This window comes from Rhinichthys klamathensis, unplaced genomic scaffold (genome assembly GCF_029890125.1).
Source record: "Rhinichthys klamathensis goyatoka isolate OS25496 unplaced genomic scaffold, OSU_Roscu_1.1 h1tg000221l_1, whole genome shotgun sequence".
Lineage (NCBI taxonomy): Eukaryota > Metazoa > Chordata > Actinopteri > Cypriniformes > Leuciscidae > Rhinichthys > Rhinichthys klamathensis.
Window position 1 is genome coordinate 2,945,419 of NW_026606745.1, and position 72,089 is coordinate 3,017,507.

Genomic DNA, 72,089 nt, shown 5'->3' on the forward strand with positions numbered 1-72,089 from the left:
TTCAGCACCTCTGTGTCACGGATATAACAAAAGATCCCAAGTGTTCAAACAAAGCAATGAAACTTAAAATGGCATCTTAAATCCAGCTTACACTTCAGCAAAATTATAAAAAGAGTAATTATTATAGAAATAATATGCTTTAAATAATACACAGGTTTCCTGTTTACAAACGACACAGGGGAACTAAGCCTTGTTGCACATACCAGAGGCAGAAAGCCAGATTGGTGACCTGGTCCGCTACTGCAACAACCTATATTGAAGCTTTCCTTATGTTTGTATTATAACTGCTGACTCAATAAAATGTGATTTTAGTTGGATCTGTTTGTCTGTCTTTAATTTTGCAGTGTTACTGTGATACATGTATGAATTATCATGTTAGGCTAGTAATGTAATGACCAATGTTAGCAGTGCAGCATCTACTGGACAGCCCGAATTTGCTTTTATTTAAATCACATTACGCTTGTTTACGCTACAGACACCACCACTATGCTACTAGCCCACTACACGAAACCACCAAAACTCTTTTTTCTGCCTCCCGGTTGCGTGCGCAAGCAGTGATGACGTTGCCGAGAAATCCATGTATTTAAAGCTGCAGTCTGTAGTTTTTCCTCTTTGTCGCCATCTCTGTTCGAAATCTGCAATTGCAGTTATTTGGGGAATTATCAACTTTACGTGGGTTGTGCCTCGGCACGGCACTGCGTGGATGAATCCAATGTTTTGAGGAGAATGTGCGGCTGTCAGTCACCGCGCCGGTGTGGATACATGTCATTCAGAATCACAGATTCTACTTTTCGGAAGTATGACCAACATAATAATTTTCACCGGAAAATATCATCTGAACAAGTAAGTAACATCCACTTTTGTTCTGACCAACTAAGGGAAAAAAAGCATTGCAGTAAATGACACTGATTAAATCTAACGATCGCTTATCATATCACGTCAAAACGTGCCAATTATACTTTGTTCTCAAATTGTTAATATTAACAACATCAGCATTGCGTGACTACATTTAATGCCCTTCCGATATGTATCCTTGTTTTCGCATGAGCCGGTTGCAGTCTCTTTTTTTCTGTAGCCACTCCGAAGTCCAAAGTCTTTTGCATTTTACAGCTGGTGAATCTCCAGTTGTCACTGGTGATTGTCGTTTGAACCTTTCTGGATCCGCCATATCAAGTGCTGTGAGAAAAGGCTATAAATCTCCACCTCCAACATCCTCACTCGCAATACAGCCTACTAGCCGAGACTCCTTCTTTATGTGTACAGATGTGACGTAATGACGCAAAGACATGCTCGAATCTCCCGCGGAAATCCACCAGTACCACTGGAGTTAAAAACATTATTACAAGCTTACCGCTTTGAATCGAGCTAAGGCAAGCAGATAGTGTTGAACACTGGCTGGTTATGTATTTTCTCAAATATGTATTTTTAACCCAAAAAAGTTACGGACTGGAGCTTTAACTGCTAAATGAATGTAATGCTTTTGGACACTTAATTGCATTTAAATGAATTAGCTGTCTGCTTTTTTCTCATTTAAGTAGAACTTAAGTAGCCTACATCTCAGCCTGATCTCACGGCAATTCGTACAAATTTTTTACGAGGTGGCTAATTCGTACAAATTCATATGACCTCACTCGTACAAATTCGTACGATTTTTGCTAATTCGTACATATTTTACGAGTTACCAAAATGACCTTTCGTGCCTTTACGAATGACCTACCCCTGACCCCGCCCCTAAACCTGTCCATCACGTGGGTTTAGACAAATCGTACAAATTCATACGAGTGAGGTCGTACGAATTCATACGAATTAGCCACCTTTTAATCACTCGTACGAATTCGTACGAATTGGTCATGAGATAGCGTTGCACATCTTTATATGTAATGTCATAATTACTTCTATTGTCTTTAAAAATATGGTTAACGTGTACTGCCAAATGTACTGACAAGCATTTATAAACTAAAATATACTTTAATGGCATTTATTGAAACTTGTATGTCATGTATTTAAACACATTCATATTATTACACATTTGTAATGATGAAGTTGCAATGTAGTACATTTAAAATATAGTAACTTTAAATGCAATATCAAATAACATACTAGATAAATTATGATCAAGGCCCTTACATGTGCTATGTATGTTAGTCAACACATCAAAATGAGTGTAAGATTATTAAAACAATGATTTAAAACGTTTATTTTTTATACGTTTTTTATAACGTTAATTTGAACGTTAATTTGACACCATTACAAAGTAAGCTTTTTAAAAGTGTACCCTTTCATGCATGAATTATGATAACCTTAGTCAGGATTTTTTTCCTATGTGTTTTTATTGCTCTTAGGGCATGAAAAACAAGATTTAATTTTTTTTTTTTTTTTTTTTTTTTTTACAAATTTTCCAAAGAGATTTTCAGGTGTCCACTTGAGTGGACAGCATGCATTTATGGTTTAAACTGAAGAGATACTATATTAAACATAATACAATAATCAAACAGATAAAGTATGTGTATTTAACAAACTAATCAATACAATTATATAAAATCATGTGAAAACTATAAAATATATACAAAAAATATAAATCCGAAATATTGCAAAGGCAATTGAACTTCATACAAGTTGCACTTCGTGTCTCTTTGATATCAGAACACGAGGACGTGATTCCATCAGAAATTTCTACTGCCTGTCAAGGTACAACAGTGGAAACCACTCAGATGCTCCCTCCAGTGTGCCAGAGTATGTCAATTTACCTTTATTAGCGGATAATTCTGATTATGTTCAAGATAGACACATTTCTAGCATAGGCCTCTTCTGAGAAAACCTAGCGATACGTATTTTTCAATCTCATCTGAAATTAGCAGTGTTGGGGCATGCATAACGCATTCAGATTACTTTTTTGATGTTACAAGTAAAGTAATGTGTTACAAGTAACATTACATAATCAGATTTGTTTTAATGTTACGAATAAAGTAATGTATTACAAGTAACATGTATTACCTAATCAGATTACTTCTTGATCTAACAAGTAAAGTAATTAATTACAAGTAATGTGCAATACGTAATCAGATTACTTTTTGTTGTTACGAGTAAAGAAAAGCATTACAATATAGTACATTACGAAATCAGATTACTTTTTGATCTAACAAGTAAAGTAATGCATTACAAGTAACATGCATTACGTAATCAGATTACTTTTTGATGTTACGAGTAAATAAATGCATTACAAGCAACATTCATTGCGTAAACAGATAACTTTTTGATCTAACAAGTAATGCATTACGTAATTAGATTACTTTTTTGATGAAATTAGTAAAGTAATACATAAATCACATAAATTATGTAATCCCATAACTTTTTTCAATGAAATTAACATTCTAATAATACAAATACATTTATTTACAGTAAAAAAAAAATCACTGCAGATGAAGTATTTTCAAAAACAATATTCACAGTATGAGTATCAATTGTTGCTGAAATATAGTCATTGATGCATGAGGTCCACTATAGTGGACAGGTGATTAATCAGATTTTTCTCCCAATCTAAAATCAAAACTTGGAAAATTGTACTGTCATATGACTCATTAGATATTGCTTGATACTGCAATATTTTTTTTTACCTACAAGAGTCTCCTAGGATAGAAGGAATGGGTGGATATTCCGGAGCAACTTGGCATGTCTGACTGACCATTGGCCATCTTGGTTTGGAGGGGGAAAACCTCGAAACACAACGGCTTGCAACTTGGTTGCAATGATGCACCAGGGTCCACTGAAGAGATTGATGTGCAACTTTGCCATCAAAACCCTTGCAAATTCAAGAAAATGCTTTTTTAATAGCTGTCCACTGTAGTGACCACTATGCATGAAAGGGTTAAATGCGCAACAAAGTATATGAAAGAGTACTCTAAACTAAAGTACACTTAAGTGGCTTTTTATCTCATTAATATTATGTGCAAGTACAGTTTATTTTTTAATAATATAGTTTTTAAGATTTGAAGTACATTACAAGCGCACATTAAACAAGCACACTCCTAAAACCAGCCAAACAGACCAGCAAACCAGCTTTGGCTAGTTTAAGATGTATTTTTCAGCAGGGTTCCTGACATGAAATGTGTTTGCGGTGCATTTGTGCGTTCATGCATGCACAGGAAGTGAAGGATGACAACGCTAGCTGATTTGTTGAGAATGCCACACAATGAGCCACAGCAGGGGACGCAGAGACAATAAGCAGTAGCGTCTCTATTGGGACAATAAGCTTTCTCCTCAGGGTTTAAATGTGAAGTAGGACAGAAGACTGAAAGAAGAAGATTTTTTTTAAAGGAAGAGAAAGAAGACTAATACATATGAGATAAAATCCTTTCTTTCTGTGCTTTGAAAAGGCCGTTCTAATGATTTGGCACACTGGCATAAAGTGACACACTTTCTTTCCTGCAAAAAAAAGCCCACAAACAAAGCAAGAAATAATGCTCTACAGCGGCCCCTAGTGAAGACAGAGTATAAAGCACTCTTCGTATAAAGACTTCAGTCAGAAGTGCTCACAGCAACCTCCAGAGAGCAGCAGTACACTTTAACACTGACACGGAAACCTGCAGACGAACACACACACACACACACACACACACACACACACACACACACACACACACACACGCGCATGCACAATCCTACACAAACACACTGACAGGCACAGATACACATAGAGCTCACAGTGTACACATTCCTCAAACGATCCAGGGACCTTTCGAGATAAGGGCTAAAACATTTCGGAGTCAAGACCGATCTCTGAATAATAAACAAATGGTATACAATACATTATAGAATAGGCCTGTGTGTCTGTGTGCGTTTGCCTTTCTCTGTGTGTATTCTTCAGAGTTAGTGGGTGAAAAAGCTATAAGATCTACGTCCAGAGAAATGTTTTTGTGTGTGTTAAATGTAGACACAAAGCAGCTCCACTGTGATGCATACACTTTTAATAACCTTCAAAATAATAAAAATCTATCTTGGTAAAAAATAAATAAATAAACAGCTCAGTCTGAACCCACAAGCAGGATGGCAGTGAATATGGCCAGAGCTTCAAGAATGTTCTCCATTCATAAATTAGGGATGCGCCCATATACACTGCCCGGCCAACAAAAAAACAAACAAAACAGTCACTGTTTGGATTTAAATAGGCAAATGTTTAAGAGTCTATGATTGGATCATTATTGCAGTGATCATTATGTTTCTAGCATGTTGTTTGGCAACAGTTCTTAACTGACACATCATGACACATCGTGGCCATATTTCAGGATGACAAAGTCAAGTTTCATCAAGCTCAAGTTGTCCTGATGGAAATAAATGATGTTTTTTTTTTCCCATGAAGAGGTGCATCAATATTTGGTCAAGATCTTGTATTGACAATGCAAGAGTCCAGCACTCTGTAAAGCCTCCTCCAGCACATCCCAAAGACTTTCAGTGAATTTAAGGTCTGGACTCAGAGGTGCCAATTTATGTGTGGAAATGATTCTTCGTGCTCCCTCCCAACCATACACAATTTGAGCCTAATGAATCTTGACATTGTCATCCTGGAATATGGCCATGATGTGTCTTCCTACGTGGTTGTTTAATATATTAAAATCTAAACACTCAGAAGAACTACAGAAGAACTGTACATGTACACATACAGCATCCAGTACATGATTTATATATGAGTGAGTCTATAATTGGAGATAGGGAAAAAACTGTTCACCAACAGAATTATTTTCCAGTATCTTATTGAAAACATTCAATTTTAATAAATCAGTGCTTGCAAAACACAAGTTACATCCTTTTTTTTTTTTTACTTTTACTGTAATGAAAAAACAGTTCCCTTTCGTTGTCACTCCGAGTTCCGTGGGATGACGACGAATGGGGTTTCGCTTCTAACGCCTATCGACTTCGAGTATACAAAAACGAGCCAATGACAAAAGAAATGCCATGGGTCTGCGGAATTTGCATAGCGTAACTCCGCCTCACCTTGTGGGTATTTAAGGAGAACGCTGGCAGCAAATAGGCATGTTTTCGCTTCGGAGCCAAGAGTATCTCTTCACTCCACAGCCATTTCTGACTTCACTCTACGAGACGAGCCACTCTCTCCGGTGTTGGTGTGACGGCGATCTGCAGCGAGTTCACATTGCCTGCTGATCTGTGCGGTGATCTGCCAATGAGTGTGTTTCTCCCTGCTCGCTTCAACATCGCGGAGTTTTTTTCTCCTCTCACAAAAGAGCTCGCACGCGGCACGTCTTTTTAAAGACGGCTCGCCCGTGCATTTCTGGTTGCGGTCGACTCATTTCCGATTTTGATGGGCACATTCTCTGCTCTGCGTGCTTGGGCTTGATCACGCTAGAGCAGCGTTTGTGGATGACTCACGCTCTCCCCGCGGGAACGTAACCATCGCGTCATTACGGTCGAGACTCAATGATCTCGTTAGAGAGAGAGTCCCCTCATCCACACCCCGATCTAACACTCTCCACGTGAGGTGCTACTTCGGCTGGTGGTCAGGGTGACCTGAGGGTGTGAGTGTGGAACAAATCCGCCGACTGTTTGTCCGTGGACCACGCCCCCCTCTTCAGTGACGCAACCCGCGAGTGTTCAGGGGATTCCCCCGGGTCTATTTTCGGATGCCCCGCGGGTTTCCCTTGGCGCTCCAGAATCGGATCTGTTGTCCATCGCAGCATCACAGGGCAGGCTAGAATCTTCAGGAAGTGAAGATTCGACAGTGCTGCCACTTTCGGGTGTGCATATGGCATTTGTCGAGTCAGATCCTGAGATGACGGCCATGCTTTCCCGGGTCGCTGCGAGCATCGGACTAGAGTGGAACCTTTCACCCTGCGCTGACTCCTGTCAGCGTCCACTCCAATACCTTTCTTCCCGGATGTGCATCAGGAGATCTCGAAATCCTCGAAGACCCCCATGTCTTCCAGCGATCCCTCGTTGATCTCCTCGTCCTTCCTTCCCTCGACGGGGCCACTGCCCATGGGTACACTGGGGTCCCCCCGGTTGAACGCTCTGTTGCGATGCTACTGTGTCCTCAGAGTGCTTCCTCTCGGTGCGATCCTAAGCACCCGTCCAAAGCCTGTAGTTTTTCGTGTACACTTGTGGCGAATTCCTATAGTGCTACAGGATGGGCAGCCGCCTCACTGCATGCCATGGCCATTCTGCTGGTCTACCAGACCCAGATGCTCACGGACATGCACGAGGGCGGGACTGACCCAGGGCTCTTCAATGAGCTGCGCTGCCACTGACCTTGCTCTCCGAGCGACGAAAGTGGCCGTACGCTCCCTGGGTCAGGTGATGTCCACCATTCTGTGGCTGAACCTGTCCGATGTGCAGGATGTCGGGCGGACCCGTCTGCTTGACACCCCCATATCCCAGGTCGGCCTCTTCGGCGGTGCGGTTGAGGGCTTTGCCCAACAGTTCTCAACCGCCCACGACCATTCTGCCCCGCCGTTCGAGCAGATCCCTCAGTCTGCCCACCGCCAAAGGCGCCCTCCTGTAGCTCCCACCCCGCCCGTTCACCAGGGCTGGCTCTGGAAGCCGCAGGGGGACGCCACAGCCCTCTCCAGCCCCGCCCCCTGCTATACGCCGGGTTAAGCGGCACTCTTGAGATGGGCTCCTCAGAGATGGGACTCAGTTCTTTCCAGGAGCTGGTAGCAGGGCCACTCCTTTCCCTGGTGGAGGGCCGGGGAAGAATCCTTATTTTCAGAAAGAACTGACTCTCCCATCTCTGAGCACACAGAGTTCTCGGACGACACGGTGCGCCGCCCCCGGGCCGCGCACCCCTCGTCCTCCTCTGTCCCAGAGCCGGATGTCAGTGCGCGCCGTCCCCGGACCGTGCCGCTCTCATCCTCCTCTGTCGCCAGACCCCTGGCAGAGCAGACCCCCGTGGAACGTTCGTCCTTCCCTGGTCTCCTGTGTCAGGACGCGGTCTATGACTGTACCCCCACACCGGGCCGCTATGCGGTCCACGTCTGGGTCAGCCATACCACCTCGCTGCTCCACCGACGGGAAGTCTGTGGTTCGCATGACCCCGCTGGTACAGTCCTTGGGAGCCTGGCTAGAGCTTCCCAACCTGTCCCGCTGGGTCGCACAAACGATCAGGCTCGGCTACGCGATTCAGTTCGCGCGGGCTCCTTCCCGCTTCAGGGGAGTCCGCTCCACTATGGTCGGTGGCAATGCCCCTATCATGAGAGCGGAGGTTGCTACCCTGCTGGCGAAGGGTGCGATCAAGACTGTCCCTCCAGCCGAAATGAGGTCCAGCTTCTACAGCCCGTACTTCATTGTCCCGAAGAAAACCGGTGGGTTACGGCCAACCCTGGATCTGCGCGTTCTGAACCGCTCCCTTCACAGGCTGCCGTTCAAGATGCTCAATGCCAAACGCATTTTCGAATGTGTGAGGCCCCAGGATTGGTTTGCAGCGATCGACCTGAAGGACGCCTACTTTCATGTCTCCTTTCTCCCTCGACACATACCGTTCCTACGGTTTGCTTCGAGGGGCAGGCATATCAGTACGCGGCTCTCCCATTCGGGCTAGCCCTGTCTCCTCGCGTCTTCACGAAGGTCGTCGAGGCAGCCCTTGTTCCTCTCCGGGAACACGGGGTTCGCATTCTGAATTATCTCGACGACTGGCTAATCCTAGCTCACTCTCGAGATCAGCTTTGCGAACACAGGGACTTGGTGCTCCGCAATGTAGCCCGTCTGGGCCTTCGGGTCAACTGGGAGAAGAGCAAACTTTGCCCCGTGCAGAGGATCTCTTTTCTCGGTATGGAGATCGACTCGGTCGCAATGTCCGCGCAGCTCACGAGCGAGCGCGCGCAGTCACTGCTGACTTGCCTGAGACAGTTCGAGAGCAAGAGTGCAGTTCCACTGAAACTTTTTCAGAGGCTCCTGGGGCATATGGCATCTGCAGCCGCTCGGATCGCCGCTCGGATCGCTTCATATGAGACCGCTTCAGCTTTGGCTTCGCGACCAAGTCCCGAGGTGGGCATGGCATCACGGCACCCTCCGAGTACCAGTTACTCCGACCTGCCGTCAGACCTCGCCCCATGGTCGAACCTCAGTTTTCTACGGGCCGGGGTGCCCCTGGAACGAGCTTCCCGGCATGTTGTTGTAACGACAGATGCCTCTACCACGGGCTGGGGTGCCATGTGCAATGGACGTGCTGCCGCGGGCTCCTGGACAGGACCCCACCGCTTATGGCACGTCATTTGCCTCGAGTTGCTGGCTGTACGTCTTGCTCTGCGCCGCTTCCGGGCCGTGCTCAAGAATCAACACGTACTAGTCCGATCAGACAATACCGCCACTGTAGTGTACATCAACCATCAAGGTGGTCTGCGCTCCCGCCGTATGTCGCAACTCGCCCGCCACCTCCTCATATGGGGTCAGAAGCATCTGAGGTCGCTTCGTGCCATCTATATCCCTGGAGCCCTGAACTGTACAGCCGACGAGCTCTCACGGCTTCAGCCCCTCCCGGGAGATTGGCGACTCCATCCCCAGTCGGTTCAGCTGATTTGGGACCAGTTCGGGGACGCACAGATAGATCTGTTTGCCTCTCACGACTTGACCCATTGCGCCCTGTATTATTCTCTGACCGAGGGCACGCTCGGCACGGATGCACTGGCACACAGCTGGCCGCAGGGCCGCAAATATGCGTTTCCCCCAGTGAGCCTTCTTGCGCAGACCCTGCGCAAGGTCAGGGAGGACGAGGAGCAGGTCATTCTGGTCGCGCCGTACTGGCCCACCCGGACCTGGTTCTCCGAACTTGTACTCCTCGCGACAGCACCTCCTTGGCCGATTCCTCTGAGGAAGGACCTCCTTTCTCAGGGACGGGGCACCCTATGGCACCCTATGGCACCCTCGTCCCGATCTTTGGAACCTCCACGTGTGGCTCCTGGATGGGACGAGGCAGGTTTGAGTACCCTACCACCAGCGGTGGTGGCTACCATCACTTCCGCTAAAGCGTCGTGGTCGGTGGAAGGCTAGCAACCTTGTTTGCAGCACTCGCAAGAGGGCACCACTCTCGCTACGAATGAACAAAAAGAGCAATACCCCCAGAGTCTCCCGAGAGGGGGGGAGGATGAGAGACTCAACGGGATATATTTTGATGACGGCCAGGACAGGAACAAAGACAACGAGAAAGCTAAAGCAAACAACGCTGACCGGAGAGGAATATGTGACAAACTGCTATTGCGGGAAAGTTTGCAAGGGCACCAGAGGGCTCAAGATACATCAGAGCAGGTCTGCTTGTGGAAGGTCAGTGACCCAAGTGCAGCGCGCGGACGCAGTGTCCAATGAGACGAAGGAGAACTCCAGCCAGGTAGCACCCCACAGTGCTGAAGATCTCTACGCACTTGAGCCGCCCCAGAGCCAGAGGACAGACCGAGCGAGTTCCCCTTCGGTTATCCCCATCTATTCGTCAAGGAGAGAGAGGATCAAGTGGCCCACATCGTCTGACAGCCCGGCATGGAAGCAGTTTGACGACAACCTCAATGGTATCCTGGAAGCCACTCTGGCCGGTCCTGTACACAGGAAGATCGAATCACTCACAGCCATAACGTACAATCTAGCAAAGGAGAGATTTGGCCTAATAGAGTGGAGGAGTCAGCCCCAGCCTCCACGGCAACCAAACAGGAGGGAAAGAGAGATTCGTCGCTTGAGAAGCGAAATAAAGATCCTTAACAAGCAGTTCAAAATCAGGCCACCAGCTGAAAGAGAAGGAATTAAGGACATAACAAGCAAGTTGCGGGATCAGATGTGCAAACTCCGGAGGGCAGAATATCTACGGCAACAGAGGAAAAAGAAAGAGAAGAGGCGAAAACAGTTTGTCAAAGACCCGTACAGCTTTACCAGATCTCTTCTTGGTCAACAAAAATCTGGCACACTATCCAGCTCAAAAGCAGAGGTAGAGGAGTTTCTGCGAGATGCACACAGTGACCCCTGCAGGGGCGGGGGTCTCAGGCAAAATCACAGCTTCTGAAAACCTAAAGAACCATAAGTGGAGTTGAATACGAAGGAGCCAACCTGGCAGGAAGTGCAGGACATTATCCAGAGAGCCAAGGCTTCAGCAGCCCCAGGTCCAAGTGGCATACCATACAAGGTATACAAGCAATGTCCACAACTTCTCAGAAGGTTGTGGAGGATCCTGGGGAAAATCTGGGCAAAAGGCTCAGTTCCACCAAGCTGGAAGGTAGCAGAGGGCTGTTTTGTTCCTAAGGAAGAGGGTTCCTCCTCAATTGCCCAATTTAGGACAATCTCTCTACTGAGTGTGGAATGCAAGGTATTCTTTTCTGTGCTCGCAAAAAGACTGACCTCCTATAAGATTCAGAATCAATACATTAACACTTCCATACAGAAAGGAGGTGTTCCAGGTTTTTCAGGGTGCCTGGAGCACACTTCAATGATCAGCCAATTGATCCAAGAGGCAAAGCAGAAGAAAAGTGACCTAACTAACCAGGTCATCTGGTTAGACCTTGCAAATGCCTACGGATCAGTCCCACATGATCTCATTCAAGAAGGACTGGACCACTATTATATCCCGAGGCCTATCCGTGACATGATCTCCAGCTACCTGGGAGGAATTAAGCTTAGATTTACAGCAGGGCAGTTTACAACCAACTGGCAAGACCTTCAAAAATGGGATTCCTACTGGGTGCACCATCTCGCCCATCTTGTTTGTCATGGGCATGAACCTTCTGATCGCAGCAGCAGAGGGAGTAACCAGCGGCCCCACGCTAGAGTCAGGCATCACCCAGCCAGTTCTCCGTGCATTAATGGACGATATCACAATAACAACTGGTACACATGTCCAAGCAAGATGGGTCTTGGAAACCCTTGGCACCGTAGCTACGTGGGCAAGGATGTCTTTCAAGGCCAGTAAGTCCAGGAGTTTGGTGATCAGGAAGGGCAAGCCCACAGGGAGGTTCAGTCTTCATGTTCAGGGTGAGGCTATTCCGTCAATTGAAGAGAACCCAGTAAAGTGTTTGGGGAAGTGGTTCGACGCGTCACTCTCAGATCGGGCCAACATCAATAACACGGTGGAGCAGACCGAGGAATGGCTAAAGAAGATCGACAAGTCCAGTCTCCCTGGTAAATTCAAGTCCTGGTTGTACCAGTATGGTCTCCTGCCCAGGCTCCTTTGGCTCTTTACAATCTATGAGTTCCCCATGACGGCTGTGGAGGGCATTGAGAGTAAGACAAACAAGCATCTGCGAAGGTGGTTGGGGATTCCCCCAAGTTTTTCGTCAGTGGGCCACTACATTCGGTCTGGGCAACTGCAACTTCCCCTGTCCTCCGTCGTAGAGGAGTTTAAGGTGGCAAAGTGTAGAGTCCTACTTAGCCTTAGAGACTCCAAAGACGACATGGTGAGGCAGGTAGGGGTCACAACCAGATCTAGAGGCAAATGGGCTGCTAGTACAGCTGTAGAGCAGGCCGTGAGTGCTCTGAGGCTGCGAGACATCCTTGGAAGCCCTTGCGTCGGACGGAGAGGACACGGCTCTGCACATTTCCAGCAATGGAGAAGCACAGGTGTAAAGACCAGGCAGGAGATGGTTCAGGCTGAGGTGCGGGCCCGTGAGGAGGAAAGGCGGATGGCAAGGGCAGTGGAACAAGGATCTCAGGGTGCATGGACAAAATGGAATCTTACCAAGCGCAGGATCTCCTGGCAAGAGCTGTGGCGGCTGGAGCCCTACCGAATTTCCTTCCTTCTGCGATCTGTCTATGACACCCTTCCTTCACCAGTACATTTACATGTATGGGGGCTGAGGGAAGACCCTAACTGCAAGCTGTGTGGGCAAAAGGGAACACTGGCACATATACTGTCAGGGTGTAAAACAGCTCTCACCCAAGGTCGTTATAGGTGGCGTCATGACAAGGTGTTACTGTCCCTTGCAGACATATTGGAGCGGGAGAGATGCAGGAAGAGGCCTGCCTGTACGGGCTTGAAAAGGGTGATCACCTTCGTCAAGGAGGGAGAAAGGCCATTTTCAACCAAATCATCAAAGCCCAATCTCCTTCAAAAGGCCAGGTCCTGGGAGATGAGGGTGGACGTGGGGAAAAGGCTGCCATTCCCGGAGGTGATGGTCACAGCCCTTCGTCCAGACATTGTCTTGTGGTCAACAGAGTGCAAGAAAATAATTCTGGTTGAGCTGACGGTGCCTTGGGAGGAGGGATGTGATGTTGCTCATGAGAGGAAGGGCTTGAAGTACCAGTCCCTTCTTCAGGACTGCAAGGACAAGGGATGGCAGGCATGGCTGTTCCCTGTGGAGGTCGGCTGTAGAGGTTTCCCCGCCAAATCAACCTGGCAGTTACTATCAGCTCTGGGCCTGGACGAAAAAACAAACCAACCCCCCCCCCCCAAAAAAAAACCTAGCAGCTCGTCGGATGGGGGAGGAGGCAGAACGTGCCTCCTGCTGGATATGGAATAGGCGGGAGGAGGAAAGCTGGAAGCCAGGAGCAGATGGGCAGTGACTTGGCCATCACTGCCGGCCCACCAACTGGAGGGTGTTGTGGTTGAGGGCCGAAACACCCAGTGAAGGTTGTGTACCATCTGATGACAACTGCTCCTGGTTGAAGGCTACAGTTACCCACAAGGTAACTGAAGAATGCACCCACTAGGTGTATGTTGCAAGTTATGACCTGTCACATCTTGTGATCCATGACAATGAGTAACAAATTATTGATTAAAAATATAACCATTTGAAAAAAGCAGAAAAAAAAAAGACTTTGGACACCAAATGTACCTGCAATTATAGAATCACCCATATACATACATTTATAATACATCATTTATTAAAATTACAAATTACATTTGAGTTATTGTGATAAAATGTAATATAAAATCTATATCTCCTTAATGTATTGTGATTTTACAGGTAATGTGCAGATCTGCTGAAAAAAGAGGTCTTTAAACTCTGTATTTTACCCAACCGTGTCTATGTGTGTGTCAGGCCAGGACTGATGTTGTTCCTCTAGTCTAGCCTGATTTGTTGCAGTCAAGCTCACAGAGGACAGAAAGAGCGATAGAGAGGTGGAGAGAGGAGGGAAAATAAAGAGAAACAGCCTCAATTAAATGATAACCATTTGCTCTTGAGCTTTCCTTTACAGAGCGAGCGAGAGTGAGCGAGATTGTTCGTGGAGGTGAAGCGGAAAACAGGCAGTTAAGGTTAAATCTCATTCAAAGAAAATATGTGCAGCAGTTTATTTTCGGGAACAACATAAATTGCTGCCCAGAAATAACGGCACAACCTCTCAGAAAAACACAAGCTAGTCTATGTCTGACTGTAGCACAATCACAAACGGCTCATGTCTTTGAGTTTTCCAACAGTAAGTTGTATGACAAAAAAAATCAACGTTTATAATGTACCGTTTGTTTATTTACTACGCTGTCCTCTCTCTGCTCTTGTGGCACTCACAGCACATACATAAATGTTTAACTAGGGCAAAAAAAAGTGCGCTCATATCTGTATAGAGACAGAGAGACATTTTGACGGAGCCTGTCCTATTTTAGAGTTTCATCATCATTGAATCTGTCTGTTGATTAAACAGTCTGTCCGTTGCTAGGTTACAGAGCGACACTAATAGGAAAGGAAGAGGAAGTCTGTAGGAGGGCCAGAGATAACGAGAGCGAGAGAGAGACAGAGGGAGAAAGAGAGATTTTGACTGAACTATAATGACTTTAAGTAAAAGAGACAGGCATCTAAAGAGAAAGGATCGGGAGAGTGGGAGGATGGAGATAAAACACAAGGAAGGAGACGACGAACAGGAAGCTGGAGCTGAAGTGAAGGCTCCCTGCATGTAAATGAAAGTTGTCTAATGTAAACGGCAGCTAAATGAAATAGGGGGAGACATAAGAGATCTGAGCTTAATGAGAGTCGCCGTTACCCAGCATGCCTCACGGGTGGCATAATTCAACTTGATCATTTACAAAAGTACAACATAGGTTTAGATTGTTTTTTTTAAATTACATTTATGGGTTTTCTTCAACACTAGTTTACTTAATTTGTCCATTAACAATGTCCAGCAGGGGACAAACACGCATCTCAATTCTGTCATTTTTTTCTGAAAGTCATGAACTTTCCAGTTTCCACCATATAAAATATCAAGTATTGTGTTTAATAATTCTGTGATGGAAATGACTCGTTTGTCTAATTTACCACTTAAATACACACACGGTTCATTTAATTTAACAAATGGTCTATAAAAATATTCTGTTCACAAGTGATATTTACTTCTATATTTCTTTGTTTTCTTCACACATCACACTTCGACATATTTTAAGATCTTCAGTGACTCCTTGTTAACAGTACGTTATCTTTACAAAATTTTATGTTGGTAAAGTTGTTGAAATGACATCACAAGGACAACTTTCATTTTCACACAATAAATATTTATATGGTTTATGTTGATCTCTTATTTAGATCATTGAAGCTTTAATTAACACATATTTAACATTTTTATCACATATTTTTATGGTTTTCTACTAAGAAAGAAGTCTAAAACAAAGTTAAAAGGTGGTTGGAATGGAAAGTGGGCCTACATAATGAAGGTATGGTAAAAAAGGTTTTTACTTTTAATGTGACCTTCAATAATAAAAAAAGTTTTAATAAAACAATAAACACATTTGCTCTCGCATTACAATTTGTCTTGTTTTGTTTTCTTGTTTATCTATCATCATACCATCCTCTGCAGATAGGAAATCTTCTCCCACACAGGTTATATTATCCTGCCATTTGATGAGTGCTTGATGATTGCAGCATGATAGTTTTGAAATTTATTTATGTTTACAAACATGCGATTAGAGACCATGTCATGGGTTTTAGCATACAACAATAACCCATGGGCCATGGTGTTAACAGCCTCTGTATGAAGCAGAAATGAACTGTCTCTTTTTGTTTGTTCTCAAAATCTTCACCGTTTGCTGTTTTGGCCTCTTTTCTGTTGTATTGTTTTGTTCTTTCTTTCATCCACATCCTCTAAACCTCTCTGTCTCCTTGTTCTGATCTTTTCCTCTTCAATCAACTCACTTTCCCTCCAAAATCAACACTTTCCCTCCCAAATCAACACACACATGCGCGTACACACACACACACACACACACACACACACACACACACACACACACACACATACCTACTTAACCACAATGTGAGGACGTATGACTGGGAACCCTACCTTTAGGGACACCCCTTTCTGAAGGGTCTAGAGACAAAAGAAAGACATGACTGCACTTCTGGAGAAGCTGTCATCACACTTATCACTTGATTTTATTAATAAAAGTCTTCCTTAAAGACCTGACATTTTGCCTTCACTTTAGGGACAGTATTTTTTATGTCCATTTTGGGGACATTAAACACAAACTCTGATCAAGTCATACTTTGAGGACCATGGTGATACACAGACTCTGGTTAAGTCATACTTTGAGGACCATGGTGATACACAGATTCTGGTAAAGGTATAATATCAGGACTTTGTTGAGATGGTATATATTTAGTGAGTAAACAGTTTTTTATTTTTATTTTTATTTCGTCAAGATCACAGAAAATGGGTAGCCAACATTTTTGTCTGATTTGTAGCTTGAGATGAAGTGTCCTTCACTGCTCAGTTGGGGAATGACAATTAACATTCAGAAATATTATTCATTTGACTGTATTTGATTGATTGACTATCAGAGAGAACCAAAGATGGAACTGAAGACAATAGTGTCATTATTCAGCTCAATTCTATTTCAACTGTAAAACAGCTCTACAGAAGTCATTTAATAATTGCTGAAATTTTACAAGTTATGTGCCTGAAGTAGAGGTCAGCACAGGCTTTAAACTTAAGCCCAAACCCGGCCCGTACCCGAAATCATTTAACCTGACCCGAACATTACGGTTATATTTTAAGCCTGAGCCCGACCCAAACCCGAGGTCCGTTTCTCAGTAAATTGCTTTTTTTTTTTGCAATATGCTGTATTTTATGATTGCTTGCCACGATAATTAAAAAAATAAGCTACATGTACAAACACCGTTTCACCAAGGCACATCGGCCCCTCATCAGTCAGCACACAAGAAAAAAAAGAGAAAAAGCACAGAACTTACTAATTACGAAACTTTGATGAGGTTGAAAAGGTGAAACAGTCATAAATTCCCCTGGAACCCAAACATTAAACTTCATAAAGTTTGCGCAGTTGCACAACTATTTACACAAATATAGCCTATCCTTCTCAGTCCGAGTTATGAATGAAGGGAACAGCATCGCGAGCTGATGTTTCAGCGCATCCTCTGACTGCGTGTTGTGACTGAAATTGTGTGTGCGGGAGCACATGCACAAAAAAGTTTTGTAAAATGATATATGATAAAATAAAAATGATTCATATATCATTTTACAAAATTGTTTTGTTTGTTATTTCGATCACATCACAATCAGAGGAGGACGGCTGAAACTGCACACATCTACTTTCTCTCTCGCGTGATCGTATAATTACGATCACAACACAGCAAGCAGCCGAGCACACGGCACGCAAACTAATATATATATATATAGCCTAAATAGTTTTTCTAAGACCACGGCCTGCATCCCTCTAGTTAATTTAGCATCGACTGCAAAATAATCATTATCACAAAAACATCTTGAGTCTTTGGCTACTCACTGGTAGCCTGGTTCTACCAGACTCTCGTACATTTCATTTGTACAGAGAGTCTGGCCTCGCTCCATTGAGAAACGTTTACTTCCTTGTAGGCGGGTTCTCTGTTAAAGTTCAAAACTATTGGATCTGCCCAGCGTCACTCAGGATCTGCCATAGCCAATCGCTAACGTGTGGTCGTGACGTATGTCATGCGCCGTAACCGGCTGGAAACAACAAGTCCGAATTCCATATTCATAAATCTAAATATCTAAATGCTAAACCTCTCTTTCTTATATTTGTGAAAGAATTTTAAAAATACCTCTTTTCAATTAAGTTGTCTGAGAACAAAAAAAGCCTTAAAAACATTAACTGTTTGTAATTATTTTCCTTTTTCAGTGTCATGTAATTCTCTTAACTTGTTCATGTTTATTTTATATTATCCTCCTACTGTTTTATTTTTGTTTTGTTTTTATTATTATTTTTTGTTTGTTTTTGTATTATGTTTTCTGTTATTACTTGTGTATTGTTTTAAGCAATAAAAAAACAAGTCCGAATGATCAGAGGATTATGTTTAGAATAAGATGTCTGTCAACGAGAGCTGCATGTTTTGTTCATCGAATTTAAGAGTTCAAGGAACAATTCTAAATTCTAAATGTTTATTTGACACTAAGGACAGTGATGTATTCAGTCAACTGTCGAAGCTGGGTGTAATCATTAACAATACGCCGCTGCGGTCGTTTCGGATCTGCCGCAAATGCTGTACAGTGATCATCGTGCACGCCGAGCTGCCCAGCACCAACTCCTAACCTTTCTGCCTCCCTCACTTGGTCCTCCATTAGTGCAACAAGAGGAGACGACAACAACTATCGGCTTTGCATCCTATCGTTCGCCTTAGCTAACTCATTCACCACTAGCGGAGTGAGCTGGAAAATTAAACTTTTCCCGAACCCCTTGGGGAGGAGGGCCACAACATCATGGCCACCAACAACACTTAGCAAACATTGATCTTGCTCCGGCTTTAACTTCTGGATATTCGGCAGTTTTGCAACAACGGACCGAATAGATTTTCTCACGTCTTTCTCCGCTGCCATTACTGAACTCCAACTCAAACTGACGCGCTACATCAACGTCATCGTTCTCAGCCACTCCCTCTGTTCGCTGATTGGACCGGTAAAAAAATTATTTCTGGAAACCAAAGTCTACAGCACAATCCCAGACGTAGTACTGAAGGAAAATAAAATTGAGCGGAAGTGCGTAGGAGGGCGGAGCCAGGCTAACTCACTGGGGCTTTAACACATTAGTCATGTTCTTCTGTAAAGTGTAGTAATTGTCCAAAAAACAAACAAAAAAAACACACACTTCAATTAAATGACTCTTTGGGGACTTGATAGACACACACACACTCCGATTAAATGACTCTTTGGGGACTTGAGAGACACACACACTCCGATTAAATGACTCTTTGGGGACTTGAGAGACACACACACTCCGATTAAATGACTCTTTGGGGACTTGAGAGACACACACACTCCGATTAAATGATTCTTTGGGGACTTGAGAGACACACACACACTCCGATTAAATGACTCTTTGGGGACTTGAGAGACACACACACTCCGATTAAATGACTCTTTGGGGACTTGAGAGACACACACACACTCCGATTAAATGACTCTTTGGGGACTTGAGAGACACACACACTCCGATTAAATGACTCTTTGGGGACTTGAGAGACACACACACACACTCCGATTAAATGACTCTTTGGGGACTTGAGAGACACACACACACACTCTGATTAAATGATTCTTTGGGGACTTGAGAGACACACACACTCCGATTAAATGACTCTTTGGGGACTTGAGAGACACACACACACACACACACACTCCGATTAAATGACTCTTTGGGGACTTGAGAGACACACACACTCCGATTAAATGACTCTTTGGGGACTTGAGAGACACACACACTCCGATTAAATGACTCTTTCGGGACTTGAGAGACACACACTCCAAGTAAATGACTCTTTGGGGACTTGAGAGACACACACACTCCGATTAAATGACTCTTTGGGGACTCGAGTGACACACACTCCAATTAAATGACTCTTTAATATTAACAGTCTTGAACACATTGTGTTGAAAGTACACATTGCAGTTAATGACAGAAATTCAAAAACATAAAAAAAAAAAAAAAGAACAATGAAAAATCAATTAACTTGGAGGTGGGAATGATTCTCAGTGCACAACCATCCTCGATATTTCCTCCATCCACCCATCAAAATCTCTACCTCCTCCTTTACCTTCACTCCTCCCTCTTTACCTTCACTCCTCCCTCTTTTCAACCTCTTTACCTTCACTCCTCCCTCTTTTCCATCCTCTTTACCTTCACTCCTCCCCATTTTCTCCCTCTTTACCTTCACTCCTCCCTCTTTTCCATCCTCTTTACCTTCACTCCTCCCCCATTTTCTCCCTCTTTACCTTCACTCCTCCCTCTTTTCCATCCTCTTTACCTTCACTCCTCCCTCTTTTCTCCCTCTTTACCTTCACTCCTCCCTCTTTTCCATCCTCTTTACCTTCACTCCTCCCCCATTTTCTCCCTCTTTACCTTCACTCCTCCCTCTTTTCCATCCTCTTTACCTTCACTCCTCCCTCTTTTCTCCCTCTTTACCTTCACTCCTCCCTCTTTTCCATCCTCTTTACCTTCACTCCTCCCCCATTTTCTCCCTCTTTACCTTCAATCCTCCCTCTTTTCCATCCTCTTTACCTTTACTCCTCCCTCTTTTCAACCTGTTTACCTTCACTCCTCCCTCTTTTCAACCTGTTTACCTTCACTCCTCCCTCTTTTCCATCCTCTTTACCTTCACTCCTCCCCATTTTCTCCCTCTTTACCTTCACTCCTCCCTCTTTCATCCTTTACATTAGCTGTGTTGGACATGGGCTGTGGCTGGATGTAACCGATCGGTGAGAGTTGCCGTGTGGAGGCGGGAGGAGCTGAAAACTGAGACGTGAGTTTGACTCTTTCTGCTTCCCGTAGTGACGCTTGCGCTGTGTTTGCATACTTTACCACAGCTGAAGTGGAATAAATGCATTATTTGCCAAATACACCGATATTTCAGAGACATTTTGATTCAATACATGTACTGCTTAATACAGCGTCTGTTTGTACAAGAATATAGTTCAACATAAGCCTAAATCCCAATGAAGTGGGGTCTACATTGTATCAGTTTTATTTTGATAACCATGACAATATAACATCGCGACTACATGAAAAGAGCTTTCACTGTTATAAAAAACAGATTTGTGCGGTGGATTCGGCAAATCGTGGATCAGTTGTGTCGTCATCAGAGCTCGTGAGTCGCTCTGGAGAAACTGCTCTGGCTGAGTCCTGCTCTCGAATCGCTCTCGCCGTACTCTGAGACCATACGTCACAGTCACGGGGCGTCGCTGTCTGAAGCCGTACACAAGCTCTAACCGTCATGCACTGCTCAAGTCAGCCATCTGTGCAGCGCTGTCCAACAAGTTCAACAAGCATAAAGCTCTCCTCCCTCTTTACATCATCTTTATATTCTCCTCCCTCTTTACATCCCCTTTACATTCTCCTCCCTCTTTACATCTTTTACATTCTCTCCTCCCTCTTTACATCCCCTTTACATTCTCTCCTCCCTCTTCACATCCCCTTTACATTCTCTCCTCCCTCTTTACATCCCCTTTACATTCTCTCCTCCCTCTTCACATCCCCTTTACATTCTCTCCTCCCTCTTTACATTCTTTCCCCCCTCTTTACATTCTCTCCTCCCTCTTTACATCCTCTTTACATTCTCTCCTCCCTCTTTAAATTCTCTCCTCCCTCTTTACATCCTCTTTATATTATCTCCTCCCTCTTTACATTCTCTCCTCCCTCTTTACATTCTCTTCTCCCTCTTTACATTCTCTCCTCCCTCTTTACATTCTCTCCTCCCTCTTTACATTCTCTCCTCCCTCTTTACATTCTCTCCTCCCTCTTTACATTCTCTCCTCCCTCTTTACATTCATTCTCTCCTCCCTCTTTACATCCTCTTTACATTCTCTCCTCCCTCTTTACATTCTCTCCTCCCTCTTTACATCCTCTTTATATTCTCTCCTCCCTCTTTACATTCTCTTCTCCCTCTTTACATTCTCTCCTCCCTCTTTACATTCTCTCCTCCCTCTTTACATTCTCTCCTCCCTCTTTACATTCTCTCCTCCCTCTTTACATCCCCTTTACATTCTCATCCCTCTTTACATCCTCTTCTCCCTCTTTACATTCTCTCCTCCCTCTTTACATCCCCTTTACATTCTCTCCTCCCTCTTTACATCCTCTCCTCCCTCTTTACATTCTCTTTATATTCTCTCCTCCCTCTTTACATTCTCTCCTCCCTCTTTACATTCTCTTTATATTATCTCCTCCCTCTTTACATTCTCTCCTCCCTCTTTACATTCTCTTCTCCCTCTTTACATTCTCTCCTCCCTCTTTACATTCTCTCCTCCCTCTTTACATTCTCTCCTCCCTCTTTACATTCTCTCCTCCCTCTTTACATTCTCTCCTCCCTCTTTACATCCCCTTTACATTCTCATCCCCCTTTACATTCTCTCCTCCCTCTTTACATTCTCTCCTCCCTCTTTACATTCATTCTCTCCTCCCTCTTTACATCCTCTTTACATTATCTCCTCCCTCTTTACATTCTCTCCTCCCTCTTTACATTCTCTTCTCCCTCTTTACATTCTCTCCCCCCTCTTTACATTCTCTCCTCCCTCTTTACATTCTCTCCTCCCTCTTTACATTCTCTCCTCCCTCTTTACATTCTCTCCTCCCTCTTTACATCCCCTTTACATTCTCTCCTCCCTCTTTACATTCTCTTCTCCCTCTTTACATTCTCTCCTCCCTCTTTACATTCTCTCCTCCCTCTTTACATCCTCTTTACATTCTCTCCTCCCTCTTTACATCCTCTTTACATTCTCTCCTCCCTCTTTACGTTCCCTCCTCCCTCTTTACATTCTCTCCTCCCTCTTTACATCCTCTTTATATTATCTCCTCCCTCTTTACATTCTCTCCTCCCGCTTTACATTCTCTTCTCCCTCTTTACATTCTCTCCTCCCTCTTTACATTCTCTCCTCCCTCTTTACATTCTCTCCTCCCTCTTTACATCCCCTTTACATTCTCATCCCTCTTTACATCCTCTTCTCCCTCTTTACATTCTCTCCTCCCTCTTTACATCCCCTTTACATTCTCTCCTCCCTCTTTACATTCTCTTCTCCCTCTTTACATTCTCTCCTCCCTCTTCACATCCTCTCCTCCCTCTTTACATCCTCTTTACATTCTCTCCTCCCTCTTTACATCCTCTTTACATTCTCTCCTCCCTCTTTACATTCTCTCCTCCCTCTTTACATCCTTTACATTCTCTCCTCCCTCTTTACAATCTCTCCTCCCTCTTTACATTCTCTCCTCCCTCTTTACATCCCCTTTACATTCTCTCCTCCCTCTTTACATCCCCTTTACATTATCTCCTCCCTCTTTACATTCTCTCCTCCCTCTTTACATTCTCTTCTCCCTCTTTACATTCTCTCCTCCCTCTTTACATCCCCTTTACATTCTCTCCTCCCTCTTTACATCCTTTACATTCTCTCCTCCCTCTTTACATCCTTTACATTCTCTCCTCCCTCTTTACATCCTTTACATTCTCTCCTCCCTCTTTACATTCTCTCCTCCCTCTTTACATCCCCTTTACATTCTCTCCTCCCTCTTTACATTCTCTCCTCCCTCTTTACATCCCCTTTACATTCTCTCCTCCCTCTTTACATTCTCTTCTCTCCTCCCTCTTTACATTCTCTCCTCCCTCTTTACATCCCCTTTACATTCTCTCCTCCCTCTTTACATGCTCTTTACATTCTCTCCTCCCTCTTTACAGTCTCTCCTCCCTCTTTACATCCTTTACATTATCTCCTCCCTCTTTACATTCTCTCCTCCCTCTTTACATTCTCTCCTCCCTCTTTACATCCTTTACATTATCTCCTCCCTCTTTACATTCTCTCCTTCCTCTTTACATTCTCTCCTCCCTCTTTACATCCATTACATTCTCTCCTCCCTCTTTACATTCCCTTTACATTCTCTCCTCCCTCTTTACATCCTTTACATTATCTCCTCCCTCTTTACATTCCCTTTACATTCTCTCCTCCCTCTTTACATCCTTTACATTATCTCCTCCCTCTTTACATTCCCTTTACATTCTCTCCTCCCTCTTTACATCCTTTACATTATCTCCTCCCTCTTTACATTCCCTTTACATTCTCTCCTCCCTCTTTACATTCTCTCCTCCCTCTTTACACCCCCTTTACATTCTCTCCTCCCTCTTTACATCCCCTTTACATTCTCTCCTCCCTCTTTACATCCTCTTTACATTCTCTCCTCCCTCTTTACATCCTCTTTACATTCTCTCCTCCCTCTTTACATCCTCTTTACATTCTCTCCTCTTTACATTCACTCCTCCTCTTTACACCCCCTTTACATTCTCTCCTCCCTCTTTACATCCTCTTTACATTCTCTCCTCCCTCTTTACATCCTCTTTACATTCTCTCCTCCCTCTTTACATCCTCTTTACATTCTCTCTTTACATTCACTCCTCCTCTTTACATCCCCTTTACATTCTCTCCTCCCTCTTTACATTCTCTCCTCCCTCTTTACATCCTCTTTACATTCTCTCCTCTTTACATTCTCTCCTCCCTCTTTACACCCCCTTTACATTCTCTCCTCCCTCTTTACATCCCCTTTACATTCTCTCCTCCCTCTTTACATCCTCTTTACATTCTCTCCTCCCTCTTTACATCCTCTTTACATTCTCTCCTCCCTCTTTACATCCTCTTTACATTCTCTCCTCTTTACATTCACTCCTTCTCTTTACATCCCCTTTACTTTACAGATGTAAAGAGGGAGGAGAATGTAAAGGGGATGTAAAGAGGGAGGAGAATATAAAGATGATGTAAAGAGGGAGGAGAGCTTTATGCTTGTTGAACTTGTTGGACAGCGCTGCACAGACGGCTGACTTGAGCAGTGCATGACGGTTAGAGCTTGTGTACGGCTTCAGACAGCGACGCCCCGTGACTGTGACGTATGGTCTCAGAGTACGGCGAGAGCGATTCGAGAGCAGGACTCAGCCAGAGCACTTTCTCCAGAGCGACTCACGAGCTCTGATGACGACACAACTGATCCACGATTTGCCGAATCCACCGCACAAATCTGTTTTTTATAACAGTGAAAGCTCTTTTCATGTAGTCGCGATGTTATATTGTCATGGTTATCAAAATAAAACTGATACAATGTAGACCCCACTTCATTGGGATTTAGGCTTATGTTGAACTATATTCTTGTACAAACAGACGCTGTATTAAGCAGTACATGTATTGAATCAAAATGTCTCTGAAATATCGGTGTATTTGGCAAATAATGCATTTATTCCACTTCAGCTGTGGTAAAGTATGCAAACACAGCGCAAGCGTCACTACGGGAAGCAGAAAGTGTCAAACTCACGTCTCAGTTTTCAGCTCCTCCCGCCTCCACACGGCAACTCTCACCGATCGGTTACATCCAGCCACAGCCCATGTCCAACACAGCTAATCACTCTTCACTTTATCATCTTTACATTCTCTCCTCCCTCTATAACAGAAATATCAAAAAGTTTAACATGACATTCCATCCAACTTCATTGCAACTGAACAAAGAAAACTGAATAAATGAAATTAGACTATATTACTATCCTCTACTTCTTCATTAGCTTTCTTATACTCTAACTTTTCACTTTATATTCTGTTTCATTCCATCCTCAGAATATTTCTACACCTTTATCCTCATTTCTTTTAATTAAGCTCAATTTCTTACAAAAAGAGCATAATATGCAAAGTGTTGAAGTGTTGATGGCTCCCTACAAACCACCCTTTCTTTTAAGAGTCGTGATCCTGTTCCGCACATAATTTTTCACACCAGTCCATGTTCGCTGCTTCAAAGCTTCTGGCTCTGCGTGAATGCATCTTTCACAGTCTTGCTTACCAGGAACTTTGCATGTCTTGATGAACTTCATCATGTGTCTCTCTACTGCTTTTACCTCACTGTCCTCCCATTTCTTTTTTGGAGCGTGTGAAGAACCTATGAAATAGTTAAAAAGTAAATTCTCATTACAACTAAATCGGTGAGTAAAGACCAAATCAAGATTGTGTCCTCATGTGTTGATTATTTGAATTTGGCTGGATATTGCTGCTTGGAGCTAATTCATGTTTATTTGATTATTGTTGTTTGTGCAGTTTAGAGATTTTTCTTACATTGATCCACCTGTGAAACAGATTGATCAGATTGAACAGGTTGAACAGGTTGATCAGATTGAACAGGTTGAACAGGTCGATCAGTCTCTGCTGGTGCTGTTGTCTGAGATAGGTCACTGTAGTCCTCCTCATCACTTGACATGGAATCACCTTGGGCCTCAAGTTGCTCTAAATAATTAAATGACAATAAAATTAACACTATATTGCTTATACTTAGTATCTGTGACATGATGTGTTTTGCAAATAAGTACAGCACAGATACACACAGACTAAATATACTCATACCATTTGGGTCAATTTCAATGTCATCAAGTTTCTTTCCTTTGTAGTCAGACAGTGTTCCTTTCTCCATGGCCATTAGGACTTTACTCATTTTTGCCAGCTGCAGTGTTCCCTCTGGTAACCGGTAATACTGTCTGTGGATTCTGATATCGTGACCAAGGAAATCAGCCAGTTGGTCTGCTTCATTCTCATCAAGGTTAAGAATTTTAGACATGGTTGCTATGTGTTTCCTGAGCCTAGTTGATGACAGTGCTTCAGGGTTCTTTATGCCACATTCGCAAGCAGCTTTGTTGATGCACTCTCCACCTCTGTAGGCTGACATTGCTCCACATCTGGCAAACATAAAGGGATTCTCTGCTGGAACACCACAAAGCTCCCGCGTTTCAACGAGCAGCTCCATGGCAGAAACCATGGAAGGCTTGAGGAGCACAGGAACCTTTCTGCCTCGTTTACCCCGGATCTCAACTCTTGTGAAGTGCAGACACAGCTTCCTCTCAAACTCAGACAGACAGATGGCAATGTCTTTGTGTAGCTCAGAAGAATCCCTACTTTTAAAAGCTGACAAAAGCATCCGGGATACCTCACCTTCTCTCCTTCGGTTGAACAGGATGACCTGGGACAGTGTGACCTTGGCTAGAGCAGAGTAGCTGTCAGCAGAAGGGCAAGTTCTGAGCTTACTTAGGAGCCCATCGTGTTTCTTTTCAAGATGTGTGTGCAGGACTTTGACATCCTGAGTGAAAGGAATGATCTGTGGTGTGTTCCACTTGGCTTCTTTCAATGTAGTTATAGCACCAGCAGAAATGTACTCATTCCACCTTGCCTGGTGTATTTTCCTGAAGTCTCGGGCGCATTCAGCACGATCATGATCTCCATACATCATGGCATTGCTCTCAACAATGCTACAGACCTTGTTTAAAGAATGCCCAAGTTTGAGAGCTAAAGAAGGAATGCGGTAGGAGTTTTTCTCTTCATTGTAGCCACATAAAACTTTAACAGCTGCTATGACATGTTTGAAGTTTGCTGGTATGAAGAAGTCTACCATTGTTCTCAGTGGGGTAATCTTCCTTGCTTCAAGAAGAAGTCTGCCTACTTCTCTCATCTTCTGTCTGATGTAGTCATGTTTGGTCACATCAGACCCCATCCTGTTGAACATGTGCTCCCCCAGCTGCATGATGCATCTGTCAGTATGAACTACACGCGAAACTTCATCATAGTTCATAAAGGACAGTATTTTCTTGAAACCTTTGCTCACTTCTAAGCCAACTGGTGTGTTTAAAGCACACAGAGATCGAACTCTTTTCCTGCCCTGGGCATCATCCTCTTTAGGTTTAAGGGGACAGTTTTTGATATGCTTCCAAAGGCTATGCTTGTTGTAAAGCCCTTGGCAGTAAATGCAGTGAATAAATTCTTTGGCTCTTTGTCTATTTTTTGGACGGTAGCAGGCAATCATCTCCCCATGTCCTTGTCTCACCACATCTGTGTTGTGGGCAAAGTTGCCCCTTTTTCTAAGGAGGTTTAACTGGACTTGTCTTTCTTTGGAATGTTTTGGAAATGCTATTGCCTTTACAACCCCCACTTCGTTGCGATGGACAAATTCAAGGTGTCTTGCCATTTTTGAATATGGCTTAGAGCAATAAAGGCAATACTGCTTCTTGTTGTACGCCTTGCGTTCCTGCTTTGGTGATGGCATTGACTGAATAAAAGTCTTTTCACCAGACAAAGTGTTTGTCTCTTTAGATTGGCATTTCATCTTTTTTGGTGATGGTGCGGTCATAAATTGATCAGATGAACTACCTGCCTCGTTGGGAGATGTTGGATGTATCAAAGCACTTTTGACCATGTCATGTCCAGAAGAACTACCATCCGATTCATCGGAGCTGATTTTTGGTATGTAGTCAACATCGCTGTAGTCTGTGACATCGCTGTAGTCTGTGTCACAGACGGAACTTCCGGAATACTGAATGAGAGAATTTAACACTTACTCAAGGCAGTGGTTGCTGTAACATTACGTTTCATCATATTGCGGATACTATTATGCAAGCCAATTCATAATTATGCAAAAAAAAATTGCATATAAAGTATCACATGGCAAGTCACATACCTGTCTTTTTCTTGATGGCCTTAAAGAGGATATCTGGAAGAGGATGAATACAAACCAATATAAATGATATATAATTTCATATAATCTATTGTTAGTTCTACCAGTGCAATACACCCCGACCATCCCAATAATTCAGCAAATGAATCTACCCACCTCCCATGAGAGTGTCTCAGACACCTGTGATGAGTGAACCACTGGTGTTGACACAGCACAAGGTGAAGATAAGGGTGGAGCAGGCGAGGATGAGGATGATGAATGCTGCGCATAAGGCGATGAGGGCTTCACAGGCGAGGATGATGAAGGCTGCACAGGCGAGGCTGATGAAGGCTGCACAGGCGAGGCTGATGAAGGCTGCACAGGCGAGGCTGATGAAGGCTGCACAGGCCAGGCTGATGAAGGCTGCCCAGGCGAGGCTGATGAAGGCTGCCCAGGCGAGGCTGATGAAGGCTGCCCAGGTGAGGATGATGAAGGCTGCACAGGCGAGGATGATGAAGGCTGCCCAGGCCAGGCTGATGAAGGCTGCCCAGGCCAGGCTGATGAAGGCTGCCCAGGCGAGGATGATGAAGGCTGCCCAGGCGAGGCTGATGAAGGCTGCACAGGCGAGGATGATGAAGGCTGCCCAGGCGAGGATGATGAAGGCTGCCCAGGCGAGGATGATGAAGGCTGCCCAGGCGAGGATGATGAAGGCTGCCCAGGCGAGGATGATGAAGGCTGCACAGACGAGGCTGATGAAGGCTGCCCAGGCGAGGCTGATGAAGGCTGCCCAGGTGAGGATGATGAAGGCTGCACAGGCGAGGATGATGAAGGCTGCCCAGGCCAGGCTGATGAAGGCTGCCCAGGCCAGGCTGATGAAGGCTGCCCAGGCGAGGATGATGAAGGCTGCCCAGGCGAGGCTGATGAAGGCTGCACAGGCGAGGATGATGAAGGCTGCCCAGGCGAGGATGATGAAGGCTGCCCAGGCGAGGATGATGAAGGCTGCCCAGGCGAGGATGATGAAGGCTGCCCAGGCGAGGATGATGAAGGCTGCACAGACGAGGCTGATGAAGGCTGCCCAGGCGAGGCTGATGAAGGCTGCCCAGGCGAGGATGATGAAGGCTGCCCAGGCGAGGCTGATGAAGGCTGCACAGGCGAGGCTGATGAAGGCTGCACAGGCGAGGCTGATGAAGGCTGCCCAGGCCAGGCTGATGAAGGCTGCCCAGGCGAGGCTGATGAAGGCTGCCCAGGCGAGGCTGATGAAGGCTGCCCAGGCGAGGCTGATGAAGGCTGCACAGACGAGGCTGATGAAGGCTGCACAGGCGAGGATGATGAAGGCTGCCCAGGCGAGGCTGATGAAGGCTGCACAGGCGAGGCTGATGAAGGCTGCACAGGCGAGGCTGATGAAGGCTGCCCAGGCGAGGCTGATGAAGGCTGCACAGACGAGGCTGATGAAGGCTGCCCAGGCGAGGATGATGAAGGCTGCCCAGGCGAGGCTGATGAAGGCTGCACAGGCGAGGATGATGAAGGCTGCCCAGGCGAGGCTGATGAAGGCTGCCCAGGCGAGGCTGATGAAGGCTGCCCAGGCGAGGCTGATGAAGGCTGCACAGGCGAGGATGATGAAGGCTGCCCAGGCGAGGCTGATGAAGGCTGCCCAGGCGAGGCTGATGAAGGCTGCCCAGGCGAGGCTGATGAAGGCTGCCCAGGTGAGGCTGATGAAGGCTGCACAGGCGAGGCTGATGAAGGCTGCCTAGGCGAGGATGATGAAGGCTGCCCAGGCGAGGCTGATGAAGGCTGCACAGACGAGGCTGATGAAGGCTTCACAGGCGAGGATGATGAAGGCTGCCCAGGCGAGGCTGATGAAGGCTGCACAGGCGAGGATGATGAAGGCTGCACAGGCGAGGCTGATGAAGGCTGCCCAGGCGAGGATGATGAAGGCTGCCCAGGCCAGGCTGATGAAGGCTGCCCAGGCGAGGCTGATGAAGGCTGCACAGGCGAGGATGATGAAGGCTGCCCAGGCGAGGCTGATGAAGGCTGCCCAGGCGAGGCTGATGAAGGCTGCCCAGGCGAGGCTGATGAAGGCTGCCCAGGCGAGGATGATGAAGGCTGCCCAGGCGAGGCTGATGAAGGCTGCCCAGGCGAGGCTGATGAAGGCTGCCCAGGCGAGGATGATGAAGGCTGCCCAGGCAAGGCTGATGAAGGCTGCCCAGGCGAGGCTGATGAAGGCTGCACAGGCGAGGATGATGAAGGCTGCCCAGGCGAGGCTGATGAAGGCTGCCCAGGCGAGGATGATGAAGGCTGCACAGGCGAGGATGATGAAGGCTGCACAGGCGAGGATGATGAAGGCTGCACAGGCGAGGATGATGAAGGCTGCACAGGCGAGGATGATGAAGGCTGCACAGGCGAGGATGATGAAGGTGACGTGGGAGGTGTTGATGTTGATGAGGACAGGGCAGGAGGGCATGAGGTTGATGAGGCCATTATAGAGGTGGACACAGCACAGGGTGCTGATGAAGAGGGTGCACCAGATATGGATGCGACTGAGGATGACTGTAACAGTCTTGATTGAAACCGCTTCTGCAGATATATAAAGAGATATTTAGCTTAAACAAGAATAAAATGACATTAAAAATATTGAAAACTGTGGCACCCATATAAAACAAAACAAACACACTGTAGGGGTAAACAAAAAATAAAGAAACGTGTTTTGCACACTTCAAAGCAAAGATCATTAATAAAATAAAAAACAACAAAATTGTGACAATAGTCAAATTAATAGTTACACTGGTTCAGACATTAAAACTCTGAACCAATAACTACTTAAATGATTAGTTCACTTCAGAATTAAAATTTCCTGATAATTTACTCGCCATCATCACACCATCTAAGATGTTCATGTCTTTCTTTCTTCAGTGTAAAAGAAATGAAGGTTTTTGAGGAACACACTCCAGGTGTTTCTCCATATAGTGACTTCAATGGGGTCCAACGGGGGGGCTTGTTTGTGTGATAGACATTTTGAACAATCTTTAATGACTCGTGACTACTGAGTTGTCTCAGAGAGTGATTCTTTAATTTTGTGTTGACTGCGCACACACAACATCCTATAGGTTCTGTACTGGAAACAGAAATGATTAGTTAAATCACTCGAGTCTTTGGGTCCTTCGTTCTTCCCATCAGTCCCATTGAGGCTATGCTGTCAGTACTGGAAAGATAAATGATTAGTTCACCTCTCAAGTCCTCGAAGACTCAAAATATGAACTAATCAATTCTGCATCCAGTATTGACTGCATAGCTCAATGGGGCTGCCACGTGATGAACGAATGACTTGAACCCGAAGTCGATAGACTCGAAACGTGTACGTATCCGGTACTACAGACTGCATAGCTCAATGGGGCTGCCACGTGATGAACGAATGACTTGAACCCGAAGTCGATAGACTCGAAACGTGTACGTATCCGGTACTACAGACTGCAAAGTTAAGTTTATGAGGATGTCACAGGATGAACGAACGGCTTAGATCGGGAGGTGAGGTAACTAACAGACTGCATAGCCTGAAGACCCAAATAAATTAATGAATCATTTCCGTCTCTCATAATTTGGCCTTTTCCTTGCATCGCACTTTTTTTCTTATTCTAAATGCGATCAACATTTGATGTGTTTGGGGAATTTGGCTACCATTTTAAATACATTCTACTGAAATGAACAAAAGGTTTTCGAAAAAAGATTTGTTAATTTTGATGAACGAGATTCAAAGATCCAAGTCAGTAAAATGATCCGAACGTGCCACAACTATTACACACGTGTGCTGGATGAAGTGGATATGCACCTGTAGTCAACTGGTTGCCTGTGTTGTTCATTATTTTGGGGGCGGAGCAATGAAGGGAGGTGTGTGTTTGTTTGGCTGTCGATTTTAAATATCAACAGTGTTTATCAGAAATCACTGACTGCACTTTTAACTAGCTGGCAGTAAACATCAGTAGATCGCTGCTGCATGTATGAGATGGTTACCGTTTTATTCCTTGATGTTCTTGCTTTGCCTGACAGCTTATGTGGACCCTTGCTGTTCACCTTGTCCAATTCAGGAAAGGGAAGAGAAGCTGCACAATGGGGCTAAGAAAGCAGGAAATATTTGTGAAGGACAGAAAAACTTGTTTATGTTCATTTCTCTAGCTGTCCTACACTTTAACTATCATTTCTTTCACACACATCTCTAAGCTGAAATAGTCAATAATATAATGATACAGATGTTTTAAAGTGGACCTACCGATTTCTGCGGGCCCAAACTGCTGGCTGGCTTTTTATCAGTGGATTCTGCTGATGCTTGATTTAAAGGCTTCAGAAATATGAGACCACAATCACATGGTAACTAATCAGAATGACAGTAAAAGATTATCATGAATTACTGATCAATCTCTTTAGCATTTTCTTGATAGTACCTTGACTCGCCATGGCCAATCTGAGTCTCCATAATTGTAAGTGATTTCTTCTCCTGGTAGAATGTCTCGTACAGCAAAGAGACACAGGTGAGGTTTTCTGCTCACTTCAACGGTTCTCATTTTGCAAGTAGGATTTCTGGTCTGATCGTTTACAAGTCTTCCCAAGGACAACCCGTCTTCTTTAGATGCATCCATGCTATAAAGACATCCAATTATCACTCAATACTTGTAATCTTAGTATACATGATAGAAATGTACAGTTATTTTCTATAAGTGGTTCTGAACCCCAGTCCTGGGAACCCACCGCTCTGCATATGCTGTATGTCTCGTGTTTTAATCCAGCTGATTCAGATGAGGAGTTTATCATCAGAACACGGCTCTATGAACTCAACTGAGTGTGTCTGGTGAAGGAGACATACAGAATCTGCAGAGAGGGTCTGAAAACCACTGATATATATGATAGTGTACTGCAACATCCTCTCAGCTCTCAGATAAAGCCATCTCAAATTAAAGGGATACTTCACCTCTGCGAAGATGAATATGTATTTAAAATGGGTCATTTATGTAGAAGAAATGTGAAATTATTTTTGAATTTGGAGCTTTCTACTGTAGACTGAGAAAAGCCAGAAAATGTATTTTTGGCTTATGTGGATGAAAGACAACAACTCCCAGAATGCACTTGCTTCGCTGCCCTAGGAGGCCACGCCTACCGGTAACAGAGCGCAGTAGTTAAACAACAAGTATAGGCTACTAGTGAGTTCGAAAATGTGTTTTGAGATCGCCCAAAATGTTCGGGATTCGGCTTTTGCGTTCTACAGTCACCATTCATTATGTTTACTGTGGCGAGCAGGACGAGTGAGAGCCGCGGGAGAACGACGCGAGTCATGTTTACTGTGGCGAGCAGGACGAGTGAGGGCCGCGGGAGAACGACACGAGTCATGTTTACTGTGGCGAGCAGGACGAGTGAGGGCCGCGGGAGAACGCGCGAGTCATGTTTACTGTGGCGAGCAGGACGAGTGAGGGCCGCGGGAGAACGGCACGAGTCATGTTTACTGTGGCGAGCAGGACGAGTGAGGGCCGCGGGAGAACGGCACGAGTCATGTTTACTGTGGCGAGCAGGACGAGTGAGGGCCGCGGGAGAACGGCACGAGTCATGTTTACTGTGGCGATCAGGACGAGTGAGGGCCGCGGGAGAACGGCACGAGTCATGTTTACTGTGGCGAGCAGGACGAGTGAGGGCCGCGGGAGAACGGCACGAGTCATGTTTACTGTGGCGATCAGGACGAGTGAGGGCCGCGGGAGAACGGCGCGAGTCATGTTTACTGTGGCAAGCAGGACGAGTGAGGGCCGCGGGAGAACGGCGCGAGTCATGTTTACTGTGGCGAGCAGGACGAGTGAGAGCCGCGGGAGAACGACGCGAGTCATGTTTACTGTGGCGAGCAGGACGAGTGAGGGCCGCGGGAGAACGGCGCGAGTCATGTTTACTGTGGCGAGCAGGACGAGTGAGGGCCGCGGGAGAACGACGCGAGTCATGTTTACTGTGGCGAGCAGGACGAGTGAGGGCCGCGGGAGAACGACACGAGTCATGTTTACTGTGGCGAGCAGGACGAGTGAGGGCCGCGGGAGAACGCGCGAGTCATGTTTACTGTGGCGAGCAGGACGAGTGAGGGCCGCGGGAGAACGGCACGAGTCATGTTTACTGTGGCGAGCAGGACGAGTGAGGGCCGCGGGAGAACGACGCGAGTCATGTTTACTGTGGCGAGCAGGACGAGTGAGGGCCGCGGGAGAACGACACGAGTCATGTTTACTGTGGCGAGCAGGACGAGTGAGGGCCGCGGGAGAACGCGCGAGTCATGTTTACTGTGGCGAGCAGGACGAGTGAGGGCCGCGGGAGAACGGCACGAGTCATGTTTACTGTGGCGAGCAGGACGAGTGAGGGCCGCGGGAGAACGCACGAGTCATGTTTACTGTGGCGAGCAGGACGAGTGAGGGCCGCGGGAGAACGGCACGAGTCATGTTTACTGTGGCGAGCAGGACGAGTGAGGGCCGCGGGAGAACGGCACGAGTCATGTTTACTGTGGCGAGCAGGACGAGTGAGGGCCGCGGGAGAACGGCGCGAGTCATGTTTACTGTGGCGAGCAGGACGAGTGAGGGCCGCGGGAGAACGGCACGAGTCATGTTTACTGTGGCGAGCAGGACGAGTGAGGGCCGCGGGAGAACGGCACGAGTCATGTTTACTGTGGCGATCAGGACGAGTGAGGGCCGCGGGAGAACGGCACGAGTCATGTTTACTGTGGCGAGCAGGACGAGTGAGGGCCGCGGGAGAACGCGCGAGTCATGTTTACTGTGGCGAGCAGGACGAGTGAGGGCCGCGGGAGAACGGCACGAGTCATGTTTACTGTGGCGATCAGGACGAGTGAGGGCCGCGGGAGAACGGCGCGAGTCATGTTTACTGTGGCGAGCAGGACGAGTGAGGGCCGCGGGAGAACGACGCGAGTCATGTTTAATGTGGCGAGCAGGACGAGTGAGGGCCGCGGGAGAACGGCGCGAGTCATGTTTACTGTGGCGAGCAGGACAAGTGAGGGCCGCGGGAGAACGGCACGAGTCATGTTTACTGTGGCGAGCAGGACGAGTGAGGGCAGAGGGAGAACGGCTCGAGTCATGTTTACTGTGGCGAGCAGGACGAGTGAGGGCCGCGGGAGAACGACACGAGTCATGTTTACTGTGGCGAGCAGGACGAGTGAGGGCCGCGGGAGAACGACACGAGTCATGTTTACTGTGGCGAGCAGGACGAGTGAGGGCAGCGGGAGAACGGTGTGAGTCATGTTTACTGTGGCGAGCAGGACGAGTGAGGGCCGCGGGAGAACGACACGAGTCATGTTTACTGTGGCGAGCAGGACGAGTGAGGGCCGCGGGAGAACGACACGAGTCATGTTTACTGTGGCGAGCAGGACGAGTGAGGGCCGCGGGAGAACGACACGAGTCATGTTTACTGTGGCGAGCAGGACGAGTGAGGGCCGCGGGAGAACGACACGAGTCATGTTTACTGTGGCGAGCAGGACGAGTGAGGGCCGCGGGAGAACGACACGAGTCATGTTTACTGTGGCGAGCAGGACGAGTGAGGGCCGCGGGAGAACGGCGCGAGGCCGGTGGCGTGATTACTGATGAGCGACACCTGTGAGACGAAATTTTCTTAGCAATGTTAAAATGCACATCAACCGATCACTTGTTTAGCTTTCATGTAAACACTACATTCAGATTCACCAATCGGAATGAATTCAGTTAGATTGAAACAAAAGGTGTGCATGTAAACAATGAATGGCGACTGCAGAAAGCAAAAGCTGAATCCCGGACATCGACGGCCGGACATGTCCGGGAAAAAGAGGATGGTAACCCCTACTACTCAGCTTTCGCCACAGAACAAGAACCTGCTAGCTTAGCTTCCAGAAAAAGATGTCTGACACTATGTGTACATTGTGTGAGTGAGATCCCACCCTCTATGGGCGGGTTGAGAACATGCGGGACAGCCCCTACTACTGGCTGTAGTCTTTAGCCTCTGGCCAAAAAATCCTCCGATGACGCAAAATGACGAATTTTGCTTCATCGGAGGATTTTTTCCAGACAAAAAATACATAAATCTCTCGTCTCAGGGGGATATGAGGGTGGAAAGCATGGTAATTCGAAAATACTACAGGTTTTCTACTAATACAAAGCTTAATGCTAAATCCTGAACTATCCCTTTAACCATTTTGTTCTCTTTAGGGAATACAGAGAAAAACTCTGGTGCGGTTTGAATGAAATATGAGCATAACATGGACCAGAGACATATAAACGAACCAAAAACAGGAAGATGTGACCCTAAAAAGGACAAACTGGTCAAGCATAACAGGTTTGACGATAGAAATGCCAATCTGAACACTAAGCAGACCCGGACCAAACGAACCAAGCGAACAGAACTACAGGCATGAACACACCCTGAGTATTTTACAGTTCCAGATATTTTATCATCACTACTACATCAATCCAACAGTTCTTTACTCACCACCAATTTCTGCCATGCCACTGAAAATCAAACAGGAACGTGTTCTCAGCTTCAGTGTAGTGTTCAGTTCGAGCAAGACTCTCCTCTGAACTCAGAAGTTCACCTCTGTATTCAAGAACAAAATCCCCTCTGAAGAAAGCTCCAGTGGTGAAAACTCCACGCCCTGAAGAGGAGAAATTCATTAGCAGCAGTTTCTTTAATGTCAACTATTATTTTGATTATTACTAAAAGTTCTTAACCATATGATGTACATTATATGATGTAAAAGGGAAATTACTGTAGGAAAATAGTCAATAGCCAGGCTAATCTCAAAGTATGCTTTGCTTTTTATACTTTACATTATACTTTTAAAGGGGTCATGACATGAGACCAAATTTGCCTTGATCTTTTGGTATATAAGAGATCTATGTATTATTAAAACTTCCTGCAAGTTTAATAGCTTAAGATGCCCCCCCCCCCCCCATTATAAACGAAGCATTTATTTAATCAAGCTCTAAATACAGCTCGTTGTGGATCCATGGTACGAGGTGACGTCACGGTACGAAGTGACGTACCAGTCGTTTGCATATGACCGCCTCCAGCACAAGACAACTATGCCTCATTTCGCATCATCGCATGCGTTGTCATGCAGCGAGTGGGTCTGTTTACAAGAAGATTGCGATGCCACGCAGACGTGCTGTTCCTGGCTGCGGACAAACAACATGTTTGAATACGCCACCGAACGATCCAGGCGTCAGGGAAAGCAGTTGGATGCAGTTTATTTGCCCCGCCAAACAGGGGTGATTCTAGGATTTTATAAATGGGGGGGCCACAGGGTGGACCAAGGACCAGTCAGGGGGGCCCATGGGAAATCAGCTAGAAAATTCAACTAGAAATAAATACTTGTTTAGAAAATATTAAACACGAATTAAAAAATCTTTGCAATGCCCAGTGCCCTAATATAGATGGTATTAAATGTGGCACTGAACAAGAGCCTGAAAATCATTTTGTATTTAACATGGATTGGACCACACAGTTTTGTTCTTATAAATAAAAAAAACATCACCTAGGCATTAATTAGTCATCTAACATGCATTATTCTCAACACAAACATTGAATGTGTGTGTGAGTGTCGGTGAACGTTCTCTGCATGAAATCGGTCTCTAAAATGATTTCTTAAAGAAATCTTGGATGTCCTGTTGCGGTGTATAAATAAACAAAAACCCATTAAGTATCTAAATTACACAGTTGCATGTAGCTATGGTGTTAGTTAACATTCTCACATTTTAATGTTCACCACGGCACGACTTTTTTGGAAAAAGATTATTGTGCCTTTAGTATTTAAAACAACAGATAGAGTAATCTATTAAAAATCTATAAAAATTATCTATTTTATATTTATGTGGTCGTGCGCTGCCACGGAATCTCTATTCAGTCTGCCGAAATTACGTTAGCTGATCTAACGGTACTGGCTTGATCAGTCACACATGAAAGTAATCAGACTAACATACGGTGCAATATTTACAATGACGTGTCGAGGTATCTCTCTCTCTCTCTCCTACTGTTTTAAAAACGCGGACCTGTGATTTCGCTTTGCGAATCGCAAATCAAGCAGTGATTGACAGCGCTCTGATCCAATGGCGTTGGGCATTGTCAGGTTGACAGTAAATCTAGCCCAATGATGTTGGGGGGGCACCAGGGGGGGGTCAATCATATTCCAGGGGGGCCAGTGCCACCCCGTGCCCCCCTTCTAGACACGCCCCTGCCGCCAAAGCCTTATTTGATCGGTGAGTGATGTAGATGAGTGTGACAGGGCGCATGTTACTGAAAGAACGAGCAGAGCCCCGGCCGCGCGCGCGCCTTCAAACTGTCTTGCTCTCTCTCTCCCTCCCTCGCGCATATGCAGGGATGCAAACACATGTATGGTCCAAAAAGAGAGAGGTAATCGAAGCCCTCGCCCCGCAAATTTTCTTATAGAAAATATCCAGAAACTTACATTGCCACCAACCCCTGCCATCCCCGGCCCACCCCTATAGGCACATATAGTAAAATTAAATTCGAATAAAGTTGACAAAAAAGGTTTTATAAAAAGATAAACCTCATTCTTTTTATAAAAATGATTTAAAGGCTGAAATATACGAGTAAAAAAAGACAAATTACTTGACATGTACATTAACACTAGAACTCCCAAGGCAGTCATTTTGACTGTTTTAAAATTTTGCAATGTAATAACTTTGTTGAAATAAAACCCATGTAACTATAGGACCCTGACTTTTCCTAAATGTGTCTATATTTTATTCTATCATTGTTATTTTATTAAAATTACAAGACACAAAAGACTGAGTTTTGAGTATTTCTACCTTGAATGGTCATAACAGTCATACTGACCGTATGCATTACAGACCGTGTGTCGGTTGCTCCTTTTTCCTGCTCTTGAAGATGCATCACCGTTGACTAGCAACAATTTCTCTTGTTGTTTGTTTAGTCTATTGCAAAGCTGAAATCTAGCTTTAGCTTCGAGCTAAAACCAAATTGAAATATTGAAAAGAGAATATCAGAACAATGTCAGCAAGAAGAATGACTGCCACAGAGGCTTTAGCCATGCTTCAGAGCCTTGATGAGGCTGAGTGGTTGTTGGTTAACTAATACAATTTTACATACATCATAATTAAAATGTAGTGTTCTGATGTTTATTATTACCTATCCTAACATAACAGATCCATTTATTCTTAGATTTGATATAGCTTTTTGAAATGATATGCAAATAATGTATGAGCAGTCAGAATGACTGCTATGGCCATTATAGTAGTTATAGAATTCTGGGAGTCCTAGTGTTAATGCATATTAGCTTATATTTTATTATTAATAGTAAAATAACAGTCTGATTTTCCCGTGGCGTCTGTTGTTGCTATGCAACCATGCACTGCACTCTCCACAATGACAAAGAAGTTTTAGTAGGATTTTGACTGTACCACTTCTGCATGAGATGAGAACACTTTTTGAGAACACTTTTTAAGATGTTCTTGGGTCAAGAAAACGCTCGCTCTGTCTGGATGTGCTTAAATCCACAATAAGGACACTTTCCAGTCACACATGCTCACTTCAATAAGCCACAGAACGCAGGTTAATGTGTTTACATGCTGGGCAAATCTGGAATAAGGGGCAAAAATCTAGCGGTGTCGATTGGTTTATGCTTATGCCGTTTATGATGACCTTAGTCTGCGTTTACATGACCACACGCACTATGGGCTTATTGTGCATAATTGGGCTAAGAATGCGCAAATAAACACTGACTTTGGGTTGATGGAACCAGAAATGCAAAAATGCAACTGTTTTTGTTTTCGGGCTAATGCCTGCAGAACTCTATTCAGAAATCTTGACTGCACAATAAAAATAAATTATATATTAAATTATCAGTTTTGTAGAGTAACGTTATTACTGCTTATTCATAAATACTTGCCTTTATATTTGCTGATGAACTGCTCTTGAAGCTCAGGCTTGTCGGTTTCACAGGTAATGTGATGCTCAGCGTCCTGCAGAGGTTTCTTACGTCTTTTATTTCCCAGCATGGCGACTTACTTTCTTGAAATGACTGGGAAAAAAAAAAATATATATATATATATATATATATATATAATGTGAATGAAATAAACAAGCATATTTAAAAAATCTTGTTGATCTTACTGGAATTGTTCACCCAAAAACATACGTAATTAACATACAATTATGTTAAGTGTTCCAATTGAACCTCATGTTGTTCCAAACACGTGTGTTTTTTCTGTTCAACACTTAAGTATATATTTATATTATATCACAGAGCTCTATTCAATGACAGCACGTGTGACCAGTCTACAACAGGAATTTAGATTAAAAAAAGGCAATGTCAATGATGCCAAAAAACATTGGTTCTTGTGTGTCTTGTGACCACAATTGACATGAATCTACTATATTGATTAGCTACAGCATACAGGATATTTTCAGTCAATAACCAGCTAGATTTATATGGACTATTTCTAATGTGCTTTTTGTCTGCTTTGGACATTGAAACACACAATAAAAATACTATAAAGTGTCTATGTACCATCATTGGGCAAAAAAAGATAAAAAAGATAAATAATAAATCTAGAAAAAAACATTCCACTGAAAAAAAGATTTTTGGGCAAATATTGTATTACATAAAATTAAAAATATATCAAATAATAATGATATAAAAATATATAATTAATATTTTAAATCACAGTTGCAATTTGACAACACTTGAGAAAAACAATGATATAGTAGGCTATCACTGACTCGTTTTTTTTTTAATTTGTAGAATCTAAAGTACTATTATATAAGAAATAACAAAATTATATTTACTGGTCAATGCCTACAAGTAGGCAATATACTTTTTTCCTTATTGCAACAAATTATCAAATGAGAAACAAATAAAATACAATCGAGAAGTAAATAAAACCCTAAGCAAAAAATAATTAAACCACTAAAATAAACATACATCTTACTAACTTTCATATTTCACAATGTATTTAGTTATCATGCATTTTCAGGACAAGACTTCATCTCACCTTTCCTGCGTGGTGGAGGGTGGAGGGCTGTCGTCTGACTGTTTCGCGTCCCATTGTCACGTGTCTGCATTTCCCGGGAAAATACATCCACTGTCGCAGACGTGCGTAAATGACGTAGTTACGTATTTGGATTTCACGTTGCAATTGTGACTATTTATTTGACCGAATAGAAAACTCTCTGATGACAAGAATCTTTTTTTTTTTAATCGCAGTAGTGTTTCTTCTTCTTCTTCAAAAAAAAAAAAACTGTCGTGGATCAAGTCTTTCTAGTGGACAGAGCACATGATCACTTGTAAACGAACTCACCCGACTCGAACTAGGAACCAGTGCGCATGTCCGAACAAGCACAGGTTTAAAAGAGCAAAAAATGCAAAATGAGCAACCTAGATATCTTGAACAGACATCTTATTTTCTACTAATAGCATTTATTAATCAAAATAGTAAACTGATGTATGCAAATACACAGCAGGGCTGATATTCAAGCTGGTATAATATGTCTCTACTTTTGGAGTCTGTGTTGTTGTCAATTTATTCGAGTTAAGATGGGGGATGGGTGTGGATTATTTCGAGGCTCTAAATTAAACTTTAACAAGTACTTTAACAGCATTATCTTCTTTGTATTTCTTTCATAAATTAATGGTATTTTACATTACAGGGCGGAGAAGCTAATAGACCTTGTAAAAGTGCTTTAAAAACGCATAGCCACGACAGTTTGTGATCTTTTGAGCAGCACTTCTGCTTAGCTATCTACCTGTAACTGTCAGTCTGTTAGTTCAGCCAGAGACAAGTTCAACTCTCTGTCACTCCAGTCAGTCTCAGTGCTGTGGGGGAAGGGCGCGCGCGCGATCAGTCTCTCTCAGTGCTGTGGGGGAAGGGCGCGCGCGCGATCAGTCTCAGTGCTGTGGGGGAAGGGCGGCTGATCACAGTGTGAGCAGATCTCAGTCAGACTGACAGTCACAGGCAGAGCTAGGGTTAGGGTTAGGGTTAGTGCAGATCCAATGGCTTTTAAAATCAAATTAAGTACAAAATAATTATGTAAACAAACATTTAAACGTGTCAGCTTGATTCATGATTCTTTTAAACACTTTTTTTCTTTTGTATGACTATATGTAACTGCTCTGCCCCCCCCCCCCCCCTCTCTCTCTCTCTCTCTCTCTCTCTCTCTCTCTCTATCTATCTATCTATCGATTTATATATATATATATATATATATATATATATATATATATATATATATAGGCTATATATATATATATTGAGAGATAGATAGATAGAGAGAGAGAGAGTGAATGTATGCTGTAACTGCTCTCCTCTATAAACAGTTCTTATCAGTCGCTTTGGTACATTTCTTGAATCATCCTTAAGATTTGCAAACAAGGAAAGTGCATTTCGTACAAACAGCAGAACACAATAGGATTACATGACAGCATTTTGACATTCTTGTTTGTGACACAAGGCACTGATATGTTCATTGATATATATTGTACTAAGGATTTTTAACAAGTTACAGGCTTTTGATGGTTGTCAATATAACTGTATCAGTATTTTGAGAAGTAAACACTGGCTACGATTTTGATGACAATGAAAAGACTGCACATTATCTGTATGACACATAAACACATGTACCCATTATGAGACTGGACTCACAGATACACTGTTGGTCTGTTAAAAAATGACAATGCCATTGCGATGAACAGACTATTCAAACACATACTGTATATGTGTGTGTGTTACATTATGTCTCTATCAAGTATATTTATATAGCGCTTTTCACAATATAGATTGCATCAAAGCAGCTTCACAGTATCAATCAAAACATAATAACAATGTTCGTTTCTTAGTGGAAAAACATCCACGTTTGGTAGAGCTGATCAATGGTATTAATGATTGGTTAATTAATTTGAATATCCCCAACTGAGCAAGCCAAAGGCAACAGTGGCAAGGAACCGAAAAACTCCATCAAGTGACCCGATGGTGTCCTAAAACTCCATCAGGGACCCAATGGAGAAGAAAAAAACCTTGGGAGAACCCAGGCTCAGTGGGGGCCAGTTCTCCTCTGGCGTTTATGAACTAGAGGCCGGATTTACAGTAACTGCAAGGTAAAAATGTATATGAATGTCTCTAAACAGACTTTAAACGTGAACCTGTGATTAACGCTGATGGCGTTCACATGCGCATTAAGAATTGATTCTATAGTTATGTGCGTTTGAATATATGTGCGTAGGTTTGTATTTCCCTAGAAAACCATGCCTGAACAAATTACTTGTCTATAAATTTGATACATAATTTTGTTTTATTTTATCACTTCGGGGTAGGTACGCGAAACTAGATTCACAACGCTTTATCTGTAGAGTTTATTGTTTATTGTTTATTATTTAGATCCCCATTAGCTACTCCATTAAGCAGCAGCTATTCTTCCTGGGGTCTTAACAATTTTTCAACAAAATATTAACATCAAGGCTGTACAACAATGAAGACAAATACAGAAGTGCACACAACATCATTTAAGATATCTAATTAGTGGGAAAGGGATCTCTATCACGTATTTTTACTGTCTCATGTAAAATGCAAGTAGACTCCACTGTAATACAGTAAGTCTACAGCTTATGGTGAACAGTACAGTATAGTGAACACTGTCTGATTACACGCATGTTCTGTCTATAAAGACTTGAATGTTTGAGGACACACACGGTTGTTCTCCCAACATTCAGCTCAGCTTTCAACCCGCCTCGGCCATGAGGTCATGAACATGATCTACAATATTGGCCCCTATTTCTTCAGAAACCTACAATCTCTCTGTTTTACCTCTGTATCCTTCCACCACACATCCTTACTCCTCCTCTTCTTCTTCTCGGCTGTTACCCTGTTGTTCTTCCATTCTCAGAGTGTGTATGTGTTGTGCTCTGTCTATATGGCTTCCAGAGGAAGCTTCATGAGATGCACTCTGAGCGATTATAGAGAACTGGTGATCATTGATTGATCTAATGCTTTACATTCCCCTTCATTAGTGAAATTCAAAATTCACATCTGCAATTCAGGACAAAAAAAGTATAATAGAATTGTATAGAAAATATGTTTGACAGTTTATGACAACTAGTAATTTAATGCCTATATGTTTTGAGGGGTAAGACTATTCAACAGAGAACCAGTATAATACATTTTGATCAACATGACATAAGCAATTGATAATGTAAGAAACAGCAGACACTTACATTTATTGCATGAATGTACCAAAGCATTTGCAATTTGTTCAAAAGAATGATAAACTGCTTTCATGATGTGCACAAGTGACTAGATGATGTGGAGGTTGAACAAGAATTTTAGTTGTGATTTGAGAAATGCACCAAAGCGCCTTAAAAAAACGTATGTAATTAGTGTAAACATTTAATTAATATAATAATATAATATGAGAATGTTTCATGCAGCTGCTCTCCTCTATATAATATAATATAAAATAATATAATATATACTACAAAGAGAATGTTTGCTGTAACTGCTCTCCTCTTTATATAATATAAAATAATACAATGCAATATAATATAATAAGAATAATGTTTGCTGTAACTGCTCTCCTCAATATAATATAATATAATATAATATAATATAATATATAAAGAAAAAAGTTAGCTTGTTTGCTGTAGTGAATGTGTTGCTGTGGTAACTGGTAACGGAGTCCTGTCCTGCTCGTGCGGGGGGTGGGGGAGGGGCGGTGGCCACTCAGGGAAATCACTGATATTATGAGAGGAAACGGCAGAACGCAAAGTAGGAGAAAACACTTCAAACAAATAAAATCACTCATAAAAGCAAGCGATTTAGCATGTTTTCACATCTTTTGGTGGCTTGTGTGTTTTTATTAAACAAACTTGGATGAATAAATCATCACATCCATATTGACAGATTTAAACAGCTGTTCCTCCGCTTTTGGAAGAAAATATGTACTTTGTAAATTCACATGACGTAATGTCTCTGTCTCTTCCCCGCTTCAAACTCGTTCCTACATGATTAATAAACTCCTATGTAAGTTACTGTACAGCTGTATAGTCTCGGTGACGCGCAGCAGCGCGATCTTCACACACACATAACGTTACACAGAGCAGACTCCGATGCGAGAGCAAAACTGCGAGGATTAAAGTTTAATAACATGCCCATATACATCGTGAGAGCTCCTGCTGCTCAGGGTAAATTAGTCTATTTTTATTTAAATAATAATTATTGCGAATTTATCTATTATTGAATGTGGATTATCTGTCAATTCATTCATAATAATGATATCGCCTCCGCTCCGCCATTTTTGTTGATGACGTGATGGCCTCAGATTGGTCAGATCATTAAGTCCCGCTCTCATAGTGGCTTCCTGCGCTCTGATTGGTCAGAATCCCCGAAGTGTGTATCTTTTCCGGAAGTGCAGTACTCCTAGAGGGCGCTGTGTTATACACACTTTAGTGGGGGGGCATACACACTTCACATACACAAATCACTTAAAACTGATTTTTTGGGACAAGTGAGATTTTAAGTCTGGACACCATTTTAGAGTATGCTGAATGCCATTATATAGTCAAACAAATGAGGACATACAAAATGTCCTCAATTTTTGAGGTGGTCCTCAGTTTACTGGTGTGTATCCTGGTGAATGTACCCAAAAGGGACATAAACAAACACACACACACACACACACACACACACACACACACACACACACACACACACACACACACACACACACACACACACACACACACACACACACACTGTTTTAAAAGCAAAACATATTTATCCAACTCCATTTCAAAACAGTCTGTGGGTCCCATCTTTTGGACATTCATCATATTGCATTGGTTTTCATTTCTTGTCCTCAAAGCACTAATCTTACACATTCTACATTGATTAAAAAAAGAAAATCGAATGTTTTTAATGGTAGTATTATTTTATACAGAAATCAATTATTTATAATTCAGATGAGAATAATGTTACATTGTCAATTAATAATGTTAATTAAAATTAAGGAAAACAAATATATTGATCTGAAATATAGCAAAATAATTTTAAATTAATAGTACAATTACCAAACATATCGCAAGGTCTTTTTGTCTTTTTATTAATTTAATTAATAAACTAATTATATAAAACGATTGCAAGTGCACTACAAATAAACTGGTTCTATGCCTTTATTAATAAAACTTATTTAAAAAATACAATGCCTTCTGCATTTTTGTTTTGCTTTTCCCTCCACTGTACCGAAATCGTACCGAACCGTGATGTCTGAACCGAGGTATGAACCGAACCGTGACTTCTGTGTACCGTTCCACCCCTACCGGGCACCTGAATGTGGGAGCAGATTTACTGTCCAGACAGAAACTGCTGACAGGGGAATGGAAACTCCACCCAGAAGTAGTCAATCAGATCTGGACCAGATTTTACAAAGCGGAGGTGGACCTCTTCGCCTCCCATCAGACAGCGCAATGTCCCCTCTACTTCTCTCTGAGTCACCCAGCCCCTCTGGGTCTGGATGCGATGGTGCACACATGGCCCAATATGCGCCTGTATGCGTTTCCTCCAGTGGCTCTGCTCCCGGGAGTCCTAGCCAGAGTTCGCCAGCAAGGGTCGTGCCTCTTACTGATTGCACCACGTTGGCCGAACAGAGTATGGTTTTCAGAGATAATGGCTCTCCTCAACGGCTCGCCTTGGGCGATTCCGGAGAGGAGGGACCTTCTGTCTCAGGCGCAGGGCACGATATTCCACCCCAGGCCCGACCTGTGGAACCTGCATGTTTGGCCCCTGATGGGCACCAACTGAAGGACACTGGGCTTTCGCCTGATGTTATTGAGACCATTTTGAATGCTAGGGCCTCCTCCACAAGAAAGAGTTATGCCAATAAATGGGGTGTCTTTGAAAGGTGGTGCACAGCACATAATGCAGATCCGGTCAACTGCCAGATTGCTTCAGTTCTGGACTTTTTGCAAGAAAAATTGTCAGCAGGCACATGCTCTTAGGGTTTATGTGGCTGCTCTTTCGGCCTGCCACGCCTTGGTGGACGGGGTGTCACTCGGGAAGCATCCTCTGCTTGCTCGCTTCATTCGTGGGGCCAAAAGACTGAGGCCTCCTGTGAGAACCAAGATCCCTTCTTGGGACTTAGCTATAGTCCTTGAGGGTCTGGTTGAGACCCCCTTTGAACCTCTAGAGGCAGCGTGTGATAAACTTCTGACCTTAAAGATGGTTTTTCTTATGGCTATTACTTCTCTAAAAAAAATTGGGGATATGCAGGCTCTGTCAATATCACCATCCTGCTTAGATTTTGCCCCAGGAATGGTGAAAGTGATTTTGCATCCTCATCCTGACTACTTGCCTAAGGTACCATTCTCGGCTGCACATCTGGTCACTCTAGAGGCCTTCAGTCCTCCACCGTTCACAACGCCGGAGCAAGAAAGATCTCACAGACTGTGTCCAGTTCGTGCTCTTCAGGCTTACGTCCACCGCACTAGCCAGTGGCGTAAGTCAGAGCAACTATTTGTTTGTTACGGGGGCAGCAACAGGGGTGCTGCTGCCAATAAACAGACCATGTCACATTGGGTCAGGGATGCTATTGCTCTTGCCTATGAGGCGCGCGGCCAAGTTTCACCAACGGGTCTAAGGGCTCACTCCACCAGAGGGGTCACCTCCTCTACTGCTTTGGCAAGGGGTGCCCCCTTACAACATGTTTGTGATGCGGCAGGCTGGTCCTCTCTGCACACATTCGTAAGATTTTATAGTTTGGATGTTCATTCTACTCCGGGCTCTCATGTCCTTGAGTCGACTTCACAAGCTAGTGTCTAGGGCCTTCTTGCGTTCTTGTGAGCACACCTGCACAACCGTAGGGGTCCAGACACCTTCAAGCACGGCGGTGTGGGTATTCTCGTTCCCAATGCGCTAAGCAGCGCAGCATCGATTGTAGCTTTTGAAAGGGAACGATTCGGGTTACTTGACTGTAACCCTGTTCCCTGAAAAAGCGGAACGAGATGCTGCGCTACTTTGCCGTGCTGATGATGTCACAGGACGGAACTTCAGAAAAAATTATCCTACCGATTCACCTGTGGCTCATCAATTTATAGTCTCGCGTCGCGGGTGCGCGCCGATGACGTCACCGATCGAGGCTATATTACTCCCAGGTCGATTCTATCGACGTGTTTACACACTATATTCACAGCTGGTCACGATAAAAGATCGTTCCCAATGCGCTTAGCAGCGCAGCATCTCGTTCCGCTTTTTCAGGGAACAGGGTTACAGTCAAGTAACCCGAATCTTTCTTCCCAGTGAATCAGTACACACTGTAGGCCAATCAAAGAGAAGGCTTTCTAACTGATGTCTCTGGGAAGGTAAGGCATCTGCTGAATTCACAAGGTATTTAATGATAGTTCTGGTGGCCTCATTGATCTGAACAGCAGGTAGTGCTAAATGTAATCTGTTTGCAGTTGGAAGGACGTCGGTATTATGTGAAGATGAGGAGATGGAAAACTGATGCACCTTATTCTCTTCGGGCAAAGAATATGTTGCGCCACGGAAGTCTAGGGCCATACCAGAGACATTCAAGAAATCAAGGCCTATTATCAACGGAAAAGTCAAATCATAATCTCTCATGACGTAAGCTTTAAAAGGATAAACATGGTCATGCACTTTACATTCTAAAGTTAGCTTTCCTAAGGCATGCTGAAGGTGTTCATTGGCAAGCGAGAACGTCTGCCCTCTGGCAGACTGCCAAGCTTCCTCTATTTCCCTGATACGATGCCAAAGGGATTCTTGTACCAAAGAGTAAGTGCTTCCTGTATCTATTAAAGCTTCAAAGGGATAACCACGAATAACTAGAGGTAATGTCAGAGGAGTTCACAAGTTCCATCCAAGAGAGCAATAGGTTGACTATCATGATGACCTCGACCAGCTCTTCCAACCACAGCAGGTTTTCGTGATTCTCAGCCTACCTCTGTCTCCAATATGCTCTCTCCTCATTGAGGTCTCTCTCCACCAATGTTCCAACTCTAATCATCTCGTCCACTGTGGATACGGTACCCCTTAGTACGCTAGCAATACGAGGATTGCAGTTTCGGAGAGTGGCTTGTAGAATTTCGGCAGAAACGATCGCAAGAAGAGGGTCTTAAATTGAGCCCAAGTTTTTACCCGGGTTTTCTCAGCAATCCACCAGTCTTTTGCTGTGTGGATAAGTACTGACGGAAGCATGGATAACATTTCTGTACTACTTAGAGGGTGGATGGCCAGATATTCATCACACTTCTCTAGGTAGGCTATCGGATCTTCTCCTTCCTGACTGCTGAACTTTGTAAATTCAATTTTGATGGGAGCACTAAAGTGAACTGATCGCTGACCAGTGTCAAAAGGTGGGGCTGAAGTTACAGTGGGAGTGCACATGGCATATGGAATGGGGAGTACCTTGGCCTTTAACTGTTCATCTCTTCGTCTAAGGCAGTCCATAACAGCATTTACCAGTGATTGCATATTCTGCTCAAGGAGCTGTTTCACTCTCTGACATTCTTGTTTAGTCCCATCAAGTATGGCTTCTGCCAACTTCTTGTGCGACCTTTCTAAGGCACTGACTTGAGATTCCAAATGATACATCTGGTCATGCTGGGTTTTAAATCCATCAAGTACCTGTGTTTCAAAGTCCTCAATGCGACACTTGATATCATTCTCCAACCCAATCACTTTTTGTTCAACTTGGCTAACCCTTGAGGCGATCACCATAGATATCAGACTCTCATCCTCCTCTATTGGTGGTGGCAGCACAGCTAGCTCTTCTCCCTCTTCACCCTCCAATGCGGGATCCAAATAGAGACTACTGAGCGACTGTATGATATCTTGCAGGTATCTATGATATCTTTGCATTTCCGGTTAGAATGCATCTCGCGGTGATCACCAGTGATCGGTTCTGCGCAGATTTTGCTCATCTCAAACAAGCCTAATAATACAGTGAGGTTTGACACTTTGAGCATTTTAACTCTGCAGATCTCACACTTGCACTAACAGCACACACTAAAGAAATAAGGAAAGCAAGAAATCGCATCATATGAACCCTTTAAAAAGCAATTTCTGTAAAAGAAAATATCTCCATTTGCTTTGAACTTTGAGCATCGTAACTTTGCAGATGCTCAAACAGCGACATTACAAACTAACTAAAGTTAGAAAAGTTCAATCATAATCAACCACTCCTTAAAAAATAACACCTAAAAGAGCCTCTACAGCTCCGTTCACCAGGAAACAGCGTAATTCAGCCACTCATCCAAAAAAAAATTTAAATCACAAAACGCATCGACAAGTCAGATAAAACATAAAAGGTAGGTAACCCAGGATATATGTGGCGAATGGAATACTGACCGCTGATTGGACGAGATATCTGTCAATCAAGACGTGCAGAAGGTACAGCAGGAGGAAGTCGATTCTCGTGTGCATGTGTAAATATTAGAGCTGAATCGTCTACGATAATTATTGTTTTTTTTTTTAATGATATGCGAGGCTGCGAGCTGACATTATCGAGTATGTCACTCACTTTGCAAAAAAACAAACAAAAACACTATTAGAATGCAGTAATATGCCTCTTAAATTTCAGATATAGGGGCAATGTCTAATGTCTATTATTCTTAGCTCTACACGCCACTCTCCCACTTTACCAGATCGGGTTCTTTTAAAATTTTGTCTGACCAAACCAGATGGTAGGAAATTTTAACATGAAAAGTTTTTTGTTCTCCATAATAATAGCATTAAATTAGCCGGTTAAATAGACAGCTCTATGCACATGCAAATCGACTCTCTCCTGTCGCAGTCTGCTGTAGGCCTACGGTACTTTCTGAAGTCTTGATTGCAAGTCATTTCGTTTATGAATTTGTTGTTTTGTTTTTGGAATTGTGTTTTATTTTGCACAAGCTCGTCCAACGTAGTAATGCCTTATTTCTAAATTAGGGGAATGTATTGTGACTATGCAGTATTTCAGCATTATAACCATATGCTATTTATGTTTCAGAAATAAAGAGGAAAGATCCTGCTTTAAGTAAGTACTGCCACTCTTAATGCACCCACTGAAACACACTCAAATCAGACACTTACACATACAAAAGTGCATTCAGAAGCATACATGGCCTACACTATAGTTGCAAGTGATTAAAAAAAGTCCTCATTTCATACTATGTATTTTATCTCTGCTTTTTTCCTGTTATTGGACTCTTTTGCTTGATTACTCTAATGACCAGTAAGGCATTACAGTAATCTAGCCTTGGAGGTCATGAATGCATGAATGCAAGAATTAACTTTTCTGCATTTGACACTGAGAGTATAGAGAGATTTTTACAATGGCAAATGCGGTCTTACAAATTTTACATCAGCATAACAGTGAAATCTAACTCCATGTTTCCTAATAATATCTTCAAAAAGTTGCATAAGCAACGGTTCTAGAACTAAGCCTTGCCGTACTCCATACCAAACTTGAAATTAATATGTGATCGAGTAATAACAATAATAATAATAAAGAGGATGAGAGGAAAGGTGGAACAATCATAGAATTGCATTTTATGTGGACCAAGTGGTATATCATCATCTTTATTTTTAAAAATTGTTCACAAACAGACAGTAGCAACAAATGTTTTAGAATTAGACTAATTAAAAAAGGTTCAAATTAAATGGTAGTGGACATTGACAACCTGCATTCTTTCCTGGTCCAAGATTTTAGAATATGAAACTTGCTTTCCTTCTATGTCATGCTGACAATAATGAATGTTATTTTAAAAATATGGAAATCATGCTTGACTTGGAATTTAGACATTTAGAATCATATACTTATGTCTAAAGTTGTATTCAACCCAGAGTAGCTATTCCATTTATATTCCTCAGACGTAAATGTCAGGGTTCTGTCACGTCTGTCTGGTTTAATTCTTAGTTTGGTGACAGAGCTCTGATATTCCCGGTTTGTAGTGTTCTTGTGTTCTAGCAACTGTTTGTTGTGAGCACATGGCTTGTCATGTGTTTCATTGTGCCATGTGCTAACATGTCTATTGTCTAGCCCTGCCCATCTTGTTATCTGATTATTGTTTAATTTGCCCCCCCTGCCCCCCCCCCCCCCCCCACCCTTTGTTTGTTCCTTTTTTAGTCTCCCTGTGTTTGCAGTCCTGTGCTGGTTCTTTATTATGTTTCCTGCTAAGACCTGATTATCTGGTTGCCTGCTTTGTTTTCATTTGTACCTGGATTTATTTTCTATCTTTATTAAACCTTCAACCTCTGCAATTGAGTCCTCGCTCTCCTTTCCCACAACCATTCCATGACAGTAAACCCAAGAATAGTTTCTTTGTAATATTTTATTTTTTTAAATGCTAAAACAATTACACGAACATGTGTATATCTTAAATATGGTTTGATGTTATTTGCAGTGTTGAGCAAGCTACTCTAAAAATGTAGTGAGTTAAGCTATAGCAGTTACCCTACATGAAATGTAGCTTCAGCTACCACCCTGGGAAATGTAGCAAGCTATATGGCAAAAGTAGTTTACTACATCTAAGCTATTTTTTTAAATTTAATTTTTATATTGAACCAACTTCATTCCAAGTCAATGCTATCTCAGTGATTAATAAAACTGTCAGTCAAACAGATAAGCAGGCATAATTTGTGAGTCCAATTGTTTATTCAACATCTGTTCCAAACCAATTTGGCAACAAAACAAAAACAAAACCATAACTATATAAAACCATATAACTATATAACAAACAAACTATAAACTATAACAAAACCAGGTGTCGAGATTGTGTGCATCTTTCCATTAAAGGACAAGTTCGGTATTTTACACTTAAAGCCCTGTTTTAAGATCGTTTCTGATGAAATAGAACGGTTAAGATTGAAACTTCTGGCCCTAGAATTTTCGGTTTCTGTGGTTGCACCCCCCCACCTCCACAATGGTTGCATAGGTGCACTGGAACTATCCTTCACAAAACGCATTAAACTTCAGTTTACATTAAAGAAGTGAAACTCACCGAGTGGTCTGGGGAGACCACACGCAAGGTCTCTCGCTCGCATAGCTCTCTGCCGTGCGCTCGTGCGGTTTGGAGCACATCTGTCTCGCATGCACGCTCGCTGTAGATTACGGGATATTTTAACTAATTTGCCGTATAACTAGTCGATCACAAGGGGCTCAACAGGTAGATCTATAGATAAACTCATCTTTCAGGCATTTGACCGACCGGGTTGACACTTCAGTGTGAGAAATCGGGGGTGTGGCGTGAGAGCGTGAGAATTGGGTCAATTGACTTTATGCACAGCTACACTACTTCCTGAACTTAAGCCAGCTCCTTTATTTCCTGTCTTACATTATTGGACACACTGATTAATTCAGGTGTGCCTGACCTCAGTAGTCATAGCAACAATAATCAGGCACACCTGGATTAATCAGTGTGTCCAATAATGTAAGACAGGAAATAAAGGAGCTGGCTTAAGTTCAGGAAGTAGTGTAGCTGTGCATAAAGTCAATTGCGTGAGTCTCACGCTGAATGCGTGAGAGTTGGCAGCCCTATGTGCAGTAAGCATGCACATGCATCCACATGCTAATAAAAACACACAAACACAACAAAAGTTATATTACAGAACACAAAAATTCACTGCTGTATCTCCTATTTCTTAGACCCGAAAAAGAGCACCAGTGGCAATCACCACATGGGTGAGTACAAAACTTCCTTCAACAGTTTTGCTGTTTATTGTGACTTGTGTAGCACTAGCATCCTCCAACACAACACTTATGCTACTGGACCAGTTAGTGGGGTAGAAAGATATAAAACTTACGCTGCTGGAGACCAGATGTTGAATACAGAAACACTTTCCTGTAACACAACAAACATAAAAAATAGTATTCGAACATTAAAAAAAAAAAAGGCAAAGCAAACACAATCACATCAAAACAAAGAACAATAAAACATTAATCAATATGAAGAATTTGATACCGCTCCGCAAGCAACTCAGTTTGAATTCACTTCACAGTCTATAATACTTTTCAGGTCATGTAATAAAGTTCAGTTTGTTTGTATTAATGTTCAATTCCTTTGTAGTAAAGTTCAGTTCCTTTGTTGTAAAGCTCAGTTCATGTGTAATATAGTTTTGATCTTGAGTAATGTTAAAAAAAAAAAAATGTCAGATCCAATCTAGTTAAGGGAAAACCGGGCAAAAGTCTTAAGTCTAAGTTCATCTTATAGTTCTCTTGTCATGCACGTCTTCTCCACACACACACACACACACACACACACACACACACACACACACACACACACACTTGGTTGGCATCTTGGTTTCAACTGTAACATAAAACCTGACCAAACAAATGTCATTCACCCAAACCTGTTCAGTTTAGGATGCAGAGCAGATAAGTAATATTATGTCTTCCTCTTTAGAGATTTTAAATACACTTTTACTTTTTTGTATCTGTCTGCCTCTTCTCCTTCGACCATTACTTTACAAATGATGCACGTTATGCACGTGCACTACCAGCCTGGTTTCATTGTTAAAACGTAGGTATTAATATGTAATTTGCAAAGACATAAAAGATACTTTTTTGTACGTTTGGGGCACTTGATCTCAACTAGGCCAAAAGGTGGCTGCGCAAGAGAGTCAAATATAGGCCATCTGGTGAGGTGCCAAGCCATGGGGCGTCAGCGTGAACAATTAGGCCACAGGGCATGTAGTTAACATTCCTTATTTTGCAGTATTCTTGTGCTTCCATAAACTCCATATCTGCACCTGTTTGAGTAAAAGATGTTTCTAAATTTGAGTTGAATGGTCGCAATACAGTGATCATAATGCAACGTATTGCAAGCTAGGGTAACAGTTAACTTAGAAATGTACAGTTATGTGTGTGTGCAACTCTTTTCATCTTGGCTGTCTGCCTCATTCCTTTGAGGATGCGTTTAGCCAGAGACTTTGCTGAGACATCTCCCCTGACAAAGCACACCTCTCTGAAGTGAGAGGAGGTTATTCTGATGCCACTCTGAATTTCCAGCCTGCTCTCTGGTTGCCACCTCAATCTTTCTTGCCATTTCAATTGTGACTGTTCACAGATTAAACGCAACAACGTATCTGACTTGCAACACACACACAGCTACAGCTGTGCTCACTCAAGGTGATTTTATTCATTAAACAACCAATCACAAATGTACACACTTCCATTATTCATCACGTGATATTTCATGCATAAATATCAATCAATAATAATAAAAAAATAAAAAAAACATAATGCACAATGAGAGCACACGGTTAACACCCCCACTTGCTCTCACATTGTTAATATAGAACGCATCATTTTCCAAAAATAAATGCATCAAACTTCATCATCTTACACTTGGTTGCAGACTTTGTCAACACATCTGCTACCATCTCATTAGTGGGACAATACACTAATGTAATGTCACCATTATTTACAGAAGACCTAATAAAATGGTACTTGATGTCTACATGTTTGCATCTTTGCCTGCTCACAGGATTCTTTGCTAAGGCGATTGTACCTTGGTTATCTTCATATACTTTAGGTTGCGAGTATTGACATGTATCAAGATCTTTCAACAGTTGTTCAAGATAGAGACACTCCTGTATGGTTGTGGCTTGGGCTATATACTCTACCTCACAGGTGGACAGTGCGACAGTTGGCTGTTTCTTTGTTTTCCATGAAATCAAAGCACCACATTCAGTTAAACTTACACAATAGCCAGTTGTACTACGTCTGTCATTACTAGCTGCCCAGTCTGCATCACTGTATGCTCTTATTCCCAGTGTCTCATTACATTTCCTGTAACACAGTTATTTGTCAATTGTACCTTTAAGATACCTTAGTACCTGTTTAACTGTGGACCATTGCTCAACAGTTGGTTCTGTGAAATATTGTGACAGTTTGCTTACAACAAAACTTATATCAGGTCTAGTACAGATGGTGAAATAGATGAGGCTTCCCACTGCCTCTCTATATTTTTTCACATCAATCATCTTTTCAGCATCATTCTTATAGTCAAGTTTTTGTTCACAAGGAGTCGATCTAGGTTTGCAATCCTGCATGTTAAACCTTTGCAATATTTTTGTCACATATTTTTGCTTGTGACATTCTCACACAGTTGTCACTCTGGTTAAAATCAACACCTAAAAAATGCCTTAATTTGCCCAAGTCTTTCATTTGGAATCTTTCAGTAATCATGTCCTTCACACGTCTAAGAACATTTTCATCACTTGCCACAATCAATGATCACTTTTTCATTAGCTGTTTCCCATGTATACACACAATAGTCAGCTTGATTCTGCACAAAGTGGTTTCTGGTTAAGTACTCATGTAGTACCTTGTTCCAGTTTCTGCCCTGTAAGGTATGGACTGTCAGTTGACTTCCCCCTTTCCTCAAGCAAGAACGTGTGTACAACACACACACACACACACACTCTCTCTCAGGAATGGCCAGCCATAAAATGCTTGAACATTCCATGCCTTCCCCCATTTCTGCAAGAGAGATAACAGAACTCTAACACACACACACACAAACCAACACACACACATGATGGACTTTTACATTACACTCATAAAACGAGCCATTACCAATTGTATACGATATATTCCTGTATGTCTGTGTGTTTCCCAGTCCATGGTAGTCTAGATATGATCTCCTAGCGTATCAGTGAAACTCTTGAGTTTATAGTTATGTTTTAAGATGTATCTTCGTATTCCAATTATGTGTAAATGTTTTGTTTGGTACCGTTTTAATTATCTCGTTCCAACTGATTTGGTCAGATACAGAAGATTACAGTAAAATGTATGTTTTCTATGTTTTTACCATCTTGTGGAATGATTCTGACAAATTCTGACTGGTCATAAAAGAGGCGGACACGGCCATAGTTTAACTTTGACAAGACAAAGAGAATTTGGCCGCCAAAAGTTTCGTTGAATGCCTTTCTTTTATTTGTTTCTAGTTTAGTTTGTGTTTTTCAGTTGTAGATAAGTCTCTGTGTTTAATTCCAATCGACGATTGAAAAGAAAACCCCGTGACATATCTCTTCAGCAAATCCATCTACAAGGGACCTTTAAACGAGCGCGCGCTCGCTTTGAAGGAGAAACACGCGCACGTGACCGCGTGACGCGCCGGACCGAGCGAAGCACGCGCTTCTTCGCCAGCCATGCACAGATGGAACATTAACTCCTCGTGATTCCCCCCGTTCTACGAAGTGAAACGAACTCAGCCGAACTATTTTCCTTTGGTAATGTTACCCCAAAGACTGTGAACCTCCGTTCAACACGCACGCCAAGCAGCCCACATGATGCTTCCTCACACACAAAGGAATCCTCTCACGCACGCGGCCAGACAAGGCCGCGCAGGATTGCCGCGATACAGAGAGACCAAGAAACTTGCGCAAGTATATCTCTTTATAGAGCTTCTAAGAAGTTTTAAGATGATGTTTCGTGTTGTAATCGGAGAGGTGAATGTCTTCCTGCCAATGAAATTCTCCCAATTTTCTCTGTTCTCTCTCTCCCCATCCCCTTTCCTCTCTCTCTTACTCGCTCACGCGTGTAAGTTATCCATTGTCCAAACTTTACGCATTTCTCGTTCATTGATGTCTTATTGTATTGTTCATTGATGTCTATGTGTTTGTAAATACATATATCCCGTGTAACCGTAGTAAATACATAAGTAGTCATGCCTCTATTAAATTAATTATATATTCATTTTGATTGATGTGCTGTCTCTTTGCTCAATTTCAAGTCCCTTAAGTGCCAAAGGTCTAACTTATGCTACAAGCTTTACGAATTAAAGATACTTTAAAGAGTATGTGTTGATAGGGCGGGAAACCCAATTCTTCTGGCCAGAGAATTGCGTTTCCTGAAATCCTATAAAGTAAGATGATATTGTGGATCCCACAAATATTATCCTGACAATTGAGCTAATTCATTTTACCTGTTTGTGAAACATGGTCCGTGTAATTAACTGCAATCAACTTGTGGTTAATTTCAGGGATTCACATGCACGCATGCAGGTAGAATGACAGATCCTCTCTTATCGGGAGATTTATTAACATGTAAGACTGATCTAATCCAAACATGTATGAATAATTATTAATTACCAATTATTAATTATGATATGCAAATTCCCCACGGATTAGATCCGCCCTGAATCCTTACAAATGGTGGAGAATGCGGGCACATTTTAAACTTGTTTTATGAGCAAAATCAGTTTTCAATCTATGTCTATATTGTGATTTAATATTGTACGTGCGCCTCGAGTGAGCGAACGCAATGCGAACTCACCGCTGCAAAATAATGTCTGACATTCCGTTTGCCATTGTTAATAACTAAAAGTAAACTGCAGTTCATAGTATTAAATTTGTCCCACAAAAGGCGAAGAAACCTCTTTTGAACGACGACATTTTTAATGTTAAACTCCCCTGTCCGAACGATGTTCTTCTGTCAGGGTGAAGACTAGATTTAGTGAATCGATGCTCTTTCACTATTCTTAAAAAGGCCTTATTTTATAATCGTTAGATTAACGATAAACTCCTGGTTAAAACATTGACGTAGCTACTCAATTGTAAAAACCTAAAGCATATTTATTCATAGGTGCTATTTGATATATGTTATGGGAGTCGAAAAACAGATGAATAATTCCTGTTTTCTCTCGCACAACGCAGCGACGAATCCTGCTAGATGTGCTTGTAAAACATAGCACCGAAAAAAAATCCAACACTGAAAACATTTTTCATCATAAATGCTATTTGATAAATGTTATTTGGATCCGAAAAACAGATGCCAATTCCTGTTGTCCACAATTTACGTGTAGTGCAGCGAAGAAATCCTGCCACACACTTGTGTGAAATATAGCATCGAAAAATCCAAAACCTAAAAACATTTTAAATCATAAAAGGCTATTTGATAAATGTATTTGGATCCGAACGACAGACGTGTAATTCCTGTTGTCCCTATGTGTGTGTGTAGAGAAAAAAATCCTGCCACGCCGTTGTGTGAAATATAGCATCGAAAAATCCAAAACCTAAAAACATTTTAAATCATAAAATGCTATTTGATAAATGTATTTGTATCCGAACGACAGACGTGTAATTCCTGTTGTCCCTATGTGTGTGTGTAGGAAAAATCCTGCCACGCCGTTTTGTGAAATATACAACCGGAAAGAAATCCGTCGAGATATAAATTCCGCACTATTTCTGATTGATGCAACAATTGAGGCGTGTAATTCTTTGCACGTCCTCTGAGACAGTCACATGTGAAAGCAGGCGGGTTGCAATGCTACTGCCAAACGCTAGGGCGCGCCCTTGAGTTTCCCAGTATCAGACTGCCTCCACGTCCTGACTTTACCCTCCATGAGCGAGATGTCGCCATCGTGTGGACAATGGTAACAAGGTCATCCTTTCCTAAATAATTTTCTCTCAGCACCATTTCAGATTGTTCCAGTGAATTCCTGAAATTGTGTTTCTAACTTTCAATGCATGTGCAAGTTCCAGTTTTAATAACATGATTTCACTACTGTGTACATTTATTGTGAATTTAGTTCAAACCACGTTTGAATTTAAAATTCAAAAGTAGGTATTAGCAGTTTCTGATGACTACTTAGGAGGAGGGCGGCCCAACCCCCCCCTTTGGGCCTTGCCCTGCTAAGTCAGCTCATCACTTAGTTCCTAACATCATTCTGTTCTGAAGTGGCTTTCTCCCAGCTGGCTTTATTTTTGTTATTATCATAGTCGTGATCATCATCAAATATAATGCCAACCTTCAATTTTCTACACTTATTCAAATTTGGTTTGAAACAAACAAATTTCAAATTAATTTGAAGGAAGTCTCTGTTCCTGTCGGGAATGGTTTTATGGCTTTATTTCTATATTTCCTTTTTCAAATTATTTTTAGTAATTTTGATTCGATACGTTATGACAACTGTATCCTTACTTTCTAGAAGTTACTTAACATCTATGCATATGCTTGATTTGAATTGTAGTTAAACCAGTTTGAATGCAATTTAAATCAAGGTCTCTGTCAGCCAGATTGACCACTAGGAGGAAGTGGCCCAAACACGCCACTGCAGCTTGCTTCCTCCTGTGCTCTTCCTGCTGCACTTAATCTCTTCTCTGAATGGAGGCTAGGTTGTTCTGATAATTAACATCGTCATAATTTCCTTTTTGTTTGTACCATAATTTTAGTAAAGCCGTTGCCTTCGATTTTTTTTTCTACAAAAATAGACACTCAATTTGATTGAGATAAAGAGAGCTTTAATTCACATTGAGGTTCACTTGTCCTTCATCCTGTTTTGTGTTTGTAGGTAGAAATTTCTCTCGTGCTGTGGTGATTTGACAGTCATCTCTGCTTGGGGTCCAGCAAGCGGGTTCGTCTGACCTGCGTCACCAGCGCTGACTGAGCGCGAGTCTCGGACTTTCCCGTATCTCTCCGTTGGTGCGGCCCGCAACACATTACCAATTTGGCACTGCCGGTTGCGTGAGAGGGCGCACATCGGTACAGATATACGGAAGGGCCCGGGACACTGCTGTCAAGTGTTTGGGGATGACAGGAAGACCAACCACAATGCTGACTCCAACCCGAATGACCTCATTTCACCCCAGGCAAACTAGAAAAAGGTATTAAACCCATCCACTTAGTATTGGCCACAGAATCTATGAATTCCCCCGGTCATTGAAGCGTTTGGCTCCCTTCTCCTCTCCGAGCCACAAACCGCAGGCTTAGGCCTCCTCTTCCCTTGTAACACTTCCTGTGTACTATTGACGCCATTTCATTACAGACCTTTCCATCTTTGATGGTTGCATGTTACTTCAAACTTTGCTATCTTGCCACTGCTCTTTTCTGTTGTGCTCTGTTCCTTTCAGTTCACCTAGAAGACAGAACCTATCTGAGACAACAAGGAACGCTGAATAATAGTTTGACAAACCAAGCCGTTAGCATCAACATGTGACCCCTAAGCTACCGCCCTGTTAAATTTTATTCAGGCCCATACTGACCTACCTAAATTGTCCCACCGAATGATTTAACTGTCTGCATCAGTTAACCAAAATTTTCATACACGGCATAGCCCGTATTATAGCTCGTTAAACGTAGAACGAAATTGCATTGGTCTCTCTGCGTGTGTTGTGTTCCTCTCGCCCACAGTGAAGCCAGTATGTTCCGGTCCTACAGTCCCACAACCCGCTGGGACAACCTCGACACATGGCCGACGGCCATGACGGCTAACTTCCTGCCCGAGGACGCTAGTGACTCAGAGCCTTGAGCCAAGAGCATCGCAGACGTGGACAAGCTGACGGCGCACAAACCAAGCCAAAGCTCCCACGACAAAGACCGGTCATACACGTCAACCTCACTTGCCAGCTCATCACACAAGAACGTCTCCACGAAAGGAGCCGCATCGCCCTGGAGCACAAAGTTGCAACGCTAAGGATGCAAGCCGAGGATGACAACGACCCCTAGCTACAAGAAGGAAGTGGAAAGACTTCAAACTGCCCTGTCTGATCTTCGTCGACACACAGACCGAAGAGAGCAGTCAGAGAAAAGAACCAGAGAGGAAATCAACGAGAAACTCTGACAAAGTGACGCCCCTTGCAAAGAGCAGAGACTGAACTTAAAGAGACTCGTAAGCCACAGCCTGCGAAAGAAACTCGCAAGAGGCCTGTGCCACAACCCACAAGCTCGTTCAGCAGAGACTGAACTAAAAGAAAGAGACACTAAAGCCAAGGCCTTTAAACACTTACACACGGGCCGAGCTGAAATCCATGAACCTGCTCAACAGAGACACGATCTCAAAGACAAACTTGACATTTGTCCACACCGAGTTGAAACACTCTTATAGCCTGCAGCATGACCGGAAAAGGGGAAACACATACCACAAGTTTCCCCTGACTGGTCTGCACCCTTCAGCCAAGAACCCAGAGCTGTAAAGAGGGGTTGAAAGCCCACTGTTCAAAACATCACCAGCCGCTGCGGCAGGCCTTCATTAAAGAATTCTCTGATCCAGAATTCGAAAAGACTTTGAAAAAAAAAAAAACAATCTACTCTGTCTCTGAACACTACTCAGAGCTGCCTCTCGAGGGCGCCCCACCAAACCATCGCCCTGTTTACAGAGAGCCAAGACCATTCCAGCCTGGAGCGGTACCCCTCTCAACATGCCACTGGTAAGCACAAGTCTGAGCACACATCAGACAAACACAGTGCCGCCACGTCTCAGACAGCCGAGACACTGGAGTCGCTGAAAAGCTTCTTCACAAAAGACTTTCCAAAAATTCAAGAGGTACGAGCCTTACATCCTATGGCTGAGCGTCATACCTACAGCAGCACACAGCCACCACAGCTGACAGCTGCACAGCCTGAGCGAGACAGCACAGTTTCCCACAGCTGGGTCCGAAACCCCAAAAGACCTGATCAAAAGGGGGGGTGGGCCCGGAAACTCTGCCTACCCATCACTCTAGACAATGAAGTGAGCCTTGAAACCCTGGTAGACACCGGCTCAAACCTCACTCTAATGTCAGCTCAACTCTTTGAAAAAACTCAGTGCTAAAGCTAAGAGCGAAGATCGAACTCTTATACCCCAACTACGTGAGCTGAATGTGCAGTCGTACAGCCAGAACGACCTCCGGCTCGAACAGAGAGCTCCCACTTACCTGACAATTGGTCTGTTGAGGCCTACCCACCCGGTGCACATCTCACAAATGGACATGTACCCCTTTCCGATGGGCAAAGACCTGCTAGAATGCTCTGAGCTTTGATTAGACTTCAAACACCTGACCGTCTGGGCCCAAGTTCAAGAACCCCGCCCCTCCAGTCACACAGGTCACCAAAGCCAGACTCCAAGGTCACAGAGTTCCCAGGAACTCCAGCAGCCATCCAGGAATACACAGCCTCAGCACCAAGTCAAGGTTCAAGTTCGCGACCCTGCACCTTCCAGCTCGCCAAATACCACGCAATGCCCACTCAACGATGCGTGACCTAATGCAGAAGGCCTCCTCACAAAGACTTCCTAAAACCCCACTGACTTTGAACTGCACAAACACAGTGCAAGACTCTTCTAAAAGGGACCCTGATCAGCATAAGGACATAGAACTTTTAAGAATAGACGAAAATGTGTGCTCAAAGAGACACAAGACTCTGCAATAGGAAAAATTAGAACTTTACTGATTTATAGAAAATCTCGAATAGACGTGCACACCTCACCTGCCAATAGACTACGCACGACTCCTTCGAACCAAGCATTTGCTACATGCTGGTTGAAATGACACTGCTAAACATTACTTTCTATGACAATGAAGGGTTACAAGAAACACTAGCTCCAAATAGGGCATACGTCACCTTAACGCCAGGGTGTAGGAAAACCACCACAGTTTTAAACTACCGTTAACCTACAGGCGTGCTTTTGATCGTTGCGATCCAACCAGAACACAACGTGCGATACGCATTTTGATCGCTGGCTTGTCCACATGCAGATAAAACGATAGCTGGAATTGACATCTCTACTTTAAGTAAAAAGCCTTAGATTTCCAACTAAAAGTAGCATGTTCAGCAGTAAAGCGTAAGTCTGTTTGACAAAGAAACCCCATCTCAGCAGCTTGTAAACTGTACCGATATCTATTCTGCTTTACTTAAAAGAAATCCAAATTGTAATATGACTAAACCTGTGTCTAACAAAGAAAGCTCAGGAAAAAGTTATATCTAGGTAGACCTGGGTGATGCTCCCCTTTCTACAAATGTAAAGGCCTTACAAATTATTTTTAGATTGATGTAATTCACCTAAATTTTAGCTGCATCTACAAGCCGAGAGCTACCTAGCGATCAAAACTGTTTACTCGCTGAAAAGTCAGCATTCGTGCACGAGAGGGACGTAACTATATATGCTTAGACAAGCTTTGACTTACAGCAAATCTATTACCTTACTCTGTAAACAAATAGAATAAGTTGCGTAAGATAAAGAGAAGAGTTCCATGAGTAAAATTAGCTAATGCCAAAACTCTTCTGCATTTTACTTAATGTAACACCGAGTCCTAGAAAGACTTAAAAATATAGGTGCATCCTGTTAACCCGTTTAAACATGCATAATTCATGAAAAATGTACATACATTCGTTAGGGACTGTTGAATTGTCTGACATGCTATGGTTCCCATGACACCGACTTGTCACAGGAAGTGCTAACTTGTGATGTCACTTTGTAAACAAACCAGCCTAGGTGGCTACGTTAACCTAGCATCCCTCCAGCTTACGCTAAGCTAAACTAACCTAGCATCCAGCTAGCTCACGCTACGCTAACCTAACCTAGCATCCAGCTAGCTCAAGCTAAACTAACCTAACCTGGCGTCCATCCAGCTTATGCTAAGCTAAATAATAAATTCTACAGTTAGCAGTTAGCATCATTTACTTGAACCCTTAATCACCGCTTGTGTTCACACAATGTAACGTATTCTAAAATACTTTCCTTAACATCGGTTAGGGTTTCTAATTATTCACTTTCCGTGTTTGCAATTCCTCTTAGCTAAAGTTTACCTTCCCTAGTTCAGGCATAGTCCTTCCTAACTGTCGGAGGATAACTTCGCAGATGACCTGTTAATTAAACTTAAGTTTAACTACATGTAAACTGTGTAGCTAGAGAAGAATTCATATAGCAATAGGGATTTTCATCGGCAGGTGACTAACCCTTTGATGGGACACACACGATGTGGTCTGGAACACGCGACCGCCGTAACCCACTATGAAGTGTTGACCCAGGTAAATCCAAAGTTTAGTCACTAAGGCCACTGATTGTTCTCGCCTTAAGATCATTCCCGTAGTTTTGATCACTTTTATTTCTTTTCGCTTTTAATTTTAATTTTTTTTTGCTCTTCGTTAATTCTTTAATTTCTTTGACTTTGATAATAATAGCACTCAGCTATTCCCTTGGCTATTCGATCATCTATATGATTTACTTTTATTTCCTCTCTTATTCAAATGTGGTTCCAGTCCCCATAGGGCCCAGAAAGGAAACAGAGACACCTTTACTTGTGATTGTGTTTATTTTCAACAAGTGCACTCATTTTTGTGACCCTGAAACACAAGTATTTCAGCACTTTACTAGGGCACAACTATAGTCCAGAGAATTGATAATAAGCATTATTCAAATAGGACAGCTGTTTTTTGTTTGTTTTCCCCCTATCATTCACTTCGTCAAGCCGTAGTGAACCATGACTATGCCCTTTTCAGGACATACTCTCGAAACCACATAAAGTCTTGCCCTCCTAACATCCACAGCTAAGATAAGGATACAAGACACACTTCACTAGCTAGCCACACGTGAAACACCTAGCTTTATGCTACATACCTAGTGAACCCGTTAAACCGTGGTTCTGAACTTTTAGGGTCATGGATTAGTCTCTCCCCACAAGTGTGACAAAAGTCACAAAGCCCCTGCTTCACCTGACCTTAACCTTTCAGCTTAACAAAGACTGACAAAACAATGGACACTATGAGAAACCTCCATTTATACCCCTCCAACCACCCACGGACGCCGTCTGCACAAACCGACAACCGGTGCTCCAGACAACCTGCGTCAACAAGCACATGCTGCGTGCACTCAACAACATTCAGCGTTCTGCACCTGATGCCATCACTGCGCCACAGCTTGTGATGCCACAGTGCAAAAGGGGGGGTAATGCCAATGTATGCCGCTGCACGCCGCAGCACCAGAGACACTTGCAAGACACCGAAGCAAGTGGCATACCGGCGTTCTCAAAGCGAAAAGACTGTCCTCTCGCTGAAAATTTTCCTCCCTTTCTCTCTCCCTTTCACTTTTACCAGGATGCTGCTGTGCCTCCAGCCAACCAGAGGGCAACCGCAATCGGACATCTCACCAGGTCTGGCACCAGGACTCCTTTTCTGCCGGACCCGCACTCAGAAAGTGAATGTGCCACCTGATCCTTACAACGCCTACAGAACACACTACCCCAGCATAACAACACAATACAGCTGGGTAGGTGCCGATGGACAAAGGACTCCCGCACTCACGCTGAGACCGTGGTTGAACACATGCTCAAGCAACTTGAGAAAATGACTGTCACGCTAGCGGAGCCAGGTGGCCACAACCATCGCCGCACTGCCGTCAGAACTCTGTTTAACACTTGTATGTCCAGCATGAATGCAGCAAACCTCGCCAACGTGGGACGGCATGTAGCCGAAATTCAGACTGAGATTCCACAGATAAAAGAGCACTCACAACAGAGTGCATCCCTCCAGACCATCGACAAGACACTGAAGGGAACTGTGGTAACTTTCAACACTCACAGCGTTGAACCCCATGCACTCCAACACTCACTCCATGAAACAGCTGTTTACTGTCTTCCAGAATGACTTTGCTCAAACTCAGCTGGTAACAGCCCTGATGACAAACCTGCTGTAGGGGGTGAACTCCTCCATCGACAGCCTCGCCGTGGGTAGAATTCCACCGCACCTGATACCCTTAAGCCTCGTGAAAACCGTGCTGGCGTCCGCCATCACCACGCCAACTGACTCTTTACAAATACACCTTTCCTACTCTCTGGGTAGTGCCATCCCTCTCTGCGTCGACTACAAGCAGAGAAGGGGGGGGGGGGGGGGGTTTCTCTTGAACTTGCCCATCATAGAGTCAAGCCGAATCTACCGGCTCAAGAACATTGTCAAGGTCAGATTTTGAAAAGTAACATTCACATCAAGATCCACACGCCGGACGGGGTTGACTGCAACGACAGCAACACAAAGCCGTCCTAAGCTCCGAACCCGTACGTGTGCACATTGACCAAAGAAATTCACTATCTCTGCCCTAACAAGTCTTTCCTCAGAGACAACACTGACGGAATCTGCGGGCTGCAGATCAGCGACACCCGCTGCCCTGCCGAAGCCAAGCCACGGACTCAAGGCATCAAGACCCAAGCAGAGAGTGTAAGTGACAGGCGGCTCGCTAACACTCCTGTGCGCACAGCTGCACTCACTTACGACCCGAATGACACTGACACCTGTGTCACCTCGCTCCACTAGAGCCTGTGAATCCAAGCACCGAAAAGTGCCATCCTTCACCTTGACGACCTGGCATGGTACCATCTTCCATGCAAAGAGTACAAATTAAACTGGAAATCCCATCCTTCTCCAGGAACCACACTTTCACCCTAACTCCAGAACGGGAGTTGTGGTTTGCGAAAGGGGGGTGATCCCAGCTAATTGACATTGCTCCTATCGACACAGCCCTCCAAGCTGTGTCTCGACTACCCATTCTGACTACCTCACCTGTTGTCCAAGCCTGGACCGCAGCCGACACTGCACTGTGTACCTCTATGGTAGTCAGACACGCCCTGACACTGGGCTTGACCTTCATCCTATACAGGAGACTCAACGAGATACAAACATCTTCAGCCAAGCTCACGAAAGGTTTCGGACGAAACCCGCAAAAAGGGGGTGCCAAGTCAGAGACCAGGCCAGAGCCGAACCTAATAGAGCTGAATCCTCAGCCCTAATAACCACCTGCTGCATGAGTCATGATTCACCTGCCATCCGCCCATTGTGATGTGTCGTCCAATGATGTCCACAAAGGGACGTCATCGGACGAAAAGGGGGACTGTAAGGTATGGACTGTCAGTTGACTTCCCCCTTTCCTCAAGCAAGAACGTGTGTACAACACACACACACACACACTCTCTCTCAGGAATGGCCAGAGCCATAAAATGCTTGAACATTCCATGCCTTCCCCCATTTCTGCAAGAGAGATAACAGAACTCTAACACACACACACACACAAACCAACACACACACATGATGGACTTTTACATTACACTCATAAAACGAGCCATTACCAATTGTATACGATATATTCCTGTATGTCTGTGTGTTTCCCAGTCCATGGTAGTCTAGATATGATCTCCTAGCATATCAGTGAAACTCTTGAGTTTATAGTTATGTTTTAAGATGTATCTTCGTATTCCAATTATGTGTAAATGTTTTGTTTGGTACCGTTTTAATTATCTCGTTCCAACTGATTTGGTCAGATACAGAAGATTACAGTAAAATGTATGTTTTCTATGTTTTTACCATCTTGTGGAATGATTCTGACAAATTCTGACTGGTCATAAAAGAGGCGGACACGGCCATAGTTTAACTTTGACAAGACAAAGAGAATTTGTCCGCCAAAAGTTTCGTTGAATGTCATTGGCCAGTTCGCACCTCAGAGGCTTGGACTCCAGTTCCTCTAAAGAGGACTGAGCCTCCCTCTGGACGCTCTTCCTCCCGTGTCCTCGTGTCATGATGTAACGTCTCGCCTCCGGGCGAGTTCTTCGCCTTTCTTTTATTTGTTTCTAGTTTAGTTTGTGTTTTTCAGTTGTAGATAAGTCTCTGTGTTTAATTCCAATCGACGATTGAAAAGAAAACCCCGTGACATATCTCTTCAGCAAATCCATCTACAAGGGACCTTTAAATGAGCGCGCGCTCGCTTTGAAGGAGAAACACGCGCACGTGACCGCGTGACGCGCCGGACCGAGCGAAGCACGCGCTTCTTCGCCAGCCATGCATAGATGGAACATTAACTCCTCGTGATTCCCCCCGTTCTACGAAGTGAAACGAACTCAGCCGAACTATTTTCCTTTGGTAATGTTACCCCAAAGACTGTGAACCTCCGTTCAACACGCGCGCCAAGCAGCCCACGTGATGCTTCCTCACACACAAAGGAATCCTCTCACGCACGTGGCCAGACAAGGCCGCGCAGGATTGCCGCGATACAGAGAGACCAAGAAACTTGCGCAAGTATATCTCTTTATAGAGCTTCTAAGAAGTTTTAAGATGATGTTTCGTGTTGTAATCGGAGAGGTGAATGTCTTGAAACCAATGAAATTCTCCCAATTTTCTCTGTTCTCTCTCTCCCCATCCCCTTTCCTCTCTCTCTTACTCGCTCACGCGTGTAAGTTATCCATTGTCCAAACTTTACGCATTTCTCGTTCATTGATGTCTTATTGTATTGTTCATTGATGTCTGTGTTTGTAAATACCGTGTAACCGTAGTAAATACATAAGTAGTCATGCCTCTATTAAATTAATTATATATTCATTTTGATTGATGTGCTGTCTCTTTGCTCAATTTCAAGTCCCTTAAGTGCCAAAGGTCTAACTTATGCTACAAGCTTTACGAATTAAAGATACTTTAAAGAGTATGTGTTGATAGGGCGGGAAACCCAATTCTTCTGGCCAGAGAATTGGGTTTCCTGAAATCCTATAAAGTAAGATGATATTGTGGATCCCACAAATATTATCCTGACAATTGAGCTAATTCATTTTACCTGTTTGTGAAACATGGTCCGTGTAATTAACTGCAATCAACTTGTGGTTAATTTCAGGGATTCACATGCACGCATGCAGGTAGAGTGACAGATCCTCCCTTATTGGGAGATTTATTAACATGTAAGACTGATCTAATCCAAACATGTATGAATAATTATTAATTACCAATTATTAATTATGATATGCAAATTCCCCACGGATTAGATCCGCCCTGAATCCTTACAGCCCGATTGTTTCAACCCATACAATGACCTTTCCAATCTACAAACCAATTTTTCATTTGTGCCAGATTTTACTTCATAACCCTCTGGTTGTTCTATGTAAATTTCGTGATCTATTGGTGCTTTCAGATAGGCAGTTTTTACATCCATGTGGTGCAAAATCAAGTTTTCTTGTACTGCTTTTTGTATTATCACTCGGATACTTGTCAAGTTAGCTGTAGGGGAAAAAGTCTCTTCATAATCAACACCTCTCTTCTGACTGTATCCTTTGGCTACATAACGTGCTTTGCACTTTTCAGATCCATCTATGTTATTCCTGATCGCATAAACCCATCTGCCCCCCACTGCTTTCTTACCCTCAGGCAAACTACTTAGGGTAAATGTGTGATTTTCTCTAAGTGATTGCATCTCCTCATCCATTGCAGTGACCCACTCATTTGATCTGTCCGAGGTTACAGCTTCTGTAAAAGTTACAGGTATATTACATGTCACTCTATAACAGTAACCTATGTTGATCTGCACCTGATCAGTTTCCTCATCAGATGCCTGTTGAGAAACATAGTCATGTAAATAACTTGGCTTCATCCTCACTCTAGAAGGGTATCTCGGAGGCTCAGGCATAGCTTCAACTGATTGGGTCTGAGGACTACTACTCTGCTCCTCCTCTTTGACTGAAACCTGGGGCCTCATGTATCAACACTGCGTACGCACAAAAACACAGCGTACGTCAGCTTTCACGTTCACGGCCAGATGTACTAACAGTGAAATTAACTTAAGAATGTGCGTTCCTCCAAGTAAACTTCATGTCTGTCGTACGTATATTTCTCGTGATTTTTGTCCGTTGGCGACTCATAGAGGCAATAAAGTGAAGTGGCAAACATTACACTACGAATTGTTCTATCGCACCACCAGCTGTCAGATATTGCTTATAATTTGTAATTTATAAGTTATTTGACATATTATTGTCACACGAGTCTTATTAAAATATTATATTATGCAATTAAGTAAGAACATATATAAAGCATGTGCAAATTGATACAACCCGTCTAGCAATGGCAGTGTTGGCTTAACTAGGAATAAAAAATAAACTTCATTAATTCGGTCAGTAAAGATAAAAAGAAAGTAATATTTTTATTCAGCAAGGACACATTGAATTTGTTTAAAAGTGAGAGTAAATGCATTTATAATGTTACAAAAGATTATAAGATTTCTATATCTGTTTGATTTAAGTTTTTATTCATTAAAGAATCCTGAAAATATTATATCACGGTTTCCACGAAAATATGAAGCAGAAGCACACCTGTTTTCAACACTGATAATACTCAAAAACGTTTCTTGATTATCAAATCATCATATTAGAATGATTTCTGAAGGATCATATGACACTGAAGACTGGAGAAATGATGCTGAAAATTCAGCTTTGATCACAGGAATAAATTACACTTTCACACAGAATACATTTTCAGTGAAATTTCGTTTCTTGCTTGCTTTAGCCATATTCTTGCAGGTTTCTTGTGCCAAATTGGACTAATTACCATATTTAAATTAATTTATTTGGGGGAGGAGACTGGGTGGGGCGTTGTGCTCGTGCATGTGCGCTCAATTTCACGTTAATTGTGATGTACAAAGAGAATATGCGTGGGATCCTTCGTACGCAGAGATTCATACATCTGCTTTTTTTTGTGCGAACGCACATTTACAGCCTTGTCCGTACGCAATGTTTTAGTATGAATTCAACGCAAGTCTTTGTACATGAGGCCCCTGGTCTTTTGCTAGACTTGAATTTACATCCTGCCTAGTTCTATTGACTTTCTGTTTCAGAACATCGTCATCATCATCATCAATGGTAGTCTGGGTCTGTTGCTCAACACAGGTCTTAGAAAGAAACTTAACTAACCTGTGCTTTTGTACTTTCCTGCTGTCAGGGAAATAGACAATGTATGCTGGACTGCTCTTATCATAACCAATAAAAACACCCTTTTCACTTCTTGGATCCAGCTTTCTTTTATCTTGTTTATAAACAAAACACTCTGAACCAAACTTTTGCATCCTAGCTAGATTGGGCCGTCTCCCTGTCAGCATCCGAACTGGTGTAAGTTTGGTTCGTTTGTTAAAGCACCTGTTCCTGATTATGGCTGCGGTCTGCACTGCATAAGGCCATACATTTTTAGGTAACTCACTCTCTATCAGCATGCATCGTGCCATGTCAAAAAGTGTACGCCAATTTCGTTCTGCTGTACCATTTTGTTGGGGAGAATATGG